The following is a 72,089-nucleotide window of genomic DNA, read 5'->3' on the forward strand; positions in this document are numbered from 1 at the left end:
AACTATAAAGGAATACATCTAACTAGTCTAAGAAGTCATATGGGATGTTAGTTTTCTATGTAAATTGTAAACTGTTCCTCTTTTTCTACTGAGGAAATCGCTTCAATGCTTACAGTTATGCTGCAGTATTTGTAAAAGTAATGAGCTATTCAGCATCTATTCTGACTGAACTATTTGCAACTTTTTAGTGCTTTTGAATGTAATTGACAAATTAATATCTCTAACTTTTTCCAATCAATGGTATTAAATAAGGAAATGGCTGTTCCAGAATGTTAAACTTTTTATTAATAGCAAGCTTCTCTTCTAACCTATTTTTGGTTTAAATTGTCTCCCAATATATCAAAATAATAATAATTAAAAAAAATAAATCAAGCTTTTTTCCATTCTATTTATAATCTTTCATTCCTGTACATTTCATATGGTAGACAAGAAAGAATAATTTCACTGACTCCATTGTTTCTATTCAGGTTCTCCGTTCTGCCGTGCTCAGTTTATAACTGGTAAAGGTTAATTTTAAAAAGTTGGAATCAGCTAAAAATTAATAACACGATGTGAAACACTTCTCTTCATCTTCATTGTGGTCAAGTGTGTAACCCCATCAAAAATCTTGAAAGATTTTAAAATATGCTGTCACATATAATGTCTGAGGTCAGCTTTCTATCACTTTTCTAATGCTTCAGTACATAATAACAACAAACCAGTGAGCACAGGTAAGGTCCTCCCTCTGACTCACATACCTACACCTCCCTGGACATGAACATGACTTTCTCCTATTTCTTTTGGACAGATTTTCACGTGCTGTTTCTGCTAGCTGTTTATTTCTTCAATATCAAGGCCTATTGGTATTTTGCTACTGCAGAGGAATACGTACAAGATTGGCTCATATTTGGTAGCACAAAAATAAAACAAATCCCAGCCTGTGCTTCTAGTAGAGAAATTAACTTGAATTTCCCTTGACTCCACATTAAAATAAATCTCAAAACACTTTCAGCCCTTAATGAGGACTGCAGAGCCAAGAACCTCAACATGAGAAAACAACATTGATACTTTTAGATGTGTCCTGCCAATTACCAACACTAGCTAGACTGTCAGCCAGTCAGACAACAACTGGAAGTAAACACTACTATTATTTCAGAAACCATCTGCCTTAAAATATCTAAACTGCAGCTTAAAGCATTTATATGAAATATTTACAATGGGAACAGTTTCATAAAGAAATAAAAAACAACCTGCAGTTCACCAAAATAGACCTGGAAATTTGTTTTAAACTTAAAATTGTGATTACACACCATCCAGCTAAATAAAATAGTCAGGTCATCATTTACAGGTACCTAAAGCTCAAAGACACGTCCTCTACTGAGGAACCAAGGAAGGAATACAAATGGAGTCCTTGCACAAGGTGAAGAGTTTTCCTTGTTTTCCATTACTCATAAGCCATCACCTGTCCTTCGTTGCAAGGTTGGAGGTCATTTGCTAGTTGAGGAATATCTGCAAAGACTTTTTCCCTTTCTTCACATTTTACCAGGAGTATCCCAACAGTACAAGGAGCACTACAACTGACTGGTTTACTGCTCTGGCAGCAGAATCCCCCCAGATTCCTGAGGTCACCAAAGCAATACATGAGCTATGAGCATAAGTTGCTCCCCAACTGCTCAAGAAATAAGAGAGCTTTCCCGGCAGTGCAAGAGCAAAAGAAACTAAAAACAGGGAAAAAGGATTTCACTGTGGAGGTTTTGATTTGACCCCAAGTTAAAGCTGAGCACGTATTTATTCCTTGTCAGTTTTCACTGTAACAAGGCTAAGCTTCCCCAGCTGGATGCACGGCAAGGAAATAGCTGCACTCATTAATCTATCACATAATATGGGACATGTGCCAATGCAGCAGGACCTCACAGAAGGAAAGTACAAGGTTTCTAAAACTGCCATCTTTTCACAAGAACAGCTCCGCTACATCAGCCTTTTTGAAATGTGTTTGAGAGAAGCACGCCATTTTAGATAAAGTTTAGTCAGGCTGTTTCAAAGCACAGGGCCTCCTTCAAACTTCTTTAAATGTTTAAACAGAGCTCAGCAATATTACAGCAAGTTTTGAAATCCAAATTTACGTATGCACCTCATGGTTTGGGCCAGTATCACATACCAGATTACTGAAAACACCTGGAATGGATAACTGACTCTTCAGTAATTACTTTTATTAACAAAACGGCACTAATTCCAAGTCCAAATATAGGCCCCTGAATTGGAATATGAGCACTACAACTTACAGACACCCACAGAAAGTCAAATGTGCCACCTGTACACCTGATTGTCGTCAATAAGAAAGTTTTACCTGCCTGTGTAACAGCCCAGGACAACTGGAAGGATCTTGTACCCAAGGTAAGAGAATTCTCCCATTAATAAAACATAGTTCCTTAAAATGGAAATGCTCAACTTCCATTCCTATACATCAGCAAATGCAATATGATGGAGTTGCTAGAGTAATTCCTCTAATAACAAGTCAAGCATACCAACAGAGGAACACAGACACATCCTTGCCTCTGTGCAGGAAACATCCAGAAAATTCTCTGGCAGTGTGTCTCCTAAATCCTCTGTGCTATGCAGGGGCTATGCTGAATGTCTCAGCTCTATATGCAGTTCTGCAGCATACATCTTAATTTTCCAAGTTTCTGGTGCATCCTCTCACAGCACCAGGACAAGCTGGAACAGCTGACATGACTATGACCAAGTAAGCACAATACACAGCATGATCTCAAATATCTCCCGTGCTACAGATGTTGGGGAGTTATGTGATAGTTGAGTACCTCTGCTTTAAAATGCGTGAACCAGCATAAGTGCCACTTCGTTCCTATGTGATGTTTTCATTCAGCAGGACAGGTGCTCCTGCTGCAGAACATCCCAAAAAAGAACATATAAAATATGTATTCACAAACATCTGGTTCACTTCAACTTAAATGCCTATTGAGTAGCTTCTTGAAGCATGAACAAAAAGTTCTTCACTTACTTTGACCTTCTAAGGAAGCTTCTTGTGCTGTATGTCAGAAAACTGGAAAGGAACCTTAGCTACTGAAAACATGGGCATCAGAACTTGAGTTAGAAAAAGAAAACAAAAAGCTTTTAAACTGTCTTTAAAATCATAGCACACCTTAAGGCAATAGACCTTTCCACAGACAAAATGTTCAAAAGCCTTTTTAGAAAGGAAATATCACCAACGTATATAATACATCTCTTTTTCTGTTGTATATATTTACATATAAAGTTTGTTTTAATTTAAATAACAGAATAGATGTTTACAGAGAAAAGCATATTCACCTCAGCCCTACTTTGCACCTTCAGTCTGGAAGAAGCATAGCAAATGATCTACAGCCACCAGTAGTATGTAGGTTCCTCCAAAAGTAATGCCTCCTATTGCTTTCCATTGAAACAACAACACATACAAAGAGCACAACAACACTATCTGGTAAAGCAAATTCTCAGCTACAAAATATTTTTGCAACATAGTCACCACCATTTACTATGCATTTTTGCAATGATGAACAAGAGTCTGCATGCCGTACCCATAACTATCTGCATCAGCAGAAGTGATCCACTGTTGCTGACAGCACTGCTGAAACACCAGCCACTGCCTCATTGTGCTCACATCCGCTGTTTGGTCTCTCCTCCTCTGCATGGAGGAATTGAATGACAACTTTGCTTCATACATACTTCCACATCAGACGTCATTCTGTCAGACTGCCCCACTGCTGCCATTTGTCATAAAGCAACAGAATGTAATGAAATACTAGTACTGCCATGCCAACATCCACCTCTGACACTAAGGGCAAATGTGACAAAACATTACTAGCAGCGTGGAGTTCATATTTCTTTCCTCTAAGCTAAATTGCTCTCACTGATGCTAATTAGGGTGGAATTAAGAGTATTTCTGAACTTCCATGGTTGCTTCAGTTGTTATACCAAAGCAAGTGCTGGAAATTATTATTGAAGAGCTATTGATTTCTAATACTGGATAAATTTTTATTTTGTTGTTTAATTATTAGATCTCAACAAGGCCTGGAGAAAGACATGTTGCATCTCAGTTTCATGGTATTGATGTAAAAGCAGTTCTAAGTATTGAAAAATTAAAGCAGAATAAATTGCCATGAATTTTTCCAATGGGAAGGTCTTTAATCCCATAACTCACATGAAGTTTTACAAAACTATTTCTCTTTAATTTCAAGGAATCACATGCAATCATTTTTTCTTTAGCCATCATACAAAAAACATGGGAAATAAAAGTACAATCATGCCACACATCTAAGATTAAATTTAGAATATTTTTTCATGCCTACAATAGTCTTTTTATCCATTACTGTGGTATTCAGGAAGGTTTTCAGTGGCATAATATGATAATGCAGAATGAAAATGCTAAACTACTGATAGTGCCAAGGTTTGCACAAAGAAATGCAAGTTTATGGATCCTACTTTCTTAGAATACTTGCTGGAGGATACGGTGTTTTTTCCTGTGACTTGGCTATTTATCCCACCGCAACAGAGCGAATGAGAGCTAATTTCTCAGTGAGCTTGCTGCATATCTGTAGTAGCAAAATAAATAAACCAAATCAAGACCTCTCTAAGTGAGCCTGGAAAGAGACATAAAATCACCCAGAGCTAAAAAATGTTTCCCCAAAATACTATTAGATATCAGCATTCCTTCAGACTAGACATGGTGCAGCTCAGAATTACACAGGGAAGGAATCACATAATAAATGTAATAAACATTAATGTTACTGGCCTTGTTCTCACATCTGAATCATGCAGCTGTATGAGACATTAAATTTGAGAACATTCTATTTAAAAAGTGAATACAGAAATAAGAATATGTAGTGATAACTGACTTCTGTACACGATGACAGAAAGAAAAATAAAACTTATTCAGAAATCAGAAACGTGACATTGAGTGGTACTCAGTGAGGAAGAGAAATCAATCATTTAATAGAAGGACAGGTATATAGCACAAAGGAAATTATTAAGAAAACAATACTGGTTTATTCTAATATTTAGAAATATTAATTGATAGAAAACAGATAACAAATTATCTCATTAAGACATACGTGATTCTATGTGATTTTTTAATACATTGAAGTACGCACATCTAAAACTAGACTGCTGAATTTTCATATTCATATATGATTGCATTTTCTTAGGGATCGTTCTGCAGAATTTATTTCCATTAATTCCTCAGGAAACAAAAAAAAAAAAAGTTGAGCGGGTATTAGGAATGATGAACCGTTAGCTAGGTCAATTAATCAATAGGAATGTCCTAAACCAAACTTTAAATGTGGATGATTTTGAATTAGACTAGGCAGGACACTAAAATCTGTACCTGTGACAGTAAAATCCTATTTTGGAAGAAGCAGAATTAGAAAACCTAAGTAGTCACTTATCCCCTTATCCCCCACTGGATTTTAAATTATTAAAACAATTCTATCAATACTACAAGAAAAAAAAAAAAAAAAAAAAGAAAAAAAAGAAAAAAAGCAGCTATCTAAACAGGTGCTTCCCTTTACATAATCAATTTTTTTTAATTTACCTTCTATAAGGAAAAAGAAATACGAAGTATTGGTGCACAGTATATGGATTAATTAATCTTTAATACTGCTGTAGATGTCTGAATATTTAAGGCCATTTTCATTAATGACTACAACAATAAAATTACTTCTTACTGATCAATCCTTAAACATCTTTTCCCATTACTTGATCCTTCAATCTCCAGTTTGAATGGAAAATAAATATTACATAAAGGGCTTTCTGACTAAAATTCTTTTCTCATTGTGCTCATCATTATCAATTCCCTGAGTCAGCTGGTTATCACAGGAAAGAGAGATAATGCCTTTTGCAGTCCAAACAGGTTAATATTTATTGTCATTTGTACTTTGATGCTTTGTTTTATCTGTTTCCACTGTCATGGCTGAGCAACACTGCTTTGTGACTCAGCATGTGGTGTTGCATCTTGCTCACACCCAGTACTAGGCTTGCCACTGGCAGGACACAAATGGCCATGCTGACTTCTTCAGTGCCTGCCCAAAGACTCCCTTCTGTGACTGGCATCAGCCAAGATGGGACTGGGCTGGCACAGGGACACCCAACTCCAATGGTCCTGCACAGCTTAGCCCACAGTGTGAGGCTGCACACTTCTCAGCAACTAGCTCACAAACTTCACCCCTGCCATTCCATTTTCGGTTTGCATACTACTGATTCACATAGTGAAGTCAAAAAATTAGCGCTACCCAGATGCAAGACAGATGCAGTTAAATGCCAAGATCTAACATCCACCCATTTGTTTCTTCAAACAATAATAGGAAAAAAAGTCAGTTTTAAGCTGACTGTTTATAAATGGGAGTTACAGGACTGCTCAGTTCTTTCTAATACCAAGAAAAAAGCCTTAGTTCAGAAACTCTGATTTTTACAGACTGCTTCATAACCAGAAGTGGATAATTTACGTATAGCATTACTTTGTCAACACTTAAAGATACTCTCCTCTAAGATACAGCAGTAAACTTTTCTAAAACTCTCCAGAAGTATTTAAAAAATTGATTCTACCTTAAATTCCACTAATTTATTATTTTCCTTTTTCTGAGTTATGAGTTGTTGAAGCAGCAACTATTTTGTGTCCACACCGTACTTCTTAAATAGGACTTACGCAGAACTTTGAATTTACAGACATTTGTGACACATATACAACATACACACACACCTTAATACAAAATGTTCAAAGCCAAATTATCAGTTATTATGTAAAATAAATGAAGCAACAGCTTTTCCCGCAAAGGCATTAAAATTTTCAAGAATAGATACATATATTCAATAGGAAATAACTTTAAAAACAAAAAAACAAAACAACACCAAACACCAAAAAGAATAACTTGAATCACTGAAAATAATTTCAAATGACTGCAGCTAATATTTCACTTTTTCAGTTTTTACATTAGATTTTGGTTGGGTTTTTTGCTGCTGTTGGTTTTTGGTTTTTTACTTTTAATAGGAAGCCACCTGCAGTTTTCTATTGACTGCAGTGCACTTCCAATCAGGCCAACAAGAAGCCTTTGATATTTTCAGTCTTACACATAACACATTATCTCCCAAAAATTCAAATCCAAATGCAACACTCCTAAGATTTTACCATGGCGAGGTATTTCCTGCAAATCAAATGAAAGTTCTTCTACAAAATAAATCATCCCTGTACTATGAATTGAATGGTTCCATCCCAAATTTGCTCTAGAAGTCTCAAAAACAACGGGCTTACAGGATGTTATCTAAAAGAGGAGTTCCTTTGCTATGCTTCCTTCCCTCCCGCCTCCAGGATGGAAATATTTTGGAAATGTTCAGATAGCAGAATCTGAGCCTCGTTATTGCCTCTTGATAAGCCAGTGTCAATGGTGGGGGCTGGGAATCCTCATGTTTACAGGAGATACAGGAATTGACTACATGAACAGCTGAATCACCTTCTGAATGTGAGCCATCTGATAATTTGGTGTTGAGCAGCTTACCACTTGTTTGTTCTCCTAATGGCAATTGAGCTGGTATTAGGAATGCATCTGCTAGCAAAAAAAAAGAGGAGGTTCTGGGGAATATGAGCCTTACAGGAGAGAGGACTTTTAAAGGTCTCTCATAAAGGCATAATAAATTAGACTTATTAGATATTATCTATAAAGTGCTACCATATACAGTGTGCCAATACCCTCTAGTGGATGCACTTGTCTGCGTTTATGTCACCCTGTATTAGATGGTGTACTAAGTCCTAAAAATCTATAAGCCTTCTTAAAAAAGATTTTCCTGCCTCACGTGACAAATAACTGCAGTTTTGGAGCAAAGGTCTTTATTCACATTCTGCACCCTACTACGTGAGAGGTTTAGTTAACGTAGATTCAATGACGGCTTCTCCCCCTCCTAACATGTGTAACAATTCAAATCTTTGTAGAGTTTTCTGACATTGTGCATACATTCATATGGGATAATAAATAGCCACAGTGGAAGGCAGCTTGACATTTCTGTACTTACATGTTTTTGTTCACTAGCCTAACAATATCTTCTGTTATCATAAAGTGACTTATAGAACGATGTCAAGCTCAGAACGTGTGAAAGAGGCAGCTTGCACAAGCCAGACAGGGTGAGAAAGAAGTTTCCATTATCAGCAGAGAGGAAGAGTTAAAATTGATTGCCATACATCTATGGCTTTTTGAATTGGTAACATTTCCCTTGGCTGCAAGACAAAAAGTCCTTACAATTAAATGGATATTCTACATCTTATCTGTAATCATTTGCTATCAACCAGCAGAGACCAAAATACCACCAATCTTCTTGGCTTGCAAGCAGATACTTGCTTGTTGGCTGATCTTGTAAAGTAGGGATTTTTAAGTAGCATTCCCTGGAACAATCTCACAATTCTAAATTAAGCAAATGAGCCTATATAATAGCAAGAGACTGTACTGAGTTTAAGGAATTTGTGGTATTCAACCTGAAATGCAAATTCAAGGCTTTAGAAGGGCTTCCACACGCAAGCAGGAATGCTTGTTGACTCCATCTGATACAGAAACAGATAATTTTCCATTTCAGGGTCAAGTCAGAGAGAACCTGAGCAGTTCTTGGAGGAAGAGACAAGGAATAAGAGTAAGGAAAGGTCTCAGCTTCTGCTGTGCTTCAGAATGAGTGAGGAAACACATCACTTGCAATTTAATGGTGGCTTTTTACTCTTTAACCACTATTTTATTACTAAAAGCATGGGGTTTTCCTCATAAACTTCTAATCAATCACTACTAATGTATCAAAATTAAAAACCTGTATAATTTTAATAATCTTATTACCTTGGGTTGGCATTTTGTTTCCTTGATTATAATTGCTTTTCCAATCAGATATGTGGCCAAAACATAAGGAGGAAAGAATATAAGTTAAAAAAAAGAAGCAAAACAAATTTTCCTGGCATAAATAACCACCTGCATCACAAGACAACACAACATTTGGAGCATTAACAGAACTGATTGCAATCAATGCTGAGAATTAATCTGGTGTTTCAGTGATCAAAACCAATTTGTAAAAAAATTACCCATTATTAAAGGGCCAAATTCCCAAAGGAATGTTTTCATTTTATCCCCTTGGAAACAAGCAGTGTGCAGATCTATCCGCCGTAGTAATAATCTCTTGTCAAATGAATAGCAGAATGACATTTCCGTAGGCTTCACAGCATGAAAACAGGTAAGGACACACGAACAGAGAATAGCATAGGATATTTAGTTAACCTATTACAACTGTAATAGATTATAGTGCCATTATTTTAGCACATAGTCTCTACAAATTCAGCACTCTCAACTTTCTGTGCGTGGGTATTTATATTTTAAGGAAGAAGCACCATCAGCTAAGTTTTTATTATACATGCAATGGAATGAAGAAAAACGTATTTCTGTCAGATTTATTTTCTCTACTGCAGGAGTATATTAATAACAATACAGTGGAAGCTAGCTTAAGTCCAAGGGAAGGATCCTACTTGATTTAATACCAGGCCGGTCTCTCTATATCTATTACAAGCAGACCATAGATCACTGTTTTTCACACAAGTAGTTCTCATGCCAGAAATTTCTCTCTGCCAAGCCTTCTCTAAGGATGTAGTGAAATAAACCTATTATAAACATGTTAAGTTGTGCTATCATAAATACGTAAAAGAAACTAGTACAGGCAGACATTTGCTACAGGAGGAGGAAAAGGACAAGCAGTCACTAAGTACTAAGTTATTCTCCTGCCAGGTTGCCAACTTCAGTGCGACCCAAGAACTAGAGCTGCTACCAAGCATGATAGCTGCTTCACATCCCATTTGTAGCCCCTAATCAGTTTTCACTAGGCAAGCAGCCACAGAACAGGAGCACTAATAACAGCTTTACTTGGCAGGATCCAGCTCTGAGTTTGGCCTGAGACAAAAGACAGCTTAGATCCTTAGTGCTTCTCCCCATATTGCTGCGAGCTTCATCCTTATACTGCCAGCAGCTCCTCAGCACTGGGAGTGACCCCAGGAGAGGTGTAGTTCAGACTTTGTACTCCTAGACCAGTCGGGGTTACAACAGCACCCAGCCACTCTCAACCCAGTGTTCCAGCTAGAAGCATATCACTGCACAGCCATGAATAGGGATACAGAAAAAAAAATAAAAATCTTTTCCTTCCTACATCCTGTCGGCAAACCAAAAAAATCAATACCAGTTGCCTAAGTAAAATCTCAGCCTGACAGGGCCTCCCTGCTGGCTACACAGCAATACTAATGGTCTTGTAGTGGTCTTTAGACAGCACAGGGATGTCAATATAATTTTGTTCCACTTCTCTTGCTTGCCAGGTCCCATCTGCAACCAATTCATAACCTTGGTTACTCATACCTTTGCACAAATGGACCGACTCTCCACCTACACACTTAGCTGTCCCTTTACTCACTCCAGTGCTTCTCTGATCAATGTGACAGACTTTGCAACGCGTCCCTCTAAATCTGCTTTGCCTTTAATATTTCACTAAAATGTCAATTAAAACTGCTTTCACCTCCCAGGAGCCCAAAATGTTCTATTCTTTAGAAGCAGCAGGACAAAGCCAATTCCCTTCTGACTAAACAAATAAGAAATAGTGTCAGAAAACCAGGGAGATATTGAAGACTTCTCAATTTTAACCTCAGAGTTTCTCAGAGATATTAGTTAACCCCTCAGGGAAAGTATTTGACCCCTCAGGGAAAGACTTTGACTTTTTTCATAGGAAAACATTCTCTATGCATTTAGACCAAATGCTAGAAAAATACAGTGTATACCTTTGGTAAACAATGGCATAAATACTCCAGAAGCCTTATTTCTGAAGTATTTACATTTTCTAAGCAGGCAACTGGCCCTAGAGAAACACAAAGAGACAAACAAAACATCACCAAGTAAAATCAGATTATACATATAAAAGGATGCTAAACACACCTTCAGGGAAGGGTGAGCACCTTTTCGTTCAGCGTAGCCATCAGTGCTCCAAGTGTGCTGGATGTTTGGGAGCCAGTGGCCCAGGCCCAAAACATAACAGTGAGATCCCTGTAAGACACAGGCCTGCCAAGAAATACACAACTCTTGTATAACCATATTTCTTCACGTGGCCAAATGTGCAAAACAAATCAAGAATCAGCACCTCCATGCTAAAGCCTCAGACTGATTCAGCAGCAGGCCATCAGTGCCTGGTCTCGACAGAAGCAAAAGGAAGACCCTCCCCTCCCCACAGCCACTGGTGACCAGTTGAGCACAGCCAGGAGCAGTAACTAGACTTGTGGTAGCAAAAGCATCACATTCTGATCTTGCACAAATGTGTTAAATTAAATCCCTACAACATGGGTGATGAGACCTGAATAGTGTCCAGCAGGTCTCTCCTTGTCATTGCTGCCAACAAACGACCACATTTTATTCTCCCTCCGTTTGAGACATAGCCACTAGTGTGGTGCAATACCAGTACACATGACAGTACAGTGAATTCATACATCTAACATCAGAAACATGCAAGAACACGCATGACTGTGTTACATCCCAGGTCCAGAAAAAAAGAAGGCTTTTAATCTTGCTAATAAAAACAACACTGAACAACTTGATTCAATGTCACACACTTCCACGAAACATAATGCACTCTGACTTGCTGCTGCTTTTGGTATCTTTAAAAGGTGGTGCAACATGGAAACCCACCAGGAGCAGCTCCCAGCCCACTTTCTAGAACAGGACAAACAGAACCCTAGGTCAGGCAGGTGGTGTGCAGTTACCTGGGACAGCAGGAGTTTATATAAGGGAAGCAGTTAGGCCCTTGAACTTCTAGAAGTAACAGTTACTGTAGAGAGGGCAGTGGTAACTAAACCATACAAGTTTCAGCAAGTTCCAAATTCATTTTTTAAAAGAATAGCACAACAAACAGAGCAAAGAACACGCTATCAAATAATGCTTTCTTCGCCAAGATTGTGCTCTAAACAACATCATCTCTTTCACTCAGAATCAAAACAGTCATATTCCAGCAGTGAAACACAAATACACACCACATGAACCAGCCCTCAAATGAGCAGTTTCCTGCATCTGGGCTGACAATCAGAACTGCTCCTCAGTCATTCTCTTTGTAGCGCTTCCATCTGAAAATCAAACTGTCACATAGCTGTTCCTCATCCACCAAGCTGGTTAAAAGCAAAGACTTAGTTCTGTTTCTCACACATGCATAAATACTGCCATGTGAAATGTTCAAAGGTAGCTAAGACAGGCAAAGGACTGAAAGATGAAGGACACAGAAAACCATGACCCTCTGAAGCAGGAGCCAAGAGGAATTTTTACTATAGCAGAATTGACATGAGTAAGCTGAACTCAGACTCACATGATCAGTATGTAATTCCACAACTAAATGGCATGGAAATGACAGGCAATATATATTTTACTTTCTACATAGTGTCAAAGAAAAAAGCTGAAATCATATGAGCACACTCTTCAACAACCAAGCAATAAAGCTACTTGGTAGGAAGATCTTCCCCTCCTTTTCAGCTTTTGTAAAACAATGGAAAAAAATAAATCAGTTTGTTAAAATGCTGTCAAATTTATTAACAAATCTGATCCAACATTATTTCAGATTAACTAAACTATAGATGGAGCAGTTCTATGAGAAGCATGCAGGTCTAATATAAGAAAGCTCAAGTTAGCATGTCCACCATCATAGTTAAAACAAATTTTCACATACAATAGTAAAAAGCAAAAAATGTAACAGTTCTGAGAGTGAAAGGATTGCATATAAAGGATGTCCTAAAATGCATGTCCTGAAAAATTTTTAATGTAAAACTGCTTAAACATAACAGTCAAGTCTTCAGAGCTTTAACAGCATGGCTAGACATAACTTCAGTCACAAGACTAACCAAAACTTACTGGGAGCTTGTGAAGTCTGTAGCAATCAAGGCCAGATCATCTCATAAAAAAATGGTTTGAGTTGGAATCCATACCTCCCTACTACAGATGCAGTGACAACTCCCTGTAGACCAGGTTGCACAGAGCCCCATCCAGTCTGGACTCATTCACAAGATGAACCAGTTGACTCTCTGGAACACTTACTTAACCTCCTTTGTAACCAGGATTCCCCAGGAACTCACCTTTATGATACTTAAGTAAGGTTTTGCCACAAACTCTATATGACAAATTTAAAATACCCCAGCTAACTTCTCACTCTAAGTACTGCCTGTGCCCTCCCTGTTTCCATCATACTGATTACAGTGATGATATGAACATGGTACCCAGAAATCTACAGTGGTTACTCACACATTCACTCACAGTATAAAAGAATGGTTCACATTATTTCCATAAACACAGTCACTTAAAGACTCTTAATCATAATTTTTGCCTCCCATAAGGCACTTCTGACAAAATACGTTAACAATTTCAGAATACCATTGCTATATCAAGATACAGGGCTTTAAAAAGCATTTTAATAAATCAAGGAAAATGAAAATTAGCACCTTATACAAAACAGAAGCAAAGGGAAAGATTAGCACCTTGTAGGAGAGAAGTGGGAGGCAAGTGCACTCTGAAATATAGAACATTCAAGATGGTCACAAAAGGAGCTAGAAATACCAGGAATCATGAGTTGAAGCAAACAAAACAAAAATAAAACAAAAAATAGGAGGGGAAAAAAAGAACATATTATAGCATTTGAGGATTCTTATTGCATGGAGGGAAATGATAGATATACACTACTTAATTGAAATTCATGAGTTGAATTTATGTTTGTTTTGTTAGGATGCATCGTTTTATTATTTTATACGGTTAATGGGAGCATATCTTCCAAGTCTCTGCTAATAATATCCACTGCAGGCCTCCTAGCCAAACTGATAATTATATATATAAATATACACATGCACACACACACTGCTGCTTTTAAGCATGTCAGTGTATGACTAGGCCATTTTTATTTCTGTTTCCAGTACAAAGGATATTTATCTTCAAAAATAAGACATTTCAGAGAGATTAGGAGATACTCCAATGTATTAGTGTAGGAGAATAAGATTCAAAAATTTGTTTATTTCACGTAAGCTAGATATTTTAAAATACAATGAACTGTGAATTGTCACCAAGATAATTGAAAAATATTTCATATTTTGAAAGTTTTGAATCAACATTAGTTTTCTTTAGCATAGAGGCAACAACGGGGCCAAATCTCTTCAGGTACAATGCAGTCAAGTCTATTTAAGCCATCCACAGCAGTTAGCAGTTTTAATACTGGGACCTGACACAGAATCTAAACTCACACAAAGCAAAACCTCTGAGTGTAATATCAAGATTGTTGTTTCTTACTAGATTAACTCATGGGACAAAAAAATAAAATGATAAAATAATCAACCATATAATCGATATACAAGAGGTAAAATAAGCACAGACAAACATCATTTTGTCTAGAAACTTCCACAAGAAAAGAAAGAAGAAAAATGAAAGGAAAAATTCTATTTTCACTACTTTGTTTAAAAAAAAATTTTTTTAAAAAGTAAAATATTTGCTAAGATTGAGATCTGATATTTAAAAAGATAATAAAGCAAGTGTGACTTGTGCTCAAAATAAGGACATTTCTTAGTAAAAAGCGCACTATCACTGGTACATATTTGACCAAAATTATTATCTTGCCAAGGGCAGAAGTGTCACATTGAATTCACATGGTATGAGCTTGAACTGCAGACTCTGAAAGTTGCATGAAAAAGAAAATAACACAGTTCACATGAATTTGAGTTTGAATGTTATATTTAATCTTTTGTAGAGCCTATTTGCCACTAGTACAAACTCCTTAGCCAGGTACAATGTTTAAGAAAAACCAAAATGCCCTCAGGACCTAAGCATCATGCAGAACAGAAGAGCCATGCATGCAGCTAGAAGCTCCATGTTCCCAAGCATTTGACTAAAGTGTCCTTGTTTAACATCTGAATACCTGATACCTACCCTAGGATATCTGCTTACGCAGGAGGGTTGGACTAGGCGATCTCCAGCAACCCTATCCAACCTCTACAACTGTGCTATTCGGTTACACAGCTTTGAACTGTTCCTGCTATAACATGCGAAACAGGAATGTAGGAAGAAAGATTTCTCCCAGTCCTGTCACATTTAATTCAAATGGGGCATTTTTGTTTCACTTCCTGCAGTGCTTAAAGTTAGGTTATGAAAGGTACCTGGGCACCACCCAGATAGTAAAATCAGCATTCAAAATTAATAGCCATAATATACAATAATTTTTAATATTATGACACTCTAATGCAATGGAAAACACAGCAATAACAGCAGAGTAGCATAGTCCTAGGCTGCAGCAAGCAAGGACTTGCTGAAATGTAACACACGTGGACACAGAAATGAAGGAAATAATCTGCTTACCTTATGAAGGCTTCAGATACACCCTGGATCTCAAGTAAGATACCATCACCTCCACTGTGAAGCCTTAAATGAGATCTGGGAAAGGATGGATCCTGGTTCCTTGCATGCACCTGAGCTCCCCTGGATTGGCCTTGCCTTCCCACCAGGTGCTCAGTCACTGGCTCAAGCCATGACTTAGCACTTTTGCTAGAGACACCATTTCTAAATATAAAATATTCTTAAATTATCTAAATTTTAGACCAACAGCTTAGGAAGCTTTCACTTTTTATGCCATAATTTTATAATTCTTTACAAAATAATTTTCATTTTCTAGAATAATCATGTAAAAGGGCTTACCCATGTAGTGTGTTAATTCATTTTTATGGAAGGGCTGATCCAGTTACAAAATCTTGGAGTACGATTTTTTCAGCCTTCTAAGTCAGCAACTTCAGCTCACCAGCTTCAATCAAAACAATAAAGGCAGAACAAGAACTTTTTATTACAACTTGATCCCCATCACATTTCTTTTATTATTTCAAAAATATTCCATTGAAAAGACAGCACGCTCAGACAACTATGACTTTTCAAGTTTTAAAAACAATCCAGACTGAAAAGTAAATGCAGCTACTTCCCTTAACATTGCTCCACGTGCAAACACAGAGTCACACAATAAAAGCAGGATAAGATGTACTGAAGAAGAAAGTAAAACAGAAAGCTTGAGAAAAAAGTGAAAAAATGAAACAAAATTTAGATTTAAAAATGTCACAGATACTTTCCTTTTGAGTGCATTGTAACAAATGAAAAAGAAATAAAGTAGAACGTTAGAAATCTTATGCTTTTGTCAGTAGGATCAAACATACCATTTATCCCAGAAGCAGGGAAGCCAGGATCCCCTTCTGGTGGGATTAGAAGATCATGATTAAAGTTTACTCACAAGAAGTTCTTGTTCATGGGAGAAGAAAAAAAACTGCGTTTGCCCCACCTAAAGCAGCCCTCAGCTATTGCCCCAGCTGACATAGCAAAGTACAGCTGTCTCATAAGAGCTTAAAAAAAAAAAAAAAGAAAAAAGGTGAACTTGCTCTATGAACTAAACAAAATATCAGGTCACAATAAAGCTGGGTGAGTGATCACTCAGAAAGCTATGCTCTCCTTCCTGCCCAAACCTTTTCTAAAGTGCCTCTAAGGGAAATTATCCAATATTCCTTGTTTTCACATTGTAAAAGAAGACTCATTTTCCATTAGCATGCACTGCATTCCTCTTTTCCTGGCTGTTGGCCACCAATGAGGCTCAAGTCAGCCATTGCAGAAGTAGAAATAGCATCCTGTAAAGAATCACTAAAGGTTACTTCCTTGGTTTTCCTACTAAAAAATACTCAACTATCTTAGGATTGATTATGTGTTACCTGACCCCCAGGAAAGATGGCATTACTTACAACAGGTAACAGAGAGAGGAAAATGCATGAGTCAGAACTTTGAAGTAGAAAGTACGAAATAGACATAGGGGATTTTGTTGATTTAAGAATAAAACACAAAAATTTCCCCCTAGCCAGTTTTTGCAAGATCACTTACACATAGGTAACTTTATTCAGTTAAAAAATCACAGCTGGTTTGCCTGATTTTCACAACTTCGCTGCTGTTCACAGGTGTGGGTCTAACTCAAACCAGAACCAATTTCAGGTTCCTTTGTAGTATGACTCTACCAAGCATCACAGCTGTAGCCATGGCATCATTATGTGTATTACCTACTGGTTTCACACTTGAATCTATTTTAAAGTCCTCCACGTGCCTCCCTATTAGCTAAATAATGACGAGCAAATCAAAGATTGAATTTTTCAGTCAACTTAGCAACACAAAGCTCCCCTAGTGAGACAGAGATGGTGAAGCCATCAAATAACTGAGGTCACTGAATTCAGTTCTCATTGTGGTATTGTTAGTTATGGCTCATGGCCACAGGCATCTGAAGCAGAAGAGGCTGAGGTTTTGAGTCTTTGGTGACGGCAAATTTGCCACTGAATGTAAGAATCAAAAAGTTAATCCAGGCAATTAGCTGGCTGAACATCGTATGTCTCAGCTGTTCTGTACCTCATCATAAAATCTGAGAAGCTCTTATTATACATTAATTTAAGCAACTTCCTATGAGTAAAAAAGAGCTGTATCTAGTTATTACTGAGTCCCTAGATTATTACTGCTTTTCTACAAAGCAAAATTACTTTACAGCATGCAAAAAAATTTCTTTACAGCTTGACACATAAAGTCGATTCCATGAGAGTTTGTAACAAAAGCTACTAAAAAAAGCAGACTACATTTCCATCAAAATTTGGAAAAAAAAAATGGAGTCCATATCTCCAACACGGTTAAAACTCCTCTACTGAAGTGCAAACATGGCCTATAAATGCTGTAATTCCTTACTGGAGTCTTGGTTGCTGCATGTCTTCAGTACTGCCCTTATCCTCATTAGCTAGATAATGCCTGTATCAAGACTCAGGTGTTCCTCACACAGATCTGCTCTCATATTCTAGTTTCATTCATCTTGCATCAGAGATACTGGCTCATAAGAAACAAAAGCAACTCAATGCACTATAAAACATGAGAAAACAGTGAAATAGCAGTGAGCAAAGGAAACTGGGAAACTGCAATTATTTCTAGAAGCCCTATTTAATATAATGGTCAAAAACAAACAAAAACAAATAAACAACAACAACAACAAAAAAAACAACCAACAACAACAAAAAAAACCCACCACAGCGAAAGTTTAGAGAAGGTGTACAAGCAGAATAGGAGGTACACAGTAGAAAATTTTGTGGAAGGTCTCAGACCGAAAGTACGACTGTTCAAAGATGATACTTTGGAGTGCACGTGCTTAAAGATCTGCACTAAAGGCATGGGAGTTAGATGCACTGTCACTGAATGAATTGGAAGCTGGTGGTTCACCTGAGATACAGATAGACAACTGACACAAAGGTGGACCCAAGTGAGACTGTGTAAAATAAACAAGAGAAAAAGTTTGCTGTTCTAAGCACCTCAAGTTTTGTCATGTTGGTGATGTTCATAGACCTTGGTGTTTAAGATTCAGGAATAAACATTTTTTTTCCAGCAGATGAATAACTAACCAGACAGCCTTGAAGATTCCATTCTCCCAGTGAATAGATTTGGCTCAGCACTGGTCCCTGCATATAATAAGAAATGTACATGAAGCTCCTGTCATCACAGCAAGAGAAGATTATGGTTTCAGATTAACAATGATTTTGGTTTTAAAAAGAAACAGCTGAGAGTCTTAACATAGTCCAGTTCCATGAATTTTGGACCTGGAAACTATAGAAGGATTCTATTTCTTCATCATATAATAGCAAATGGATAAATATAAACATGAAAGCTTTTGTGGATAAGAGTAAAATAAAGACTAATAATATATATAACACAGTATTTTAAAAATATGAAAATTTTCTTAAGTACATGCATATACAAATTCCATGAATAGTAAGTAGATTTTTTCTTATATAGCAAAAATATAAACTGCATCATCTTCTTAAAGACAGCAATATTTAATGTTCAATTCCCATAGTCATGAGGATGCTAGTAAATATTTTTATATGCTTTAATAGCATCTGATTATAATTTTGTGCTAATTACTTTAATCAGCGCAACTTGAAGTGTTATAGTATTTTTCCATAATTAAGGAATACCACATGACAAGCAGTACTTTTTAGAGCAATTACAGTATTTTCTAATGCTATAATAAACAAAGATCATGCATCTTAATTATAACCAATAAAAATTCCACACACATTTAATTATACGCTACACTGAAATTCCCATAACTTAAAAAATAAAAATAAAAAAAGCTGCTATGATTATTAAGATGTTGCTAATATGAGCTCACACTAATGGGCTGTGCCAAACTATTAATGTCATCGCAAATAGTTTACATCAGGAATCCCTATCTCCAATTTAAATGTTAATGGACTGAGTCTTTTTCATTTACAGTGTAAGAAAAGAATAAAGCCACTAAAGTCAATGAGGTTATGTAAAACTGCTAGCTAGACTACTGCTGGCTCAAACTCCAAACTCGTAATATGGAGCATATCAAACACTCACATATTTTACCCTTGTGTCCTGTCAATAAAAAGGAAAAAAAAAAATCCCTAATGCCATAGGTACCTTCTGCCCTGGATAGCATGGAACAAATTTATAGGTCTTTCATGAATGAGGCTGACAAATATCATAGATGACTTCTGCAAATAATGGATTATCTATAGACAAAAAAATAAGTCTGTTCCAGTTTAGCACGTGAAATATGACCTGATCCTAACACAAAAGTGCTATATTACTGCTCATCTCTACTGCAGTTTCTTAAGAAAGAACAGTGACGCAAAACCGACGTTCAGACTGGAGATCATTAGTGGCTGTCTCCACCTCTCAAAGAAATACTTGAAGTCTGAACAAATATCATCTAAAACAAACAAACAAACAAAAAAACTTATTGCATAAACAACTCCCTTACTAAAACTTGTCTCACATAATCATTCAGGTTGGAAAAGAGCATTAAAATAATCTAGTCCAACCACTTACCCTTACACTGTTTACACGGCATTGTACCTCCTAAGAGCTCTAAAGTCCAGTTTTCAAAGGTTTTAAGCCAACTCTATCATTATTCAGACAGTTCAGAGGCTGTTACTTCCTATTTAGTAGTATACCTAGATGAGCTCAGAAAATAGATAAATAACCATGTTTTAAGACAAATTTGTCCTTGAAAAAATGCATGTAAAATAATTTAGGAATTTACTGTTTGCAATACTTAAACACCCTTCTGGTGCCCAGCACTTGAAAGTTTCCTAAGGCCATAACTCAGCACAGCTTGTAATAAACCCATGATGGGAGTAACATGCAACAAATCTCACAAGAAAATGCAGAGATTCCACCCTTCCCTGCTCCAGCTCTGTTGTACCCCAGTTTATAACCGTTGCTGTAACAAAGCCACAATCCTCAGATACAAAGCCACAGCTTTCAAGTAATTTTAACAATCTTAATCAGGATTTAGACCGTCTCTTCGAAAATATTTGTGCTGCAGTTTCCGTACTTCAGTATTCCTGCTCTTATTGTCTCTACTTCTTACTGCTACTTCTGGTAAAAAAATTCAGTATTATGGCATGCAAATAACAGGCATTCATTAGGCTCACTGATGTGCCGTTTAGCACTAAGATATATCAGGAATCCTTCCTTGCCACAAAGAGATTACAGAATACTGTCTATGATGTTTTTTTTCCCCTCATTGCCTTTTTTGCTTATTGCCTCTTGCTCCATTTCTTTCCTATCATTTAGTTTCCAGCACATTTTTTTCTCAGTACCATTTTATTAGACTGCAAAAGCTTAGGAAAAAAAAATCTTTATGAAATTCTCTTTTATTTAAGACTTTTCAAGACTAAAGAAAGCATTACTGAGGTCCTGGGCAAAGCATCTAATTCCCTAACAGCAACGTTAAGAAAAAAAGTTCTGGATTTGAATTTCAATTTTGAGATAGGAAAAGCAGTCAAGATCTCTCCTGATTGGGGTACATGATTAAACAACACAATTGGAAGTTGCAATAGTTTATTGATTCCATTGCCAATAACTGTTAACACCCCAAGGAGTTGGTAGTATTTAAAAGAATACCTTAGAGTACTTCATATTGGGGCCACTTCTTAGAAAAGTCCATATTTTCATGGCTAGTACTTTTTAACCTCTCAGCCAAAACCCAGCATGTTTCCGCATGTGACCATACTAATGTGTTATGCATCAAAGTAGGACATTTCTCACCAGAAAAGATGTAATGAATTCTACTACACTTGGTTATGTCTATGAAATTATAATATTTGCTACTTCATCTAGACTACAGAAGATTCCACTTAAGAGCCCTGAGCCCTCTATCTCCCTCTTACAAACTCCTTCAACTTTCCCACGTCATTTTGAAATTCAAGGCTAGCCTCTACAATCTTTATTCCCCTCTTTCAATCTCAGGACACTAGAGATCAAGTTTCCTGTAAAAGGGTACCAGAAAAAGAACATTAAAGTAAAGGAAGTCAGGTGCTTGATATCTTTATTTTAATTGGCAAGATGAAAAGGATCATATCCAAAAGTTCTGCAAGTCTCTGAAACAACTAGCAAAGCATAGTTGCCTGAAGATTAATGGATTTCTCTGTTTTGTAACAGATGGACCACCATAGGCTATCAGTGAACCATGAACCAGAGCTGGCCCATCTCACTGTAGACAAACAGGAATTAATACTGCCAAATTGCCAGTCTCCTAAGAGCCTGGGACTTAGTGCAAAACAATGAGCTTTCACTGTGATATTATCTTTGTTACCAATTTTGATCTCACGGTTTTCTGGAAAAAGAGCTTTTCCAATTTCCACATTCAGCCACTGTTGTATCACCATCTCAACCACCAATTCCCAATTCTGTGCCTACAAACACTGATGCAGTTTTGACTATCTTTAGTTGGAGTTAACTCCATGTATAGAAGTACCAAAGCATAACTGGTGATAACAGTTTTACTACCCCGAGAAAAACAGCAGATCATCAATAGGTGTTAAACACATTGACTGTCCACTGCACTGGTCTAAAAACCACATAAAATAATCCAAAGCAACTTAACAGAGAATAAAAAGTACTAGAAGACAATTTTTCTGAAGTTAAATTTCAAACACTGTTCCTGCTTATCCTACAGCAGTGAAGCATATCGCTCAACCCAGAAACCCTCTAATCTAACATGAGCTCATAACAGACACTGCTAGGCTGATATAGTCTTTTTGGAGGTCCTCACAAGCAAGTCATAACCTTCTGTTTTTAGCCAGGAGCCCATTGGATAGCAGTTGAGAACACGAAAGAGACAGTAAAATACACTGCCCGCTTTCTCACTGCCTTCTTAACATTGGTATTGCCCGCAGGGTGGGCAATTATCCTAATGCTTCTGCTCCAGTTTCTCTCTGCCAGCACCCAGCCCGACTCCAGAGGATATCCAAAATCTGCTTGTGGTAAATCAAGATCTGAAAAATAATCTGCAAGCATAAGAGTACTTAAAGAAAAAACAGAATCATGTCATATAGTTGAAGATATGCCATTCCCGGAAAAATATGAACATAACAAATAAAAAAATGATAGTCCAGAAGAGGCCTGACTTTCTTTTCTTGTTATTTTGAAGTCTTACTATGCACTGCACTTGTTAATTAAGTTTTTCTTCTAGTAGTCAGTGAATGAGTTTGGTAGAATTTGCACCTTATCAAGTAGAAGTTGTTCAGTGAGGAGCACAGTGATCTTCTCTTCAGTTCCAATGAATACTGCTGGACTCCAGTGTTTCCTTGAATATCTGTAATCAGAGTTGATGAACTTTTTACAGAGCTTGTAGCTATCATATGAATTGTGTTGGACTGAAATGTGACCTGTTTTCACCAGAGATTAAGGCTTTCTGGTCTGGGGGAAACAGAATAGAAACCGGAGGGCTGCTTTGAAAGTAAAGCCACTTAATGTCAGAGGTGGGTACTGGTGGTATGGCAGTAGGGGTTGAACTTTTCCATCTATATTCCAACAGCCAGATGGTGCAGATAGTTATGAACACAACATGCAGGCTTACTGTCCATCACTGGTAAAAACACATAGCTAGCGATGGCAACTTCTGAAAAACAATGTTGTGTAGCTGATAATTTTGTCTATCAATTATTGTGTTTTTTGTATGTGTTGTAGTTACCATTTAGTTTTAGTGGAAATTAATAGGAGGCATTACTTTTGGAGCAATCTACTTGGAAGTTTCTTCACTGTAGATGATTTTTCTCACAGCAATCCTTATTTAAACCAGAAATACCGCAAATAAATCTAAAAGGTGCATACTTCAGGCCAAGATTAGTAGTTTCACACTTTTCAATCAGATGCTGAGGTAATGTTCTCAATGACAGAAATGAAATACCTACACACATTTCTGGGAAATAAAATTATCCGAAGGCACTCCAGAATGACATCTACAGACCTAGTTTAGTAAGTAAGCTCATTAGGAACCTGTCTGCAGCAGGGCTTGTCACAGTCGTCCTGTGGAATATTCTCAGCACAGGTTGCCCCAACTACTTTGTTCACTCTGTTCACCTGAGTAAGCTTCAGAAGACAGGCTCACTTCGGTGCCCTTAATTAACAATCCGAAGATTGTACCTTCTGACCCAGAGAATACCCTTTCTTACTAAAGTAAGAAAATGCATAGCTGTCTCTCCTAAAAGCCTAGATTTTATTATCCTGGTAAGCTAATGATGGTAGTTTTCAATATACATCAGTAAACAATACTTCTTATTTGCTCTTGTTCTACAGAATTTGCTTCATCTTTTTGTAATACCATAAATTACTTTCATAGCACCATAAATAAAGATAGGAATCATATTCACTACGTAATTAATCACATTTCCAGGTTTTTATTAGACTAGGAGCTTGGCCAAGTTTTCCAGCTTCATTGTAACAGCAGTTTCATAGCAATCTACTCTACATTTTTTGACTCTTTAGAAATCCATACACAATGTACAAAATCCAGTTCTTTCGGAAATATATTGTTTGGCTATAGGCATCTAGTTAGAAAAGAACCAGAAACACTTCATAAGAAGCCGAGAGAAATCTATTCAAATAACTTAATGTATTCCTATTTAGACCGAGAGAATTCCTCCTGCCTCCGGTTAACACAGTGAACATAAAAATGCATAAATCAGTATCCATAACTGTAGCAAGCAGTACATTTCTAGATTTCTAGATCATTAGACAGACATCAAAGAAAACTTAATTGCAGCATTCTTCTTTTCCTCAATACTTCTTGGTAAAAAGAGAGCATATTGGACCAATGTTCCTTTATGCTCCTTTTACATCATTTAGCAAATTATGGCTTACATGCTTCCAGAAGGTCTGTATTTGGGCCACTTACTTGTACAAGCAGTACCACTTTTCAATGTGAACCCATAAAAGGAGACAGTTAAAGTAGGAAAGATGAATAGAGGCTAGTATTATAGTATTTTAATGTGACCTAGAAACTGGGAATCGAAACAGTTGCTGACAGCAGGAACTCAAGATCTTGCAAAGAGAGGGTTCATAATAGGCTCCAAGCACCAGGCAAAGAGTGACTGCTTATTTTGTAGGATAAAAGTGCTTACAAGAAATTGTTGCAGAGGAGAACATATGGAAACACAACAGAAAAACCATTTTAGCAATCTCTGAGCCAATATATTTTTAGATATTTTTCATACTAAGAAAATAATTCAGCAATCCACTCAGGTCTAGCAATGAAAGCTTATTCTATACTAAGGAACATACATTATTTGAGCATATTTTAACTGTAAAACATAGCTGGTCTCAATCATTACATGTGGTGATATGCACCTCACTTTTAAGAAGTTTGCCAGTGTTGGAACGGTATTTCTCAATCTTCTGATGTCTTTTCACTAGTTAGGATACAAAGAATCAAACAGAAACAACAAGATTTAAGACCACTACTACTCAAATTTCAGAAGAGACGCAATAAAAATACAACTGGGAATTCTTTTTTCCCACAATTTATTTTTTTTTTTGAAAATATTAGAGTTTGTATTTTTAAGGTTATATATTTAAACTTAAAAAAAAAAAAAAAAAAAAAAAAAGAATAAGTAGAATAGAGGTTTTATTTACCCATGATCCAAAAAGAAAGTAGAACACAGAACACCAGACTGTCCAAAGCTTGATAAATTTAATGACTGCAGAGAAAATAAATCTATTCAGTTCATTTGCCATGTCTGAAAACACTGATATACTGAATTCCTTGAGAAGAAAACAAAGCAAAACAAAAAACCACAGTCCCAAAAATTTACCTCAAACAGCTCTCACAATAACACAGTGAGGAAGAAAGAGGGATCTTATAATAGAATCCCAGAATCAGAGAGGCTGGAAGGGACCCCAAGTGGCCATCAAGTCCTATCATCCTGCTAAAGCAAGTACCCTACAATAGGTCGCACAGATAGGAGCCTAGCCAGGTCTTAAATATCTCCATAAAAGGAGACTCCCCAACCTTTGTGGGCAGCCTGCCGCAGCACTTCATCACCCTTACATAAAGAAGTTCTTCCACACGTTAGTACTGGACTTTCTATGTTCAAGTTTTAGGCCATTACTCCTTGTCCAATCATTACACACCACCCAGAGCCTGGCCTCATACAGTTGTGTCCCACCTCACTTCAGATATTTATAAACATTCATCAGACCCCCTCTCAGTCTTTGTCTCCCCAGGCTGAACAGATCCAGCTTCCCCAGCCTCTCCACATATGAGAGATGCTCCCGGCCCTTAATCATCTTTGTGTCCTTCTGCTGGACTCCTTCTAGGAGATCCCTGTCTTTTCTGAGCTGGATTGCCCAGAACTGGACACAGGAATCTAAATGTGGCCAAACTAGCACAGAGTAGAGGGGTAGGATCACCTCTCTTGACCTGCTGAACATACTCTTTTTTAATGCAGACCAGGATAGCACTCACCTTCTTGGCTACAAGGGCATGCTGATGGCTCATGGCCAACCTACTGTCCAACAGGACCCCCCCCAAGTCCTATTCAGCAGAGCTCCTCTCCAGCAGCTTATCCCTTAAGCTGTACCACTGCATACAGTTATTCCTCCCCATGTGCAAGACTCTACACTTGCACTTGTTAAACCTCATCTGGTTCTTCCCTGCCCAACTCTCCAGTCTACCCAGGTCATAAAGAATGGTAGCACAGCCTTCTGGTGCATCAGCCACTCCTCCCAGCTTTGTATCATCAGCAAACTTGCTGAGGGTGCACTCTATCCTTTCATCCAGGTCACTGATGAAGATGTTAAACAAGACCTAGCACTGATCCCTTGAGAACACCACTAGCTACATGCCTCCAAACAGACTCTGTGCTGCTGATGACCATCCGCTGAGGCCTGCCAGTCAGCCAGTCCTCAGTCCACTTCACCATCCACTCATCTATCCCATATCTTCTAAGTTCTATAAAAACACATAAGTTTGGATTGGATGGATCTTCTGTATGAAGCAAAGTCCTACAGTCCTACAGTAGCAGTTTCAGCTCTTTATCAGATATAGGTACTAAATCATTGATCAATCTACAGAGACAGAGATCTTTAGGAAATCTGAATAATAAAATACAGTGATCAAGTCTTAGGTTGACAATGCAAAAATATGCAACAAAGAGATTTTGATCCAGAGAACTCACTAAGTTGTTTACGACCTTAGCAGTTATTTATAAATGGTTGGTAAAAAGACTTTGTGATGGCAAAAAACAGATTTACAGTCTGCTCTTGTTCTAGGAAGAAATGTCATTGCAAGCCTCTGAGACAGTCTCTAAAACATGTACATTTTTTGTCACGTACAGCTAATCTGCATAGTATTAGGGACAATATAGGAGACTGCTCTCTTGGTTATTAAAAGTCCTCATTATAGAAACTCGTAATGTTGGACATTTTGTGGATAACTCATCTCTTATATTCCAGAGACTATTTTCAGTCTAACAGCACCTTTCACTTTATCACTTCATTTTGGAATTATTAAAAAACAAACTAAAAAGCCATCAGCACTAGAAGCTTACTTCTTACTTGGTTTTGACTCCTAATCAGTCACCCACTAGTTGAAGAACTAAGGTCATTTGCTTTCTATCACTAAGGAAGAGTTCAATTTCACAGTGCTAAATCTCACCACTTCACAGCAACAGTTTTGATGACACACTAGTGTAAATCCTGTAATAATATAAAGCAGAGATACCAGGAATGAACACTCTTCTGAGGTCAAGGGAATTGAATTTTGTAGAAAAAAAGACCTCAAAAGCAGCATAATAAAGGTATTCAAAATGATGGAAGTGCTCAATAAAATAGAGCTTTAGATATTTTTATACTGATGAAATAAAAAATTTAAAGGATCGCTTATGACTTGAAAAAGCAAGAATAGCAAAATATGAGCAGAACTATTAAGCTAGATTGTTAAAATGTGGCCTTTGTTTCAGTTATTTTCACAAGAAATATAAGCATAAACACTGCAAATATCTGAAGAAAGAAAAACACTCCAGAAGATGACTTCCTGAATGGCTAAGGCAGCCAATATTACAATTCCTCAAGGTAGAATTTTACGTGTTTAAAAAAGGTACTAAAGTTTCACTGAAGTCACTGCAGCTACAGAGATTTATCAGAGATGTTCCTACCCTCCTTTAGCAACAGAATTGTGTCAGCTCCATCAGACAGCAAATCACTCTGGCATCCTTAAGTCTATCATTATATTTTTTGATATCAGAATTGATGCTTGCTTATCACTTGCTTATTGCTTTAATAAATGGAGTTTTGTGTTGCAGGAAGATCTAACATTAAGGTACAATGAAACAGAGAGAACCAAATGTAGAGACTTCTGGTTTTGAGAGAGTACCCTTTCAAGGCATTTTCCCCAGGGCCGCTGTAACAGAACGCTGTATTTAAATCAGCAGGTCATGCACCAGAAGATGGTTTAACTGTTAATTAGCATTAGATGATATACTGAAAATTCCATGCTAATTAATTCTCTGTAGATCTAAGTGCCCTTCCTTCTATGTCATTTTTGATGAACATATTAACATGAGGAATAAAATGACATTAATTACTAATTCATATGACAAACATGTGAAGCTCTATTAAATTGATGATGAAGGTTAACTAAAAAGGAAGATGTGGGTCAAAGTGCAGGCCATCATATCATAAAGATACTGCACATTCAAGAGAAGAGAGCATATATTAACCATTCAATCATACTGTCAGTTTGATGTTGTTCTCTTATATTAGATTTTCTTGCAAGATTATCATTATTCAGAAAATAGGATTCAGCTGTTCAGAATCAATAGTGAAAACCCCACAAAATGAAAGCAAGTAAATTGAAATGAAATAATCTCATTCTTTTAGAATGTGACACTGATTACAGTTTTGATAAATTAACTGTTAGCTATCCACACATCAAAATGGTAAAATAGCAAAGAAGCTGGGTTGACAGAAGTTATAAAGATAGCTTAAGAATCAATACCTTAAACAGCAGTAGAGTGCTTTTTCTACAATTATAGAAGCATTTTATTCCACAAACGTAAATAATAACCTAGAACTACTGGTTTAGTATCTGATAATTTTGAGGTTTGAAACTACCTCAGATACAGTGAAATCCAGTCACTAAAAAAAAAAAAAAAAAAAAAAAAAANAAAAGAAAAAGATAGAGCAATTAAATGCCAGACAATGCTCACACCTTTAAAGGAACTCAAAAGTAGAGATTGTAGGTCAGCCCAATTTTGCATTTCAAAAAGAAAATGTAAGCAATTGTAATATTATAATTGCATTTTATATTTCTCATATTACATAAAAAGCCAAAAACACCTGCATGCATGACCATGCTATTTCAAAAATCCCAACAAAGCTCGTGGTAATTTAACCTGAGAGAAACAGTAGTTATGAGAGCCTATCCAACAATTGTTTTATTGCAGTCTGCTCACTGTTTATAAAACCCAATGTACTCACACATACACATTTAGATACTTTTATATGAAGGATCACTGAAGTCTCCTGAAAATCACAGAATGGCTTGGAAGACACACCTTAAGGATCATCTAGTAACAACCCCCCTGCTATGATCAGGGTTGCCAACTACTAGACCAGGTTGCCCATGATGCCATCCAACACAGCCTTGAACACTTCCAGGGATGGTGCCTCCAATACTGGAACGTGTTCCAGTACCTCACCACCCTCTGAGTAAAAAGTATCTTCCTAACATCTAACCTAAGTCTCCTGTATTTTAGTTTCAAGTTACCCTCCTTGTCTTATTACTATCAGACAATGCAAGAAATCCACTTCCCTCCTGTTTATAAGCTCCACTCAGGTACTGAAAGACCACAGTGAGGTTTTCCTGGAGCATTCTCTTCTCCAAGCTTTTCCACCTTAGGTGCTAAGCAGGAGACACAGTCACCTTAGGCATTTCTAGTAATCAAGCTGTGCTATTTTTTCAGGCATGAGTTACTCTAATAAGATCTATGGCTTCCTAAACATATTTTAGTCTCTAGAAGTATCTACTGAGACACTTTAGTGGGATTTCTGTATGTTATTTTTGTAGCAACAGAAAGAATTTAATTCTGTAAGGCACTTGTAATTACAAGTGAGTCTACTTATGATCTAGAATTCAAGGAAGTCAAGAGGGGTTAATTTCACTATAGGGTTTTCATTAACCTTATATTAATGCATGTTTGCAATTTCAAAACAACAAAAAAAGATGACGTAGTTTAAATTCTGCTAAGAAATGTTTCATTAGGGGATAGACGGAAAAAGTCAGCACCTGTACTTAATATAAGAATGCAAGTTATGGATACATTAACAGCAATATAATACTATACAACTGATTGTGCAGGGGAACCACGTGAGCCCATTCTGGCTCCAATTGCTATGTCTGAGTGAAGGACTTATTAAATAGATAGATAGCTTCCAAAATTCTTTAAAGAAAAAAAAGCACAACTTTTTACTATCACCTCATCATTTCACACGTAATTACATAGGCATGAGCTACATGTGCTTTGGAAGACTCCCAGCTTCTACAGCTAACAAACTGAGAATGTTTAGACTGGTGTAAAGCATGAGACACAGCCTCACATATCTTACACTTGAACTCCTCACAGGATCAGAGATAACACACACAAATCTACATCTACAAATATCTTTTGTACCAGGTACAGACTGGGGGTTAGCCCTGAATAGGTAACGCTATTCCACTAGGGTTTTGCATGCAGTTTCATTTGTATGAGATCTAATCTTGATCTCATCACCCTAACTTTTTTTTTTTTTTTCCTCCAAGTAATGCAGTCTTTGAGAACACATCTATATGGAAATTAGTTCTGAAGACTGTTGTAATAAATACCTGCCAAGTCCATAATACTGGTAGAATTTTCATTCCTCAAATATGAAGAATAGGATTAAGAGGTAAATTAAAAACTATTTTTAAACTTTTACACTGCTAAACAAAGTACCAATACACTTTATTCAATGAACATTATCATCCAAATATCAATTGAATAAGACAGTTTAGCCATTACCTTTCTACCAGCAATTGCTGGCAAGAAAAGGCAGCAATACTAGGACTCCTTTGAAACATTTATGCACGTATTTTTTATTTAAACACACACTTCATAGAACATCCCGAGTTAGAAGGGACCCAGGAGCATCACTGAATTCACCTTCTGCCTCCGTGCAGGACCACACAAGACTCAAACCCTGTGTCTGAGAGCGCTGTCCAAACACTGCTTGAACTCTGGCACTTAGGGCTATGCCCACCGCCCTCTGGAGCAGGACCTTTCCCTAACCCCCACCTGACCCTCCTCACACAGCCCCATGCCGTTCCCTCTGGCCCTGTAGCTGTGACACAGAGCAGAGCTCAGCGCTGCCTCTCTGCTCTCTGTGAGGAGCTGCATCTGCCATGAGGCCCCCCCGCAGCTCCTCTGCTCCGGGCTGAGCAAACCCAAAGGACTCAGTGCTCCTCATATACCTTGCCCTTCAGACCCTCCCCACCTTTATCACCCTCCTTTAGAGGCTTTCTAATAGCATTACATCCTACCTACATTATAGTGCCCAAAACTGCACCCAATGCTCAAGCTGAGCCTGCATAGCACAATAGGACAGCCCCTCCCCTAGCCAGGCAGCAGCGCTGGACTTGATGCTCACTAGGGTACACTCCACCCTTTGGTCGCTGGGGCACACTGCTGGCTCATGTCTAACATGCCATCAGCCAGAACCCCCACATCTCTTTCCACGGGGCTGCTCTGCATACTCTTAGTCTCCAGTCTGTCTGTACTTATATCCAGAGCTACCCCATCCCGTATACAGAATCCAAACCTCAGTTTTGTTAAACATTATGAGATTGGTGATTGCCCAGCACCCTGTCTAAGTTGTAAGGTCTCTCCACCCCTGAAGGGTCATGAGCTCCTCCCTGTTTAATGTTGTCCACCAGCTTACCAGGCTTTTCTCTCTGGAAAGGAAAGGGTTTTCTAAAGCTCAGTGCTCCTCTGAATTACTTCCCACAATTATTAATACCACCGCAATGCTTTTCTCTCTCCTCACCTTCCTGCTCTTGCTCTGGTCCCTGCTGCGGGGGTGTGAGCAGCTGATCTCAGCCCGTAGATGGGGCCCATGCTCCTCCAGGCACTATGCTGGGGCAAGACTCTCCTGTGACCTCTTGGCAGCCCGAGGAGACAGACTGTGACTATTAAGTATCTGAAAAGTAGCAGAATTATCAAAGCTATCAGTGTAACACAGGATGAAGTTTTGCACTCTAACTGTGCCTAACTTGCTCTGTGTGAGCAGCAGCAGTTTTGCTCACCTGAAAACAAAAGAATTTGGCTTGGAATGTATAAAAAGCACCTTACCAAAAAAAAAAAAAAAAAAAAAAAAAAAAAAAAAAAAAAAAAAAAGGCATTCATGAATTTACACATTTATAGTGTCAAATTAGAAAGTTCTTAATACTACCAATTATTTCAGGCTATTTAGCTTCTTTCTCTTCCAGGGCAGGTCAGCACAGAAAAAAAAAAAAAAAAAGCACCATAATCTCACTGGCCTCTATTTTGGCATGACAACCAGGAGCAGAGCTGTCACTGAGCTGTTTATTCAGGCCAAATTCCCAGGGGGCCCACCTCACAGCCCCCCTCCCTCTCCACCCTGTTGTGGTTTTTCTCCATCTCTACTATAGCTTCTTATACTTTGGTTGCTGCAGGAATCAAATTTAATCTGTTTCAGTATATTTTATGCTCCACTGATTTATTCAAAGCTGAATAAAAGCATTGCAGTACTTACGTTTCCTATTTTATTTTGGGAACTGTATTATTAGTAGCCCCATTCAGTTACTAGAATAACTCGAGTCAAGCAGATTAAAAACCCAAGCTACACCTGTGCTATTCAGCTTGCACTTCAATCTTATCCACTACATTAAATAAGGTCTGGATAAAAATGAGACAGATTAACCTATCATTCAACTTACAGAAGTGTCTTTATGGTAAAAGAGGATCCAGTTCTGCAGTGAGTCTGGTAAATTTTGCCCTTCTTTTGCTGGAAAATATCACCTCTGTACCAAACTATTTCACTGCATTGAAGAAAACAAAATAGTCTTCTTGAGCTCTACAGCTGAAAAGTAGCTTGAATACATACTTAAAGGAAAGAAAAATCACTGTATTACTTGTTTGATTGATAATACATTAAGAAAAAAATGCTTTTTCTCAGTGTTTAATTTCTGTTTTATAACCTATAGAATTATTATTCAAGACTCATGAGATTCCTCCATTTCCATTTCCAGACACACTCTGATGTACTGTAAGATTTTGTTTGTTTTAATACAAAATTAAAATGAGTAAAGGATGAAAATAATAAAATATATATAAGAACAATCTTAATAAAGCATGCATATTTGTATTGATACATACATGAGATGATCAGCTAGTAAATATTTTATTTTGCTTTGTATAGGGTAGAATATAACTAGATGAGCTCAGACAGATTGAACAATAAAACAAACATGACAAAATGGGTTTTAAGTCAGGAAACAGAACAGTAAAGCAATTTCCTGAGTTATTTAAATGCTTTCATTGGAGAAATGTCATTACATACTTGAATTACACTGGAATATAATTATATAAACACCACAAATAACAATGTTTTACCAAGAAAAACAGAAGTTAAGAGAGGGGAATTATTTCCTGCCATTTTTCTTCATTTTAAGAAACGTTCTAGATGTTATAAGAACTAAATCAAAAGAAAGGTTCTATATTTACTTTGAAGTCAGTTTCCTTAACACTTATAAGCACATGCTTATCTTTAAGTATCTGATAGGTGAATAGGTCTGTATATACAGTCCCTTGCAGGGTTAAGATGGGCTTATATGGGCGCTGGGGACCTTAATCAGAAGCTTAGCTCCAAAATTTAGTGTCACTGAGAATGCATTTGAACAGAAAGCTTATGAGCAATTAATTGTAATCTTTTCACAGGTAAAGTCAGAGGACTCGTGTTCTTCTTAGCTTTCATATTAAATATGCATATCTTCACAAACATCTCCTCAGTCTTTCTGATATGAATGGTTTCAGAAACTTATTAAATTTAATACAGTTGAACCCAGACTCACATTTTGCTATCTATTTAACCCCAGTAATTGACAGAGTAGGATTGGACCCTTTCTCAGCAGCAAAATGTGCATCAAAATTGGGAAGCCATCTGTGACTTTTTGGATGTGGTGCTTAGGGACATGATTTAGTGGTGTATTGTTAGTTAGGACAGTATGGTTAAGTTGTGGTTCGATTCAATGATCTTTAAGGTCTTTTCCAACCCAAGCAATTCTGTGATTCTATGATCAGCCCAAACAGGCCCAATTCAAATCAGATGCACACGTTATATGTAAATGTCCCATAGAAGTATTATTTGGGTAGGACTTTAAGCTATACTCCAACACACTCTAAATTTAGAAGGAGGTCTTCATGGACATAATTTCAATTTAAATATATATAATTCTTCATTAACTATTCCATAAAGCAGTATGTCACGACCAAGCAACTCACTTCATCAAACTAATTTCTATCTTAAACTTAGCATTTAGGGAAGATTAGTTACAAGTAAACGATGAGGAATCATCTCCAAAGCACAGAGCTCCACACTGAAATAGATCCATACCTACTGCATCTCTATAGTCCTTACCAGTAACATTTATATCCAGAAAATGAGCTGGAGACAAGACAGATTAAATCTGTCTATCCCAGTTTTTCTCCAGCCCTGCTATGAATTCCCACATCAGTCATTGATGTTAGGTTAGCTTTTTTCCCACAGGGGCAGCAAACACTGTATTTCGCAGCATTCTGGCAGATCCATAACTGGTCAGGAGCTCTAAGCATTGACATTCTTGATGCCCTCTGTGTCTCACTTTCTTCATTTTTAGGAAAAAAAAAAAAAAAGAGAGAGAGAGAGAGAGAGACAATATTGCCCATCTATTTCCTCTATTTTTAGGGCATATTATCTTTGAACTACCAGGACTTTTCAAAATGAGCCGTAAGTTCAAATTTTTACTTTTTAGGAATTATTTTTTTTATCTAGATAGGTTTATCTTACACATGTAAGAAATGTTCCAACTTGTACCTGAAACAGATGTTTCTCTTGCTTCCGAGACTCCTGTTCATAAACTTACCAGAAGCTGTCCCTGATATTGTATGAGTGAAATATCATACCACCTGCATGGAAAATTCAGTTTGTTTGGACAGAAAATAGAAAAAAAAGCATCCATTTTTGCTTCATTTTTTTTTTTTTTGTGCAAATATAACAGTGACTTTAAAAAAGAAAAGTTATGTGGTGTATTAAAATCGCTGTTAATCTTGCAAAAGTCTTTGAGAGCTTTATTCCTCCTTATAGAGAGATGAAACAGTGACATTAAAGGAAAGGAAAAGAAAGTCAAGTTAGAGTATCATAATCCCTCAGGACAGAGAATTTCTGTTGAAGATAAATAAACCAAGTACAAGGAGAAGTAAGGTAAAGTATTATACTGTGTGAGGAAAAAAAAATAAGGCAATAATATTCGTTTCCAAGTAATGGCATATATTCTTGGCCATCAATAGAAAAAGCTTTTCCTTCATAGTACATTTATTTATATCCCAGAATGAAAGCTATGCATGCGCAGCAGGGAATAGAGAAATCTGATGTGTAATATAAAGGGAATCTATATTTACAGTTGTCAAAGATTCAGATTGAGCAAAATTTAAAATACAGACTGTCCTCAAATAAACCAGTCCATTCAATCAATAAACGTTAAATCAGGTAGAGACAGAAGTTCTGGAAATTGAAATTGTGGAGTATGACGGTTATTTGTTTAGCACCAACAAAACTTGCTGCTAGAGGATGTCCCTCTGTAGTCTGGCTTGTGTGAGTACATACCTACATGGGTTAACTTAGCACTCTGTAACAAAACTGTTCACTTGGCCAGCATGGAGAAAAACAAACTATACAGAAAGACACAGAAGAAGGAGATTACACATCTGATGTATGTTGCATTATTTCCATGTCATGTCTGGGTCTCAAGAAGAATCCTGTCAGAAAGTGTGAAGATCTGACATTCAAAAACAGTAGAATACTCCAGACATAAAAGACAAAAATTAGAGAAGACAGGGGAGTACCAAGAAACTGAAATAAATTTTTGCATTTGGGAATACTGGAGAAAGGAGATTTGGATTCAAAAGCAAAATTTCTTCTTCCTGAACAGCCTACTAAAACAGTATGACATTTCCATAGTAATAGGATTGGAAGGTAACCAACTCCAGTGTGTGGACAGAGACCTCAGCAAATAGTGGAACACAATGGGAGATTATAACTTACATCATTAATAACAATGTTTTTCATTACTAAATCTGAAATGGACTTGTTTTAATACACACTGTCCATAAGGACTCCAGTTGTTTTATGTTTGCACATAGATGCAAGTACAAGTGCAACTACATGACAGTAGAGGACAGGGTGAGAAAAAGCCAAACAAAGAGGAAAAAATCTTGGAGAAAAATCACATCAGACTCAGAGGACAAGAATCCTCATGGAATTTGTACAAGTTGCTAAGGTCACAAAGACTTCAGTCTTGAACACTGGAAAGGTGGTTATAGATGAGCCATTCCAATTTTTGGTCAAATAACGTTTAAGGCTGTAAACATCCAGGTTTCCTGAGGATTTTCTGCAGGAGGAAAGGATAAGAGAGTTAAAGCCATCCCAGCAGTGTCTCTGCATGCATCTCCATAAATATGCTTCAGTCACTTACAGAAAACTCTTTCTAATCTTCTACTATACTTAAGACTACACGCCCACCTAACTTCCAGGAATGAAGTGGTTTATTTTTATGTTCAGACTAACAACATTTAAGTATATAACAATATCTCTTCTATCCTCCAGCTTGCTCTGTCTACGTAGAAGTGCCTTGTACTTCCTCATAATCAAAACCAAGGATTTTTATTTTTTTTTTAATTCCACTGCTTTTTCATCTTCCTGCTTTCTGCAGTGCAATGAATGATAAATTAAAAAAAAAAAAAAAAAAGTCAGTTTAATGAGACAAAATGCTAAAGAACAATGGAAAGCAAGATATTTTAAAAAAAAAAAAAAGTACTTTTTGCACATCCTGGTTCTTTATAATATGGAGTCAGCTCCAAATGTAATGCCTCCTATTTATTCCCATGGAAACTACAACAGATAAAAGGCAAAATACCACTACTTGATAGAGCAAATCCTGTGTAACCTACTGTAGAGATCCTCTTTTGGCAGGGGGCTGGAATAGACGATCTCCAGAGGGACCTCCATTCAAACCTCGACTATTCTGTGATTTTGCAAATGCCTAAGCTACATCTTCCTTGTAAATTCTTTGCTAATTACAAGAATTGCAGAAAGATAGCATAGTGTCATGCAAAAATGCCTGTGTCCTTCAGAGATAAGACATGTACATCCCTGTTTGACAACATACATAGCTCATACTGTTAATAGAAACTAAGGTATCCTCACAAGAGCTAATNTTCTTTGCTAATTACAAGAATTGCAGAAAGATAGCATAGTGTCATGCAAAAATGCCTGTGTCCTTCAGAGATAAAACATGTAATACGTGTATAAAAGAGAGGACCATCCCTGTTTGACAACATACATAGCTCATACTGTTAATAGAAACTAAGGTATCCTCACAAGAGCTAATAACAGAAGAATAAGCTCACTTTTCTCTCTACCACAGTAGCAGTATTATTGTTATCCATGCCTTTTTTAAATGCTCTTTGCAGTTGTGAGCATGCAAGCAGAGAGCTTGCAGTCTTGTGTTGGTTTGTAATGTGAAGATTAGAGAAGGTGGTAAAATAACTTTCTCTAAGATCCTGTCAGGCACTTCTTGTGCTATGTATCAGGGAGATTATCTTCAGTCAACAGATACAGTTCACATTGCTATAATGCACTACAATTTACAATACGTACAGTTCAGGATTATAGGGTTGTCATCAGTTGTGGTTATGATGTGTGGACAATGCAAGTATTGCAGACACCTTGTAAAGATTCATTAACAGGAAACAGGTTACATCCATCTTGCTGAGGACAACATCGTAAGGGACTCTAGAAGGAAAGTTACTACTGTGACAAGCAAACAATGGGTTGGTTAGAAAAGCACATGGGAGTTTTTAATATCAAGTAAGCAAATTCTTCAAATTTTTAATTAATTCTAAACATGCTGGTAATGTCTTTAATGTGTTTGAATCAAGTCAAAAAAACAGTCTCATCCAGCAAAGTGTTAACTGTTCATGGTAAACTCAAGCAAACCTGAATACTATTAAGAATTTAACTACAGCATCACAGCCTTGCTTGAGACCATACCATTTGAACAGACATAGTGACCTACTGAAGTATTTTCCTGTTATCTTGATTTTTCTTTAACCCAGCTCTTGTTTCCTTCACAGAATTCTCCAGCTTGAGCTGGCAGAGGAAATACAAGGCAATATTGGAGGCTGGATGTTTCTGCTCATGCACTAACAAGGGGACAACAGCTTTAAATTCTCCCTAATGCTAATTAAATCCCTAGGCTACAATTACCAGTTAATACCAAAATTTTATATTTTAAGAGCACATTCTGTCATACTAGCAACCTTGAACAAAGTAATTTCAAGTATCTGCTTTGCTAGAGATCATCTTACCTTATGACTTTTCTCAGTTACAAAGTTCTTCTGACTTTCTTTGTCTCTACTTGTCTCTGTCTTCAGAATTGCTCCTTTACTGTTCAGCTGCCTGTTGTATTTATCCATCCCTTAGGAAAGCGTTAAAGGAGTAAAGAGGAAAACATCTACAATTAAATTGCTCTTTAACTTGCCGCTGCCTCTTGGCAACTGCAGGTTGTAATTCACTTTAGAAACAATAAATAATGTAGGGTTTTACATTCATATTTTCAGTAGAAAAGGAATGCCGAGAGTTACAAATTGCTGCTGAAAAGATAACCATATTCAAGGACTAAAGATTAGACAAATCTCTCATAAGGGTCTCTAAGACAAGAAACACTTCAAAAAATAAAAATAATAAACATACTGTTAAGCCTGTAATGGCTCACAGAAACTCCTAATTTCAGTATGGTGGGTTTAGACAAGACATGTGTGTCTGTCAATAGGCGCAGGTAGAAAGCAAACTTATATTGCACAACTGAAAGAAGAGAATTGGAGCATACCCATAAGGAATTCCTCCCCAGAAAATATCTTGTGTAATTTAACCACCAGCTTGTGCCCTGCAAAAGTACTTTATTTATTTTATTTCCTCAAGGTTGTGAAGGTCTGTAACAAACATTTGTCCATTAGTATATTCTGCATGTCTTATTCTCTTGATGAAAGCAAAGCAATTCTGCAAATAAACTTGGGAACACAATTGTCTTTCTACCTCTGCAGATGATCTAGTCCAGCCCTGTGCTCAGAATAGAGTGGCTACTGCAGGTTACTCAGGGCTATGTCCAGTCAGGTTTTGGATACCTCGAAGGGTGGAGTCTTCACAGCCTAAGACACCTCTTCACATATTTCATAGTCCTGGCAGCAAAGAAGGGGTCATTTTAATCCCTATCTTTAAAATGAATTCTCTGCATTTCAGTTTACACCCTTTCCCTCTTGTCCCACTGTAACAGGTCATCACTGAAAAGAACCTGGCTCCATACTCTTTACATCCTCTCTTCAGTTTTTATAAACTCTGAGAGCTGATTTCCAGTTGGTTGGACCTCAAAAAGTTATACCTCATAGGATTACTCTTCCCCAGGTGCAGAACTCAGAATTTTCCATTTTTGAGCATATCTTGAGATTTCTGTCAACACTCTGAATAACAGCAGAACAGCAGAATATTCAACACTCCTCCCAGTCCTGTCCTCAGTAAAGCTGCACTTTGCACCATTGTTCAGGTCAGTAAGGAAGATGTTAAGTAGTATTGGACCAAGGATTCCTAAAGTTCAGTCTTACTGGTAAAGGTCAAGTCCAAGAACACTGAGTAGGCTTTGTCCCTGTGGGGTAAAAAGCATGAAAGATGGTCCTTGGCAGGAAAAGAATTTGACTAGAAAAGGCAAATGCTTTTTCTTGCATGTTCAAATAGCACTCAAGTCTGGGAATTTCTCTCTAGCACAGCTTTTAAACAGCACTGATATAAAATCCCTTCATATGCCCAGAGAGAGCAAAATGCCTACTAAACAAAAGATGGTTCAGAATGATTTCTCCAGCTCTATTATTACAAAGACCCAGAATCAGCATCAACCCACAGCACATTGATTGTAGATTTTTTCAATCAATTTTCATATATGATAGTCTTTGTGTTGCAAAAACATGAAAAGGTGGAAAAGTATTTTCAGAACATGCCACATCAGAACTGAAATAATTAAAGAGCAAATACCATTTGCACCTCTCATAAATTGATGCTTGATTAGATGTGGACAAAGAAATGAAGTTAAAAAAATTCTGTCATCAGTGAGCTTGAACAGCAAAAACTAAATAGAGTAAATAAAGACAAATACATGCGATTAAATTTTTTTGATCTCTAAATCCCATAAGATGTTATTATAAACTAAAGTGAAACAATGAAGCCTGAAATAAATGCAGCTTGATTTCCTGTGGATTTGTACCTCATTATTTAAGCCCTGATCTGAGCTTTTCCTCTGGTATGGGAGTTTATAACCTTTCACAAAACATGAGCTCTCTCTGCTGTTTTCCTCCCTTTCAAAATGCTTATGGGGTCTTATTTTTACAATACTACCAAGAACTCAATTATCTTTGATACTTCTGCCTTTCTGTCCAACTTGGTTGACGTCAGATAGTGGGTTCAAAAGTTATTAGACAAGACATTTGGACTGATACACATAGATCAAACAAATGCAAAAATATTATTTCTGTAAAGAAATGAGGCTAAAAATATTTAGAAAGATAAAAGATTATTGCATATGCTCAATTTCACAGACAGGGAAATCTGTGACTTCTTACAATACAGAAATCCTAAGGAATAAGCCCAACTCCTGTTTAAGATTTTTCAGAAGAAAAAAAATTATAGTAATACAAAACTCTCTAGCAGCTAAAATTGTCTCAGCAATAGTACTCTGACCCTTGAAAGTCTCTACAAAATAACACCAAATGCTACCCCTGCTAAAGAAAATCATCTTCTTATTAAAATGATGGGAAAGTAGCAGGCTGAGCTCACAACATCATATAAGGACTACAGGGCTCACTCCAGTAGTTTCTGAAGTGATCTCCACTTTCAAGACTCTGGTAATCTGTATCTATCTGTTTTTTTATTTTATTTTTTTTTAACCTATTTAGGTCAGATATAATGTGTAATTTTGGATTAACTTTCAAAGTGCAGATAAGCTGCCCCATTTTTATTTATCCTTCTACACTTTTTACATCTAAACAACCTGGAAGCAGTGTACCCGGAGTTTTCATTTTGATAAATAAAGCACACAAAGTAAGATTATTGTAATGAATTTTATGGCTTTTAATACAAAGGGTTATAGCCTCTTATTAGAAAAATAGACTGCCTTGATTTTTTAAAGATTCAAAGATTACTTCTGTAACACAGGGAATGTCTTTACATGCATTCATTTACGAAAGGAATCATAAATGAAAAGATTAACCTGACCACTGAGGACACATTTAATATAAGCCTACCTGAGGCTCATCATTACCCGTATGGCATTGCTGACCTTGAAAAGCTTTCATGTTAACCAGGAAAGGTGGCACAGATTTAGGACACAGAACTCAAAAAATGCTTTCTCTTTGTGACATAATTATCACCTTTCTGCCTTAAAATGACACCTAACTTTGTTCTTAATTCTTAATTTATTCAATAACCTTAATTAGAGCAAACAAACAGTACATTTATATGAATTCTAAGTTTGTCTGTAACAAGAACAGCTGAGATAAAAATATCGCAGTGCCTAACCTCTCTTGACAGAGAAAGTCAAAGACAGAAGGGCACCTTTCAGCATCCATTCCAGAAGAGAAGTTAGATGGGCAGAAATAGACTGAAAAAGAAGGCTCAGGATCATAAACAGACAGGATGAGTCCCATTTCAGCATCTGTGGTACCACAGCACCAAAGCTACACGGTACAAGAGTAGATGGCATCTGAGAAATCAACATCCTTAGGAGGGAAGCAGCCTTCTGACTGCTTCTCACAGCTTCCCTGCCTCTGAGAACTCTTATAACTGACACTCTTTTGCAAACTTCTGCGTACAGGTCAATGTCCGACTTTTCATTAAGCTACTTAAGTAAGAACTACAGCATTTTTAGCAGCAAGATAAATAAGTTTAAGTCTCCTTATTACAGAAGCAGAAGTCTAATATTTACATTATTTTCTGGGTTAAAAGTGGTTTCAGTTCCATGAGAGTGAATACCAACAAATATCAATCAATCAGGAAATAAAATTCTTACTTCTAATTTCTTTCGGTATTTAGGATCAGTCTTTGAACCACTGGAACACACAGTGCCTCTGCACTTTGCACCTCTGAAAGCCTGCCTTCAAGAGAACAAAAATATCTGCAAGATAAAGAAAAAAGAAAAAAAAAAAATAAACAGACTGCATAGTATGACATATTTTTAGTCAGATGAATAAGCAGATTCAGCAAAATCAAACATTACTTGTCAGTAGCTAACATCTACTTCATGGTTCATATTTCTTGTACAACCACTATCATACAACATCTAATTTTTTTTTTATTTAAGGGTAGTTATTCGTGGGCATTCTTTTATAATACATGGCTTGAATTTATTACAATTCCATTAAACCGTAAGGATATGCTTTCAAACAGAAGCAAGATTTGCCCTTTTGCTTCTGAACATCTCCTTTTAGCTGCACCTACAATCGTTTGGGATGGCTGAGATGTGATGCGGCAGCTAATTCTGCAACTCAAACCATGAAAAGTAAAAATATTGATAATTTTTTTTTTTTTTTGCCTACATCACTGTGACAAGACAAACAAAATGTACTCTCTGTGAAAGTGGAGAAAAGCAGAAATGATATCATGAAAGATATATATATATATGCTTTTTTTTTTTTTTTTTTTTTTTTTTTTAATCAGTCAAAGCTGTGAAATTCACACAAAAGACAGAAAAGGCAAAAATGGCAGCACATGTAGCATTCGCCCAGGGTGCCTTTATCAGGGAGCTGCCTGAGCTAGGTTCTTTCTCAGCAGCCCATTGTAACCCTCAGTTCATGCTGGTCAGGTCTTTTACCAGGAGACCTTTCCTTTCAGTATTTATGTAGTGCAGCAGGCAACTGTTTACCTCAGAGGCATAAAAGTAAATCCGGATGTGTTTGATCCATAGTGCCACAGTGGCTCTGTTGCCTATGGAAACAAAGGCTCCTTTTCAGGGAGTTCACACAAGAGACCCCGAGATGCTAGAGAGAGCCATCTATTTCAGCCACTCTAATATCGGTAGGTATTTTGCTGATATGTTTGCATATATATATATATATAAACACACACATACGTACACACACACATATCACGTACATACTTATACATGCATCCAAAATTCTTACCTCTGTAGTATTCCAGTAGGATCAGATGAGACAGTTCCTGAGTCTCACATTAATTTTAAATTACTTTATTTAAACAACATAATCCCCTTTTAAACAAATTAATATCTGAAATGTAATAGATGTTCAAGCTATAACCATCTGTTTTTTTCCTCCACCTTTCACAGAATAGGTTGTTATGTGCTTTGTGGACACCAGCTTGGCAAAGTTATTTCATGCTTACTCACAAATTTTGATTTGGTAGATGATTTTGAGGAGGGACTTTTGGGTAGTAGCAGAGAATGGTAGCCTTTGCTAAAGCTTTCCTTTGAAAATCTCTTATTCCTGAGTAGACTCTAACTTCCTAAGCACCATTCAGATGTTGAATTCTGTACATTTTACATATAATTGATCAAGTATGATCATTTCCACATTTCCACAAATCTTCATGCACAGCATTTGTTACAGCTCTTTCCCCAGCGAGAGCTAGGGTAGATACAAAAGGAATACGGTCAGATCCAAGACTTGAATGCAAAATGCAAGACATCTTGCTCTCAGAACAATATAATAATGGCTTAAATCTTCAGCTGCTGACATCTGCAGCTCAAGTGTTGGAAAGAATATGGTTCGATATTCCTTCCCTTCTAATGGATATAACTAAAGAATATATTCAAAAAATTCATAGTCCATGTGACCTTGCTGAGGGCCTCTTGTATGAATCTTTGGATTCCAATTTGAGAAGGCAAGTAGTAGCTAAGAGCTCAGTCTTAGATCTGCTTTTACTGACAGTTGTATAACCTGCTTATAATTTCTGCATTGGAGCACACATATGCTTACATTACTACATATATAAATGAATGAACAGCTTCTAACACCTTCATCTAAACTGGTTGTTCTCAATTCTACATTTCTGTGGAAGCAGTGATAAGGTTTTACAATAAATTTAAAGAAAATGGTTTCAGTTGATTTAAATCTGAATATTATTCTTTGTAAAGAACCTAAGATACAAGAAATCTTAAAAATATCATCTATATAAATACAATGAAAATAAAATAAAATAATATAAATTCATATACATACGAGCAAAAAACTTCAGAAGCAGTTCTGACAGTAGAGACACAGAATAGTTTCTCCATTTGCAGTAGATGACTAAGATCATTTGAATGATGAACCTGTGTACAGAAGAAGTACAAAGAGGACATCTGGACTTGTTACCAAAAAGAATTTATTTTAAAAAAGGCCTCCCTTAACAAGTAAAAAAACAAACAAACAAACAAAAACTAATCAATATTTTTGTAATGTTTGTTTTGCTAAAATTCCCACATAGTATGAAAAAGACACATTGAGTGACCTGAAATTTGCTTTACTTTTTCTCCACTGTTTATGTTTGGAGATTTTTGTTTGCCACTATTGTATTTTCCTTAGAAAAAGAAGGATATTGGAATTCAAACAAGATTTTCACAAGGAAATTTTTAAAAAAAATAAATCCTTCTGTTGAACCTGAATTATGCCATTATTTGAAAGAAAACAGCTGCTGGTAAATCCAAGGCAATACCAAACGTTCTAACCAGCCTGAATGCATATTAGATGCTGATTCAGCTACCTCTCCAACATAAAGTACACATACTTACAGGAGAAATCCTACTGAAGATAGTGGGATGACTTGTGTGCTAAAAACTACCTTAACGGAAAAGTGGCAGGCTGGGGACCAGGGAAGTAAGACTTATTCAACCCATTGCTTCTTAGAGAAGGACAAGAAAACTGCAGGGTAGCAGCTAACATCATTTCCCAAATGGAATAAGGGATAAGCACTCCTGAAGTGCTTATCATTCAGTCATCTGAATGGTCAAGACCTATAGGAAATTCACGACAGCTACTCAGGATGTAATGCGATCACCTTCAAGAAATAGTTACCAAAATATATAACTAGTTTTTCTGAGATATTTTTAAGTGTTTTTATTCCAGAGCTACATCTGTTGCTACATCTATCTTTGGACTTGCCCTGCAGCTCAGATGCTGGTCCATGTACAATGCAAGAACACACTACAGGAAAGAAGAGTGAACAGTGCATGATGTCTGGCTTTTCTTAGCTTGCTGTAATTTGCTAGATCTTTTTTTTGTTTCATGACACAAGACCTTATGCTAGCACCAGAATCTTCTTGATGTCCAGAGTTGCATCTACAGGACAAAAACACTTCTTGAATTCTTTCATGTCCAACATAAATAACAAACCAAACAAAGTATTCATGTTGATTAACAGCTGGCAAGATTTAGGTCTTCTAGTAGATACACTTGACACAGTAAGGTAGTAAATCTCATCCTACTTTCCTAGAAAATGTAGCTTCTAGATTGATAGTCCACTTAAATTAATTCAGAATTTCTCTCACTAGGTAGACAATGGACCCAAAGACAGAATGCTGTTTTCTAAAGGGGCAAATTACACGTTATACATTATTGCAACAATAACAGCGATTTGTAATGTTTTTATTCCAATTACATTCAGGGTATCTGTCAAAGCAATAATTATACAACAAACGCATCATCCTAATAAAAAATAAAAATGGGAGACAGCAATTATAAATAAATGGCAGAGGTCACATGAGCATGTTGAAACAGACAGAATAACCAACATTCTGAGTTATAATCTTAAAAGATTTAGAATCAAGGAAGATTTTTAAATGAAAGTCCAGCTTTAACTTCAAAAGCAATTTTTAAATGTCTTTTTAAATTATTTATTTTTAAATTTCAGCCTCTAACAAGAGGAGGTGGAACAGAGAAAAAAAATTACATGCAAAAGCAGGCATATTTGACAAGTTGGGTAATACATGAAAAGAACTTAAAGTATTATGTTCGGCTTAAAAGATTAAAAGATAGAAAAATAAAAGTGTTCCTCTTAATTAGAGAAGCCATATGCTCTATGAAATTAATCCTGGTAGTAGGATAGCTTGTAATTACAACCTTATTTTTAAACAGATCCTGTTAATTCTGTTACACGCTTTATTTCTTAATTATTTACTATAATATCAAGATCACAGCATTGTTATGAAAAAGTGCACTTCACAGTTGAAAGAATATCACAGAAGTAATTTTTCTATCCCTCTTTCTACAAACAAGAGATAATAAACTGGGCTCTACACATTAAAGATTATTTTCTTGTCTACAGTGAAAACTTAGAAAATAATAACATGAAAAAAAAGAAGAAAAGAACTCCCATAATGAGTTTGCCTTGCTCAGCACATCCTGCCTATATAGATACAACAATTAAAGGAATTCATATGGAAATAAACCTTGAGTATTGTCTACACATTCTACAGCCAGAATGATCAAATGGGGTAACTCATCCAAGCACCTGAGTCCTGAGCTATAGGAAATGACTGTTGTTTTTGCTGTTAACAGTTTATAACTGAGTGGTACAAAGTTTTGACTTGTGTTGTTTGTTAGGAAAAAAACAAAACAGAACAAACTTTCTGGTAAAATTTACCCATTACTTCTCCCTTCTAAATTAGAGTATATTTAATAAAATGCTGACCCCCAGTACTCCAAAATGTCACTGCGATCCTTATTACAACCATTAGAAAAGTTTGTAACAAGGTAGTTTCACACAAGGAGCCATCATTTTCATAGAGATGCAGGTCTGTTTCTATTACTACATAATTTGTAAGCGTGAACCACAGTTTCTCCAGATTTCCAGCAGAACCAAGGTCCATCAGCCTTACAGAAAAAAACATGAATCAGCCAATACGTATGTTAGAAGCACAGTCCACTTGAAAACAAACAAACAAAAAAATCTTGCTGAGAAATTTAATGCAAACAAACTCAAGACATTTGATTGTACTTTAAGTCCTGCGATGCTCATTTTCCCTTTTTTACTACATCCTGAGCACCTCACAGGTTAGTACTCAGCATCCACATTTCACTGGTACTCGCACTTACATGTATTCAGAGCCACATGCTCCATGCACACACACTGAGCATCTCACTTCCCTTCAAGCATTAATATCAAGCAGCTGAAACAGGTTTATGCCAGTTCTGCTGTTCTGATTGCTGAGCAAAAAGGACAGGAAATCGTTATAGTCAAAACATTTCTAAAAAAAGGTCACTTTAATACAAAATTACATCAATCACCTCAAAGAAAAAAAAAAGAACATTTCAATTGATGTCATTCATTCATGGGCTAATATCAGCTTCACTTTGGAAAAGTTAACTCAGTTCTGGAGAAAAATCATTAAAAGTTAAACAAGTCTTTCAAGACAGATTTAAATCCCATGAAAGAAAGTAACATTCATATCTTGTTCCATATGATAATCAAAATGGTTTCTTGAAAACTTTTTACTGAAGACATGGTGAAAGTAGCATTAATACAAGAGAACCAGTTAGAGAAAATGATTACGGATGAAGTATTTCTCAGTCTTTACCCTGGTCTGCTTATATTCACCATAGAATCCAGGTTGTTAATTCATACGTGTCAGATAACACAAGTGAAACAGCTCAGAATTATTATACTTATAATGCATAATACATGCACATATTGAAGACCTAGATGCACTAGTGAAAGTACCCAATTTCATACAAAACTTCAGGAGCTGATTTTGACATAGTCACATTTCAAGAATATCTTATAGAATTGTATAGAGGACTAAAACGTCTAAGACTTTTTAGTGGCAATGGGTATTGTATTTGTATTATAAATGCGGTCCCAGGTTCCAGACCTTAATACTCATATATAGCAGCCAAAGTCAATAATTAACCTTCAAGTGACTTCAGTGGTGCAGGACAATGCCTGTATGTCTTAACTCAGCCTGTAACCTGCTTTTATGCATGTCAGAGACCATAAGCATATGTTTAGCTTAGTATACAATTAAATGACACTGAAGAACTCAATCATATGTTAAGTGATTTGGTGATAAAGGGTGGTTGAATAGTTTGCTGACTGAAATAAAGAGAGTGGACTCAACACATGAAAAAAATCTAGTTAAATGCCATATATTTAAAAATTTTCATCTATGTGACTTACAGACATACAAAGACATGGACCAACAACATACCTTTATATAACTTTCAAAAACAGGGTAGATCACAAATATCAGCAGCTTTTCCCCGTGCACCATAACAAGATCCATGTTCTGCAACATCAAAACTACATTGTACCTGCAGAGTTTTAACTGGCAGGATTAGTCAACCACATTAATTTAATTCTAATGAAGGCTTCTTCGGGGTTAAAGTCTTGCCTTGTAAATTTGCATGTATGTTATCATTTTAAATATATAACAAATAACCCTCAGTTGTTTTAATTTTGACCAATCTGTAAAACATCCACATATCGATTTGTAAATTCAAGACAGGTATTCAAGCTGCTTAATCTTAAATCAGCAGGAACACCATTTTGAAAAGGCTGGTTCAAAATGGAACGTCACTGAAGAGACTACAAATAAAGGATCAGGGAAGGAAAAGAGATGCTCCAGTGAGAAGTGTGAGAAGTACTGTGAAAAGAGAAAAAAAAAAAAAAAAANTTAAATCAGCAGGAACACCATTTTGAAAAGGCTGGTTCAAAATGGAACGTCACTGAAGAGACTACAAATAAAGGATCAGGGAAGGAAAAGAGATGATCCAGTGAGAAGTGTGAGAAGTACTGTGAAAAAAAAAAAAAAAAAAAAAAAACAAAAAAAAGAGGAGCACAGTGGGAAAATAAAAATGAAAGTCTCTCATAGTGATAATTAAGGGGCAAGAAACTTATGCTAGCCACCAAGCTGTGCCATCATCACTTTCTGATGTCTGGGGTACACGCAGTGTTAATCTGGCAAAACAGAATCCTTGAGAGGAGGCTCACTCAAGAAAAGTTTACTACATCAGAACTACAGCTCATCAGCTACAAAATACCAGGTTACAAGCTTTGCAACTCACACTCCATTTATATCTTCTTGTCAACTTTGTACAACCTAATATGCACGAATATGCCAAGGATTTCAGCTACTTGAAAAGAACTAATCTTTTCAAATTTGGTAGAGCAAACTTTCTAATTCAGAAGCGCGCCTGAGCCACTAAACTTGCCACTAAGTTCACAGACATGCACTGCGGTCTCTCTACTGGAGCCATTCTTGAAGACATGGAGCTGCCTTGAAGTGCTGCAGATTTCCTGCTGCTCTGTGGCCCTGAAATAGTCATTGTCATTTAAGCAGATTTGGTGGAATCTGTACTGCTTTCCTTTCTGTTTTTCCCAGACAAGATTTCTAAAGGAGATGATGGTAATTAGCCCTAAATGCTTTGTGTGCTGTAAAGAAATGTAGATATCTCCAGAAGGTAAAGGCTTTTTAGAATTCTCTGCCAAAGCTTTGAACAAAGAATGAATTGTCTGGAATACTGTGAACCCATTACTTATTAAAAATGAAACTGGGGCATCGTATCAATGGAATTTACTTGATTGTGTTCTGTCAATGAGACATATGTTATTATATTATGAAGGTACAGATTCAGACCATAAAATCAACTTTCCATTTCTCATAATAAGAGACTGTTCCTAAAGTAAATTAAGTTTTCACCACTGTATTCTTAATAAGAATAAAACATTTTTATTCTCTTTGCTAAAGGGGAAGTTAATACAGTGTAGAATTTTGTATAATTTTGATGTTGGGAAAAGTAACAGAAAGGGAAGGGTAAAGATACAGAGAAAGACAACTAGCATTTCCATAGACAAAAAAAAAAAAAAAAACAAAAAAGAAAGAAAAGAGAAGAGAAGCCTTTGATATTTTAGTTGTGTTTTCTAGAGATGAAAGAAGCAAACTTGTAACTCTTCAAGAAGGCAGTAAATACAGACAATGAAAAATCACAACAGCATTTGAAAAGATATCAGGATCTTATTTTATAACCCTAAAATTACGGCCTGCCTCTTTTATTATTTAAGGGATCTTGCTTTTCTATTCTGTCAAGAAGACTTCAAGGTCAAAATGTCTGCGTGTTTAATGCCACTTTAGATGCCAATGAAGGGAGAATACAAGAAAAATGTGAACCCTGGGGCTTAGCAGGCCTCTCTTAGACAAATGCGGCTGGTAAGGGCCAGGTTGTGTAAATGAAGAGAATCCATCATCCAATATTGTTGCATAGGATATATTTACATTTAAGGGGAAAAAAAAAAAAGAAAAAAAAAAAGAATAAAATAAACTAGTGAAATGTTTGAAGATCATCTGCATGCAGAAAATAATTTAACAGTGAAGAAATGTGCAATAATAAGCCATATTCTTCCTTCATTTCAAGAAAGGGGCAAATAGTTCTTAAGGGAACAGATGAAGACACAGTTTTATATAGAACTGCAAATGAGACTAAACTGTTTTCAAAGTGGTATATAGTGCATTCCCTGGAAATATAAAGAGATTCTGAAGGTAACCCAAGACTGAAGCGAACTTGGTTGGAATCCAAGTACTTAGGAAAAACTTGTCAACATTTGAAAAACACTGTTAAATCTACTAGCACCAGAAAACATGTACAAAGTGTACAATCCCAGGAAGTGTTTTGAACATATTTCCAATGTTCACCATCAAGTCAGACACAGATGTGGAGAGAAGTTTCCCTGCCATTGAGCCACAGCATTATATAATAGTTATGGTCAGAAATCTTTTCCAGAAACATGCAGTAAAAGTTATTTCTCTTGCCTTGGCCAAATGGATCTTTTAGGACTCCACAAGGTCTATTTTCCTCCAGGATAGAGGTGTTTTTTCCCCCCTATTAAATTGTTGGTGATGTAGCCTCATGTCTAATTGGTCATCATCTTATCTTTTTATAACTAGAAGCTCAACATGCTGCATGGACAATTTGTTCTGTTAGACATAAATGCTGCATTAAACTCAACAACTACAGTTCAGTAAAGAGAGTACAGATGATAATGTCCTTTTCTCAGCACACTGATGGAGGTAAAAGATGGTTTCCTAGGAAGTTCAAGGTCTAGAGGGCATACTTTCCATTCATTTAGTATCCTCCTTGTTCAGAATCAGTGACATTCCTCTCTGGTATGCAAAGCTAACTAATGCTGACATCAACTATATCAGAAAGGGAATTATTACATCAAATTTCACTGTCAGTCAAGATCGTGCTTTTGCTTTGAAACAATGAACTGCTGTAATGGGATTAAACACTTAGGAAGGAAAAAAAAAAAAAGAGCTGGTGCAGGTGGTCAGGAAACTGCACAGTTTCAAGAAGTAAAAGGTGTCAGATATGGAGTAGACAGAGGGGCTGGACAGAAGATTTAAGGTATTAGAGTTTGACCACTAGTTCAGTGTTAACAAATAGCTTCATATACATAAGCTTATCTGCTCCATACACTAATGGAAAATTAGACTTCTACAGGACATAGGTAAAGTAATGAAACAAATATTTCTTGTTACAATGTAAATATATTTCTTATGTTATACTGCAGCATTCATCTTTCACAGGAACATAGGAGTTGTTTTGCCCATGAGATCTCTCTTGCATCTCTCATGTAGGACAAAATATGGACAGAGTACTTTCTGGAAGAATGTTGCCCTCTGGTTTATGTTGTCTCAGCCAGGAGATATGAAACCAGAATGAGCAGGAGCAGATGTTGATATATATATATATCTTAATAACAGAATACTACATACAGGAGAGTGATACCTATCAGCACTTCTAAAAGGCACCTCAGCATCAGGTAAGGATTTGAGTACAGTACTGCAAACACTCACTTTGGCCCCCATTCTCATTCCTCTCCATTATACAGCTTGTAGATTGCTGTTATTTATTATTTTTTGGACTAAGCACTTCAACTACAGAAGACAAGAGAAAGGCTACATAGTGCTCAGAGGAGCTAATACACACCCTTGTTTGCAGAAGAAGCATAAGACCTATAAACAACTTAAGTTTCAAGGTTCCCCACTAACTTACTTGTCAAAGTTTAATATGTGCTTTCATATATGAGGGCCAGAGGATCAAGCCAGTATTTTGTTTTTTAAGTGCTCCAGAAATGCAGACCTCCCAAGGTACAAAAGTAGATGGAGAAGTAAGTACCAAGTGGCATGCTGAGTCTGAGCCCACCAAAGTCGATGAAAAGACTGTTTTAAAAACCACAGGGTTTTGGATTGAACTTTAAATCAAGTTCACTGATTTAGCCCTGGGGATGTCTGATGTGATTCATTATATAAAGGCAGACATGGAACACAATTCTTCTGCATATTTCTGGGAGAAAGAGGATGGTACTCTTCATGAAAGCTGCAGTCTTACTATCAGGTTTGCAGATACTAAAATAGCAGAGCCAATGGTTCCCCATCATGTCTGTGGTTTTCTCCTGATTATATCTGCATTTCTATCAACACTCTGAGCATCATTAACATCATAAAAGACAGGCCTCTCAACTGGAATAAGAATAACCCATCTACTTTCAGGTTTATCAGATATGGCATTTGCTTCTGTTACTGCCCAGCTCTAGAAATGAAACATGAGAGAAACACATTCTCATTAATTACAGAAGCAAAATAAAAATAATCAAACAGGAGAAGGCAAGGTATTCCTATTGCACTCATTTTTTAGCTTCAAAGAGAAATGAAGGCAGGTTGCAGTGCTTCTGTTTTACACTAAGAAGGCAAAATAATTAGCCAAATATGATTGCAGGCTAACATCATCCCTCATGCAAAAATCAGTACACGCATATACGTGTCTTCTGAGAACTTCAAAGAAAACACAGCCATACCCAGAAGAGAAACTAAACGCATACAGTAATGTTTGCAAAGGTCTTGTTCTATTAACATATTCCATCAAGATGAACGTGTTCTTGTATGCTATCCAGTGCAAGGCCTACAAATCACCTGAGTTCTCAAACCCCAGCTACACAGGAAACATTTTTGGACATAGCCACACAAACTGCCTATTTCGATATATCTTGTTTCGCAAAGAGCAGAAGGGCCCAGGATTTTTTTTCTTTAAACAATGAAAAGTTCAAACTCATACACATCTCCAAGTAATTGACAAGTACTTCATTGGAGAAACTTACTTACACTGATGCATAGCAATAAAGTATCTGACTCCAGAAACAAAGCCACCTTGTGCTTCAATACACCTATTTGCTGGGTGAGATTGTACTTGTTCTTTGTAGTTGCCTCCCTTTGAAAACCTTAAAGAAAGATAAATCAATTGATTTTCACTGCAATTTGATATCAATTTATCGGTATCCAAGAATAGTTATACATCTGACATTTTGAAAAAGTGCTTCCATGTGACTAGATTCAAGCAGGAAGACTGACCAAGGAATAATTCAGGTCTTATGACATGGAAACCTATCCTCTAAATTTCAGATGGATTAGACAGGAACAAGATCAAAGTTCTGGATTTTATTGTTCTATATTTTTTTTCTTTACAGAGACCTTAGACGCAGTTCTCTACAAGACAAGGAAAAAAAAAAATAGCAAGTAAATGAGTCACAAGGGCATGATTTAGTTTGGAAGGGGTCATGTAAGATTAGTACCCTGGGTTGCCCAAAGATAAATTTAACTATCATAACTGTGAGCAGCAGATTTGAAAAGGCTGAATAGGTGAGAGAGCTAAGGGCGTGGGGGGGGGGGGTGTTCTTTCATTTCCTCTACATACTGGAAGAGGACTATGTGAGAAGAATACAAAACCTACTGACTCACACCTATCTATTAGTCATACCTCTGTTGTTCTAGTTGCTTATTCTGTAGACATTCTCCATTGTATAAATAAGGAGTACTGCCTCAGGGCTTATATAGTATGTCTCTGTACCTTTCTTTCCTAGTTCTCTAACTCCTGATCATTTAGCACTTTCATTCATACATTTTATAATTCAGCTTATACGAACTCTTTAGTAAGAATTTTAACACAAGAAGTTTGTGCCACTCACTAGTACCTTCTAATTAAGTATAACTGGAACTTTTTAAACAGTGAGTGACTAGAGATTTTTAGAACTAAAAATATATTCAAATATAATCATTGGAAAAAGGAAAAAAAAACAAACAAAAAAAAAACAACAGGGAAATCACTGTTATTATTATTTACAATGCATTAATAGGATAACTGTTAATTTCTGAAACTACTTCAATAAAAGGTCATTTGAAATGTCTCAATGTAGACACTACTGCTGTTTTTAAGGTGTTTTGTTTTTTTTTTAGCAACTTTTTTCTCTTTGAACAACAAATTGAAGGAAAATGTCTTGACTTGGTTACAGATTTTGAAGAGAAAATCTATTTTGCATTAGGCTAAAAGATTTGCTTATGCCACAAATCTAATCATTCAACAAAGAAAACATTGGGGACGGGTATACAGGAAAAAATTCCAAAATTTCTTGCCATAGATTTCTGAGCTCTCCTCATATATTATTGAATGTCATACAAAAGACTTGCCTGGAGTACTACTTCATACTGTTTGCTTTTTTGTTTGTTTACTAAAAGTTACAGTTAAGTAAAAATTATATATATCTAAATAAATGTATATATGTTATATATATATATAAATTACATGCATTTATTTAACCTGAGGCACAAAACTCTTCATAACTTGTTATTTTTACACCAAAACTCATTCATACTGGCTGAAAACAGAAGAATCTGACAACTTGCGTAGCCAAATTTGCAGTCAAAAAACTCAAGAGCGATATGTGATTTGACAAGGAGAACTTTAACAGTGTTAAGTGATTGTGTCTACATTAACCTTCACGTTTCAAGTCAAGGGTACAAAAACTTTGATGCCTTTTCAAATTTAAGATTTAAAATTTAAAAATTTAAAATTAAAATTAAGACAAAACAGACAAAGCTCAGAAATGGTTATTCAAGGAAAACATGCCCAAGCTTCATTTGGACATTTGTCCCGGTACAATTCTGCCAGCTTTCTTTGTCATTTAGCTCAGTGAACATTCACCCACACAAGAACCTCCCAATGATCACACAGACTAGTTTCATGTGCCATGTTTATGGAGGGCAATATAACCGTATTGATAACTCATTCTATCGCTATATCCTTGGTTCTACCTAGTTAAAAGGAAAAATGAACACTTTACTAATCCGAAAATGAGCCCTCTGGCTAGCAGAACTACATATAGACCTTCCTCTCTTCTATGAGTACTGCACAATTGAAGTCTCCTCCATACTCTAAGCAAGAGTAACCATCTAAACATATGTGGCATTCAACACAGACTCCTACTGTGAATAATTCTCTTTCCATTGAAGTCTGGAGTCAGCAGAACTTCTAACATTCTCCCTTAGGGAGGGAATGACAAATTTGGCCAAATCATTACTGCAGTCAGTAATTGGCACTGAAGCCAATGAGACTTATTCCACCAACTTGAATAGACATCTTGTTAATCAAATAGATACAGTGAAAATATAACTTCAAGAATGCATCCTCTCTCTTCATGTGGTATCTTCTTTCTTTTACTCCTTGCCAGAAAACAAGCTGCTGTTTTCAGATTCTCTTAATGTAAGAGACATCTCCATTGAGGTCAATTGGTTTCTTTGATGTGTTTGATTAATTGTCATTACAGAAACTGCCTACATGTTCATTCTTTGTATCTCAGTCACATTATGCCCATTATACATAAGCCTAGTCATCTCTCACTGCAGTTCCCATTTTCGAGGAGGAGTACTGCCACTTTCATTTTACTTTTCCTGGCCTTATTAATATGTATTTTTCCAGATCAGTTCCTCTCGCTTATGGGAACACTACCTGATCTTTGGGTCTAGCCTAAGGAACATTCTTTGATATATTAATTGTCTTGGCTAGAGGTACCCAAATCCCTGCCTGTTTTGCATCCCAAGTTTAAAGAGAAAAGGTTTGCCTATTCTTTTAATTCTCTTAACGTTAATTCAAGCCTGTGTCAAACATGAGTCATTGACAGATTAAAGTAAATCTGTCACAGCGAGATTACCGTGAACACAAAACGTTGCTCAGCATGCACCGTTTTCCTTCAGTGTGGGCTAAGATGAAAGTATTAAAAAAGTATAAAAAAAATCATGATAGGTTTGACTTGATAAATGTCACAGAGCCTCTTTTATTTATCTAATGCAAATTAATGAAGAAAAAAAAACAGAAGTCATCAGATTTAATATTTTCTGTAATTCATTGTATAAATTACTGATTACTCTATTCAAAAATACTATGTCTTTGCCAAGGTTGAAAGTTTTTAGTTTGATAAGGTTGTAGGAACAGGGGAAGAAAGTATAAGGCTTCTGTAACAGATGAAACTGAGGTGAAATACATATCTCCCTGTACATATTTTAACCTAATGAAAATGAAAGGAATCTTTTATCATTGTCAGGCAGAACATAAAAACAAAACTTGAATAAAAGAAAAATTGAACTGGTAGTAAGCAAGATTTAACCTGGTGTTGGATACGAAATTTTAAGTTTTAATCTATCAGCAGATATATTACAAAACAAATATTGCAGAAAGAAAGAACAACGATGAAACGCCTTTGCATAATCTTTAAATATCTGAGTTTCCTTTCAAGTCTTTGTAGATCATATATTCTTCTGTCAGTGTCTTTACTGTTATTAATATTTATTGGTTATTAAAATCAGCAAAAATAACCCCCAAATTGACAAAGATTTTGGAATTTGTTTTATCAGATGGGATTTCAGAGTAACCAAACTAAATAATTAAGTCCTGAAAATGACACTACTGCACTGGAACACCTTCTAAGATACATTACACATTTATATGCATTAAGCTGTTTGTCTCCTGACAAAACTCACTTTCACGGAGAGAAATTACACAGACAGTTGGAACAAGAAACCTCTTAGACAAGCAGTAATCTTCATTATCAACTGATCTTATTTCATACTACCAGCAACATGTCAGGTCATTTTGACACTTACTGTAAACTAGTAGTTCAGGGATAAAAGCTATTAATGCTGGGGCCATGAGCCAGAAGGAAAAGACTTTTGGTAGCATTCATTTGCATTTCACTCTGTGGTACCTTCTTTCCACATAGGAAGTATAATTAGATATATTTGACCATTTTCCACTGCTGATGTACATAAAAGAAATCAAAGACGCCATAATCCAATCTATTTGTAATCCATAAACAATGAGGAGAAAAAGAAATCATTATAATTACAATCAATAAGAGTTACTTCTCACTGCTCCGAATTAGGAATATGATTAAGAAAAAAAAAAAAAATCCTATCATCAGAATCTACACAGTTGAGAAATGCGCTGCTGGACAAAATCATGTGCAACTCTGAACTTCATCATTTACACGATTAAATCTTCTTTCAGCTTGATACATTAGCAAAATGTTTGAACCTTTGAAAGGAAGCATATATGAAAACACAAAAGAACAGTGAAGCTGAAGATGAAAGTTTGAAATCTGGCAAAACATTTCATGGAAAGTAGATGCTCAGTAACCCCATACTGTGACTTGATACACTGCAAAAAGGAATTTGAAAATATCCCCAGGCCATATACAGAAAACACCAGAGAAGCATGTTTATAAGAATTCATTACAGACTTTTTGGATTAAAAGATCCCTTAGTGTAACAACTTGTTTGATTCTATAATACCTACATTATCTACATGAGCAGCTTGAGTCTGTTTTTGGTCATCACATGATGTTGTTCTATTCTGCAGAGGTAAGTAATGAAAAATGACTGGTCACGTTCCAATACTTGCACTTCACTTTTATCCATTAAAGATATTTTTTTAAATTGGTTTCAGTATAAGACAAGAAGGGTCTTAGGAAGGAGTGACCTCACATCAAAAGAAACTGTGACTGCTCATTATGAAAGATTCCCCACACTGCCAAAAGGTAAATCTATGAAGACTAATCTGCTTTTTGTCAAACTCTAGGAAAGAGAATTTAATTTAACAACTAATTTTTGACAATTGTTTTATTTTAAAAAAGTATTGCTCCCAGTTTTTGTATTAAAAATGAACAGTTTTAATTTAACTTGATTAGAAGCAGTATAGAAAAGGCAGGATTTTTTTGTTTTTATTACACTTCCCTAATATTTGGAGAATGGCAATATATTGAGCTAACAATATCACTTAAAACCAAGGGGATTAAAGATCTACCAAGAGCACAGAAAGATTAACCATAATCATTGGCAGTAAGTACTGGCATTTTCCCTATTCCCTGTAGAGACTACCCTCACTGTTGAATTTTTTTTGTTTGGTTTCTTTTTTATTTGTATTTATTTTTATTCTTTCAAGATTCATATGTTTCTTACTTAACTACAGAAGTCAAGACTAAGCAGGACATCATACAAAATCCTGAAATATTATGTAAAGTGTTGACCAGGGAGCAAAGATCATGCTTTAGCTTATCTAACTCAGCAGTAGATCTGACTGATTTCAAATGATCAAACTTAATTTCCTTACCTGATGGTCAATCTGAGTGCTAGACTGATTTAGTACAATATTGTTCCCTGAATAATTAATCACTCTCACGTTTGGCATTTCCAGCAACATGTTCAGACTCAAGCTCTTAAGTAAGATCCAAATGTTTAAATATCCACAGGCTGTGTTCACCCCACCATTCTATCCTTATACTACCATTCATTCTTTGCTGCATAAGTTTTTGCAGGGCGTATTTCTCCATAAAAAGGATTGAACTAATTGCAATCCAAGTTTTTAGGAACTGGAATTCTGAATTTGCAAGAACAACATTTGATAAAAAAACATAAGCTCATAAAAATGGAAAATAAATATATTGAGTGATGTTCATGCTTAATAAAAAAAGGTATACGCTTTGGTTTCTAAATGCCAAACACTAGTAACGTTCATTACTGCACTGTTTTTTACTACCAATTCCAACTCATATCAATATAATTCAGCACTTAAAAAGATCATACAATCTCGGTTCAGATTGTACATAGGAAAAGCATTACTGCATTCATCAGTATTCCTTGCACAAAATTTGATCACATGTAGCATTTTGTGATAATTTAGAATTGTTGTTTTGTTGTTGTTAGTTCTGTTTTTCTAAATACTCTGAATTAGTCCCTTGGTTCAACACTGAAATATTTAAAAATTATCAGAGAGGAAAAACAATACATTACATACCACATCAAACTGCTATGTCTATACATCTACATAATAATACATTGTATTATACATCTAATACAAACTTAGTATTACTGAGTAATTTTTCTCTACCCCAAACTTAGACCTTAGAGGTAATCCCCTAAAAAAAAAATTTCAGTAAGGCAGAATGGCTAAGAGGGGTATCCACTGGATATCATGATTTTCTTACACTACTAAGAAAAAAATTACTGTGAGGATATGTGAAATTATGCAAATACAAAGAAATATACTTCCAGGCCAATTCAAATCACTGCTACCTGAAAACAGAAGGCATATCAACTTATCATTTAATCAAATAACTTTTATAATCATTTTAACTATTCAAGTATCCCAGTTAAAAATCTACACTGAGTAAAAATACAATCTTTACCTTGCATGATTTCAAGAGCCCTGATACTTTATTAATTCCCAAGAATGAGCCCTTATTCTTGGATGATTGCTCCATCTACCTGGGGTCAGTTACAGTTATACAGCGTAAGAAGGGGGCAGGTCAGCGAAGAGTAACCAGACCACAGTGAGTGTGCTTAGGAACTCTGCTTCCTTAGCTGAAGAGCACTGCAAGCCCATACCAAGTAAAACAATTTCTTTCACAATATTTAAGAAGCAAAAACTTTTGAGGGAAAGTAGAGGACAACAAATCCATAAAATTAATAATTTAAAACCTAGGATACTGTGAATACTTTTCAACTGCTGAATTTTATATTTCTCTGTATACTCTGAGTAATACTTTTAAAATTCAGATTACATATTTCCACTAGGGTCCAGATTCTGAAGTGCTTATTCAGAAATAGCTTTAGGTAACGTCCTACTGAAGCTGCCGGAAATTATATTTCAATTGAGACTGTATTAATACTGAGGGTGGGCTTCTGAATTGCACCCCCTAGAGTAATCAACAGCATAAACTAGAAAGAACTCTAGTAAGAAAGCAAGCTATTTTAAGTAATAAATATTATTATGAAAATAGTTACCCTATGAAAATTATAGCTAAGAAATATATATATATGTATATCTTTGAATTTAGTATTCCTATTGTATGCTGCACTGGTGCAGCCTCACCTCAAGTACTGTGTACATATTTGGGCACCATAGTACAAAAAGTTTCTGTTTAAGGTTGAGCAGAGTGGTAGCGCTGATCTCTTCTCTGGTGACAGTGACAGGATCTGAGGGAACTGTAAAAAGCTGCATCAGAAGAGGGTCAGTTTGGATATCAGGAAAAGGTTCTTCACTGAGAGGGTGGTCAGGCACTGGAAGAGGCTCCCCAGGGCAGTGGCCACAACACTGACCTGCTGAAATTCAAGAAGCATCTGGACAAAACTCTTGGTCATATGATCTGATTTTGGGTGTTCCTGTATGGACCCAGGAGGTGAACACTATGACCCTTATGGGTTCCTTCCCACTAGGGAAATTTTATGATTCTATGATTCCCATACCACCAACAGTCACGCACCTTCATATGATTACATTACTTGAACTTATTATTAAAATGCAATCAATTTCACAAATGCTGAAATTAATGTACAAAATCCAACATTTCCTTGTAAATAACCTAAAAACAAACACATGCACAAATGTCTGAGACATGATCCAAATAAAAGAGTTGCTGAACCCTGCCATGCTTTGATCACCACAACACAGAGCCATATGTACATTTGAAAATGACATAAAACTTGCCTGCAGACTGACATACAGAACTACTAGATGTGCGTGAATTGTCATCATGAAAAAGCCACAACATATGAATCTTTATCCCTGTTGAGACAAAATTAAGTGTCAAAAAACTAAAATGCCCTGAACAATCTCCCATCAGTCTCTACCCAGTAAAAGAACAACCTTCACATATCCACAAGCAGGTGAGAACCTTGGAGCATGTGTGACCTTCCCTCCCCAAGTCATCAGAAAGCACCAAGAAATTACAGTTGCCTTCCCAGTACTGTCAGAGACTCCTGTGAGACTTTAGTCATGTCTCACTGGGCTCACTCATTTTTCCTAAGAGAATATAACTTTTCAACTGATCTCCGGCTGTTCCCCTATCTATAAAAGGCAAACAGGAATAAATACTACTACTGACTAGGATTATGAGGCTACACCTTCTTAATCTTTCTAAAAACTTTTGAAGTTCTCATTCATCTTTTCAAACAGCATTTAAGAAATAAATAGTTATGACTCCATTTTGAGTTAATTTTTTACAATAATATCTTTCAAGAATGACTTCCTGCTACATATTACAAGTTTCCAAAATGTTAGAAAAAGGCCAGATTTACCACATTTTATTCACACGGTTAGCAATTGCATGCACAATGTCTGGTACAATTATTAGGATGAGTTAATTATCAAGGATATAAAGTAATATTTCGACCCTCTGCATATCCTACTATGCATTATGTTATAATAAATTCACATCAAGCATGGTAGATCCAGCAAGTTTCAGCAGCGAGTGGGAAAATGATTTCTTTAAATATACAAGGGTACGAAACCCAGGAAAATACATTGCTGCATTCTTCTATAAAACATGGCAAAGTCAGCACTTCACACAGTGAGCCCTCTAATGTAAAGACTTCTCTGAACATTCAAATGACTCATAATAAAAAAAAATCTGCATTCATTTTATTTTTTGAGATTTTTTTTTTAAATGCTCTGATGTAGACCCTTCAGATTAACATGAAAACAGAAGATCGTTTCCATCTATTTCCACAGCAGAAAGCAAACTTTCTTTTCAAATTATTTGAATATCTTACTTTCTTATTAACTATAGCAACACCACTGAAATTTATGAACTTACTACTTTAAATCAGCAGCTTAAATTTACTCATGGAGTTATACACTGTGTAATAATAAATATAATTTCCTCTTTTCCACATTGAATTTTGTCTCTAAGTTTCTCAGTAGCATTTCTTCACAACAAATATCTGTAACTTCAAGGAAGATCAAACATTGTGAATCATAAAATGTCACAGATAATAAATTTCCTTACCTTTTATAGTATTGTCTTGAATCCCTTGTTCTTCTAGAAAGATTTTACTTAAGAGAATTACAAGGAAAAAGTATGAAGAAAAACCACAAAGTTCTGCTTGGAACATTTAAACTCACCACCAGTCATCTTCCTACCTCTGCCATTATACTGCATGAAGCCTATATGCTAACTATTCCATTTGGTATCTATCCAATTCACGAGACAGATTCCATTCATGCAGAAACACTTGACTGCTTTTGGTCTAGCTACCTCTGAGAAAAACCGTGCTTGAGCAATTTCTTACCATGAGCAAAAATAAAATGCTTGTGTACATACTCATTTATTAAATGTTAAATCCCTGAAGATTTTCAAAGATATTGAAGAGTTTTGTTGCTTCTCCTCTTTCTTCACACAGCTTATCTTGAAATCTAGTCAAAATGCAAGTACACATCAGCATAAGATTTGAGATGTAAATGCTCTGAAGGCAGTTATCACTCTGTCTTCTCTCAGCTGCTGCTCAGCTGTCACCAGCCAGCCTGGGTGAAAAGATGCCCTAAAGAGCTTGCTGTGATTGTTTGAATAGTTGCTGAATTTGTCATACAGAATTAAATTATTAGAAAAAAAAAATATGGAAGCAGTCAAATACAATTTATAATGCAATCTTAAATCTTACTGGGCAAAATACAATTTCTACATCTCATCATAAGAGACATATCTTTCACTTTTCTTTATCTTAACAATTTTGGATGTAGACAAGTAAAAACTTCAAACATTTTGACAATAACATGGTTAAATCTGGGATCAAATTTCAGTAAGATCCAATGTTGTGCAACCAGATGCACAGATCCTTAGACTTTTTTTTCCTCACTTCCAAAACATTATAAAGTGTTAGCAAACACCTGTAGCAATACATAACTTAGTGGCATGTTACCACATATAATATTTAAAAGATTATTTCATAATCATAAGAAATATAAGAAGGTTTGTTTTCATTCTTTATGGTAAGGTTATGTTCTAAAAACATCTCTGCTGTAAATAAGAGGGTTGTATATTTTTTTCTAGGTTTAATTGATCTGTTGATACGAATACTAGAAAAAGATCTAGATTTTTTTTCTTTAATTCAGCAATGAAACAGAAAAGCAATTTCAAAAACTTCCATTAAAAAGAAATACATACCTTTCAAGCAGGAGCAACTTCTATAATTCAAGTTGCTCAGCTCCAGCAAATAAATATTTCTCAGACCCGTTTGTTCATTTGCAGACACATTTAACAAATCGACATTGAGATCACCTGCATAAGCACATTTGAGACCAAAGCCACCATAAATACATTTCATTTAAGAAGTTTTTTGCAAGTTTTTTGAAGGCTTTAAGCGATACCCAGATTACTTCCACTCATCTGCCAAGAATTACTCTCAAAAGACTATGCAAAAATGCTCCCCAGCGTCAGGATCATCTCAACGTCGAAAGGGAAAAAAGACAGCACAACCATAGCTGTGGCCCCACTTGTGGCCTGTTCAAGGCTACAATTGGGATTTGCTGTTATATTATAACCTGAAAACAATAAATAACTGAAGGAATTTAGTAGGAAAAAAATACAGCACCAAGGTGACTGATTATAAATGTAACATCCCTAAAATCATATAACACTGCCATATTTTAACTAAAATATCTCTTGAAGAAATTGCAGTCTTTTGATTTAGTTTAACTATAATTCCATTAGACTTTGTTTGTTTCATTAAGCAGCAAAAGACTAATGACAGGCTGTCTAGATTTGAATCAAAGCCTCACAAAAGATGGGAGTTGTTTTGAAATAAGAACATAAACCCATGTAAATCAGGGATATCTTTCTGGTTACTTGACACTAACCTTTGTTTCAACTCCTTCAGTTACTCACACATTCATGTTCTCATTCAGTTTAACTGAAGAAAATCTTAAGGACCTGAATATCTGTGACAGAATCCCAGCCTGACCCAAGTTTTCAACTAGATTTACCTAGACGTTGTCTTTATGAGGGATGACCAAAAACCTGTGTCTGCTGAAACAAAGGCAACAACTTTTTTTTTTTTTTATGTTTAGTTTACAGTACATCCACATATGTTTTCCAGAGACTAATCATATTGTTCTTCAAATAAAAGCTAGTATTTCAATGACATGGTGAAGGCTAAGTTCTAAATTACTTCTTTATATTGTGTCTGTAATGTAAGACTACACTTTTGACAGACCAAACTAGACAGGTGGATTATTTTCTTGTGCTATATGTTTCCAAGCGCTTACATGTTAAAAAAATAAATTTTGATTTTACATGGCCCACTTATGATTAATTTAATGATTTGCCCAGAGTTTAGACTGTTTCCCAGGAGGAGTAAAGGTCAAAATTTACATCTTACTAAATATTTAAAATCTTTAACCTTTTCTGATGTGGAACCAAATGATTTGAAGTCCACAGTTACGTTACTTACATAGCAAAGTTACAGCTTGCTTAAAATTTACACATCTGATCTATAAATTCTGAGGTGTTTTACATGACTGATTTTTTTTTATAGTGATTTATGATGACATTTTAAACCTTCATTTGATGCACTGTCAACATTCTTACCGAACTTACCACATCCTTGTATTTAAAAAGAAAAGACTTGGTTCTCCAACACAGTCTTTCTCAATTTCAAGATACAGCCAAGTCATAAACTATGTAGCTGTCGAGGAGGGGAAAATGTAATTTCTTATTGGCAAACATGTCCTCAGAACTTCAGTACACAATGATTAGTCAAAATCTGGCATTCCCATCACACACATTCATACATGGAGCCAGTGCATACGCAAAAAGTATTCAGCAAAAGAACAAATTTTGTAAAGCAACTAGATTTTTTCTATCAAATGAATTATCCTTTCACTGGATACAATGAAACATAACCATAGATCTGTCAAAAATACAATTGAATGAAGCCATCATTGTAAATACTTCCAAAGGACATCTTTAGATAAATTTACTAGAAATTATCTTCTTGAATATATAAAATGAACTCATAAAATAAGCAAAGAGAATATTTGGTCATCTAGAAAAACATTGAAATGACAGTAGCTCAGAGAGACAATCTGCCTGCTGGATTGGATTTGCAGCATGGAAAGATTTTATTTTGTAATGTCAAGTATTGATGCTCCTGTACTCCAGGTACATAGATCCAGTACTTGCTCAGCAAGTCTTAGCTATTTAAAGTCATATTCTTCCTGACCCTCAATATCTCAGATGCAGTTCTTCCAGAGTTTGAGAACTTCAAAACTTGTTTTGTAAACATTTTTTTAAAAAATATTATACATATGTATATATATCAATATCAAACTGTAGCCCAAAATTTATTCTTCTATTCTTTGGATTTTGAAGTTAATTCTCTTACAACAGCCTGTAGCTCTAAGAATTGCTTGCTGAACTTGAGCGACACCTATTAAAATCAGTGACCACTTCAGGGCATCACACTGAAAAATGAGGAGCTACTTGCAGATGAAGGTACCCCTTTAGCACTAACACAATCATCTACCGCTAAGAACATGTCACCTTAGGTTACTTAAAGTACATAACAGTGCGTCTACATGATTTCTAAAATCAAGCAGATTTGGCATAATGCAAAGGTAAGACTCTGCTCTTTTTCACATGCTTTAGAAAATCCAGCGGGGTGCATACCTATCCCTTAAAGAAAAAGTTTCTCTGATCTTACTACCTCCAACGTGGCTAAGACATATACTGCTAAATGAAATGTAGGTAGGAAATATGAGAGATTATAGATAATAATATGTACAGTGTGTCATGTTACAACAATACAAATCTAGTATACCCATCAACAATACAGAGTTAAGGTTTGCAATACAGGCATTTTTATTGAACCCTGTGGAATAACGAGTCCCTGTAAATTCACAAATACTGAGCTCCATAAAGTACCTACTCACAGCAGAAGCCAAAGATAAAGGTGAGGAACCACCCCTCTCTGGCTGAAACATACAAGGAGCCAAGCCTTTGGCATAAGCTTAAAAGGAACTATCATGTTTGTGTATTACCTTTAAAATCTGTCAGAAGTGAAGATGATTGAGTTTTCACACTTTTATTTTTACTAAGACTTAAATTCCAGTTCTGGAAATGCATACTGGAAGTTACTTTTAAGAAAAAAAGGCATAGACGTAAGTTTTGTTTATTAAGGAAATCAGGACATAGACACAGTCATTAGTAAAAAGTTAAAAGAGTTTAGGATCCTTTGGTAAATTAGATACCATTATTGTAATGCACATTCTTTTCTTGAGCATTATTTTCATTTTATCTTGTTGGTAAGGTTCATACATACAACTTTTTAAATAACCAAGATAGCTCTTTAAAAGGAAAAAAAAATGCAAACAGCAATTCTGACTGCCAGAATTTGAGGCAGCGGCAATATGCCATCTGTTACACCTTGATAGAATCCATGAGCAAGAAACAGAAACAAACTGGGTCTGATGAGATAGAGCTGATGTGGCATAAGAATCTTCTAGTTTCCAAAAAAAAAAATAAAAAAAAAAATATTGCTGCATCTAATTTCCTGAGTTGAATCACCGTGATTGGTAGATGGATTTGAGAGGTTGGCTTGTAAAGCCAGGGTGATTTTTAGATGGATAGCAGGTCTGGCTTAATCTTAAATCATGAAGCAAATAAGGTTAGGAATAAATAAATAAATAAATATCAATGGCAACTTACAGTAACTAAAACCAAAGTAAAATATTTTAGGGAATAGAAGCATGATGGAAACTTCCAAAACTGCACTATTGAGAACTTGTGGACCTAGAGTTACCTTCATTTAAACAACTGAAGAAATATGCCTGCCCCTGTCTTTGGCAGACACAACATCAATGCCACTTGGTTATTTACATTAATTTCAATTGTGCAACTCCTTTTAAAAAATCACTATAAATAATAATTAAATATTTAAAAAACTAGACCTGGCTCTCTAGTTACAGCAATGGAAACTGGGAGCTGTCGAATTATTATCTAGGTGAATTATACAAGATAGACTATAACAGTGATTTTGACTGTCAGGTTGTCATCTATCTGATTAGAAGTGCTAGAAGAATTAAAAAAAAAAAAACAAAAAAACAAAAAAACCACTCTCCCTCCCTGAAAAAAATAAAATAAATAAGCACCTGACAATCTAATGTGCATAAAAGTGAGGTATTATGTGATTGTGTAGAGACTGCCAGAAGTACATCTGCAAATCTATAAGTATTTTTGCAATACTTTCTCCAGTCTAAATATGGTTATGTGTACTTTGATTTTTAAAGTACTGCTTGTGGTCAGCAATTGGTAGAATTTCACTCAGCAGACTCTAAGGACAAACAGAAGAAACAAGAGGGAGCACTCCATAAGTTTGCTCTGTGATCAGTTCCAGGAAGCAGTCCTGCAAAGCAGCCCTTCATTGCAGGCTGCCCTTACTCTCTTACAGAAGTAGAGTGATAACATCCTAATTACTGGAAACTATTAAACTATTACCTGAGAAACAGGGGGTGGCTAAACCTCCAGCAGCAAGCTGGATTGAAATTCAATTTTTTCTGCCTTAAACTTTGCTTCTCTGGGCGTACAGTTATTCCATTGTCCCAGTTTTAACTCAACCCATTCCAGATTTACTGAATAGAGACAATCAACTTCTGATCACCTCCAGTAATCTAAATAGAGAACATAAAAGGAATCAAGAATTCAACTCTCAGTTCTGTGTTACTCAACTCCTCCAATGCAGACACAGGTAGGAGAAATCATAATCCCAATGACAAAGATAGACGTAATTACATTAGAGAGATCAGCCACGTGCAACTGCTCATAATGATGATATTAGAAACTGGGAATGGGAAGTGTCAGCAATCACCTTTGTAATGTTGTGTCTATATGCAGGATTTCCATTTCATTTAATTTGTAAAACAATGCTTTGCAAATATGTTTTTAAATGACTGCATTTTGCAGATTTTAGTTAAAATATACTCAAAACCTTGTATCGTTTGCAGTGAACACAGTTCTGCCTCCATGAAAACACAAGCATGCACGGTGCAAATAAATACATACATTAAGTGATATTAAGCAAATTCAAATCGAGTGTTGACTTGAAAAGCTCATGGGAACAAAGTGCTGTAAAGATCAAGACCTACTGCTTTCATGAAATAATCTTCCAATAAAAACATGGAAGCTGTTGAATTGATTAGTAAAAAAAAGAAGAGAACTTTCCAGAGTTCATAGATTCTATTATTTCTTGCTTCTCTTCATGCAAACTGGCTTTGACTTCAACATTTTCAGCCAGACCTCATCTAGCAGTTACAATCAAGCCCAGACAAGCCTCTCCCCCTCAGTCTTTTTTCCTTTATATGGGTTTTACCTACGTTGAACAAGTTCCTTGCTATATCTGTCACAAATTACTCCTTAAAACCAAATCTTCTGTAGTTTCTGTAACATAAATCCAATTTGACTAAACTGCTATCGGTCTTTGTCTCTCCTTAGAGCTTGTCATAAGAAATAAACTTCTGATTTTAGTCCTTGTCCAGGGGTAATTCCTCTTCCTTGCAGAATCTTATAATCCTTGCCCCATAGATCCTCATTTAAAGCCATACTCCGAATAGAGGAAGCTAAAGAACATGGGTGTAATTTCCAAGCTGAACCAAAGGATGACTCTCCAGCAGAAGAGCAAACAGAAACAAGGATTTACAAAGTATTATCACTTTATCTGGTTATTCACCAGATGCAACTTCTTTCCAGCTTATCACACTTGACACACAAGTGAAAGAAAAATGCAGCAGCACAGGAAAGAGAAAATTAGAAGGAACTCAGTGATTGCAACTCCCCAGTCCCCCATACAGCAAAGAATTCTATTGAAGTTACGCACGCATATTATTTTATGTCACCTTTGCATTCAGTCAAGCTCCATAGGAACATGTGATTCATTATAATAATTTTTTTATTCATGAATTTCATTTCTTATTAAAAAAATGCAAAGCAAGAAATGTTATATACAGATATTAAGGACAAAACCTTTGTACACCACAAACAAGTCTCGCTTCCTACAGCTTTATACTTCTCCATCGCCTGTGCAGGCACACATGATGTGTACCCAAATCGTGACAGAAAAAAAACAACAGTTCAACACAAGGCTAAAATGACACATGTGCCTCATTTCAAGGCTCCGTGGACGGAGCTAAGACTGAAGTCAGAGTTTTAACAGAAGTTCAAGACATAAAGCCCTATTTTAAAACACTGCAACCTGAAATTTATCTTTCCTTCAGAAATGGTGAAGTTCAAGACAGAAGTATTGCCTCTGCACATAATTCTAGATCTCAAAAGCACCAAAATAAGCTCATACATTAGCCTGTAAACCTTGCAACAGAAAAAGCTCTAGAGTAAAATTCTTTCATTGACTTGAATCAAAGAAAATTTCCCAGAGCCACAGATTATTTAATTTAGCTTCTTCCACACACCATTCTCTACCATATACCTAAGTCCATTAATGCTGTGGGAGAGAATTCAAAGGATATGCACACACACAAAAATAAATAAATAAATAAAGCAGCACTTAAAATGAAGCCACAGATGCAAATAATAATAATAATTTGTAGTAAACTAACCCTGAAAGCCCAGGCATAGGCAGGAGAAATGGAAAAGCAGGAAGCTGCCTCCGTACTTCTCATTCAAGTCACTTCTTTTTCTTTTTATTTTCTTTTTTTTTTTTTTTTTAAGCATAGAATGAGCATTACCTTATATATTGCTTTTTTCCTCTCTCAGGAAACTAGCCCAGGGCTGACAAGCCGTTATCATGCATGGCGCAAGAGAGGTGGCAGCAGCCTGGCCTGTAGGGTCACCTCCCCAGAGCCCAGCTCACAGCCTTCGCACCCACTTCAGGGTCTCTGTGCTATGCAAAAGTAACTTAGGAAGTTATAAAATGCTACTTGCAGTGGAATTGTAATTGGTTTACAAGCAGGAGGAAACAATCACCATCCTTCAGGTGATTTTTTTTCAGTTAACCACATCAAAACTGAGTGAACAGGTAACTAAACAATCCAGCCCCTCTGTAGCCACACCTCACAGTTTCAGGTGCTACATGTTCTGCTATGATTACAACCTGCAACCTCTAAATCAGGTGAAGAAAATCAGAAAAGACCAGCACCACTTACTTAAGCAAATTAAACAAACTTAACTTTCACAAGCTGAGGATGCGGTCTTGATAATTTTATGACCCTTAAATATTAGAGAAGTAACTTATTTATACCCACATGCTTATCACCTTCTTTGTATGCCCTGGTCTCAGGCTGGTTTATTAAATCTAAGGTTTGATGCTATTCTTAGACCACTAATGATAAGAAGTCTGATCACTATTTCCCTTTCTGCTTAAAGTTATGCAGGTAGACCTCCTGAGTAGAAAAGTCATTTATCTGACACAATTATTGATCTCTTTTCAACTTGCCCTACATGTGAAAGCTATGGTGTGAATCCTACGTACAGAGATCATCTCCACCCCTCACAGCTGGTTCTGTACTGCCTATACACACACCCCTGGGAAGGGCTGGTTCCCAGCACACATTACAGAATGAAGCAACACAACATTACTGAAATAAGTTTCTGGGAAATTAAATGTTTTGTGTGGAAATGATCTGAAGAAACTGGCCATTCATGAACTCTACAGGCTGCTATGGTTTGCTTTTTATAACTTCTTCACAGTCATAATTACTGCGTATCAAAACAGATACTGGGGGGAGCCTCAGGTCTCTGTAACCTCTTCATATCAAGCAGGACCTTGCAGCATCTTCTATTTCACATTTTCTAAGTGTTTGCCTTGGTACTTTATGCTTCGGTTACTTATTATTTCCCTTAGTGGGGAATGGGGCAGCAGTCTGCTCCCAGGGCAGATTCTGAAGCTGAAAATAAGGCAGAATAATCTTTACAAGAAACCTCAGTATTTTGTAACATGTAAATGTGTCCAGTTGAGAGGCACACAGCAGATCCTAGGAGAACTGGGAAGTTGTTCTTTCACATTCCAGGGACAGCCTGGACTAACTAACCAGCAAACGTGTCCCCCAGTACAGCTGGTTATCTTTTGCTTTGGCACAAGCCCCAAGACTTGCAAGAAATGGATGCTGCTAAAAGTGATGAGCTCACAGGGCAGTGTGGGCTGAGGAGCCCACATGCAGAGGGTCACACTGCAGCTCTAATAACAAACACCTAAAATCTCTGCAGCTCAGCAAGTGGGGGAGTCTGACCAAGTAGAAGCAGGGCTTAAATAAAAAGGATACATTTAAGTAGAATTTGGTGTAGGTTGATATATCTAAGATACTTTTTCCTTATGGCTAAAAACACATCAGAGGTAAATTATTAGGTAAAGTAAATTACACCTTCAATCTGAGTCTAAGACTTTCTTTTCCCCTCCAGTCTCCTCTTTCTGTGTTGAGCTATTAATTTGTCTTTAATTCCTATGGTTCTCCACCTAACACGTCCTTGTCTCTCAGTCAGAGTATATTCTGTGTTTCACAACACTCAGCAAAACTTTAAATGCTCAAAACCAGTGACTTTGTTACCAGGTCAGCTTCTAGCTGGAAAAAGGGAAATACTCAAAATACAGAGAGAAACTGAAAATACATCTCCTACATAGCTCAAAAACTACATTAGAAGGAACAGAAAGTTTCTTAAATATCTTCTAAAGACATTGGCTCAACTTTGAGGCCCTTATTTTTGAAAATTAGCCAAATGCTATATTTTCCCTGTGTAGTTTTCCAGCTCATTTCTACCTCACAAAGTCCATTTCAGAAAAGAAAATTAAAAGCAGTAAAACTCTCAAGTTGTTTGCATTTTCTTTCCTGTCCTGCCCTCTTCACTATTACCAAGAGTTGGCTGCTTCAAAATTAACTCATGATACTTTTGCATACTCCTTGAAAGTCATATAGTGTAATGTAAGAAACAATTTAACATGAATTAGAAGCAGACAAGATCAGATCTTGCTTCTCTTCTCTTCAAAAAGTGAGAAAAATACATAAATAAAAGGACCCGAAAACCAGCATAAAAAAGATGTGCTGTTTCTGTAAAAGAAACATAATCTTGTTGGGAGGTTCATTCCACTGGTAAGCAGACAGTAACATCAGCCCAGGACTGCCACTACAGCTCCATTTCCTCTCTCACATTACACTTTATAACACTTGCAGAACTTAGGTTTGTAAGTATTAAAACCAATAAATTTAAGGTACTAAAACT

At 36.2% G+C, this 72,089-nt stretch overlaps 1 long non-coding RNA gene across 1 annotated transcript; it reads right to left on the minus strand.

The window, feature by feature from the left end:
- Positions 1–34,651: 34,651 nt before the first annotated feature.
- On the minus strand, positions 34,652–40,710 carry LOC116653790. Its single transcript, XR_004308246.1, has 2 exons — positions 38,048–40,710; positions 34,652–36,069 (listed from the first exon to the last, which is right to left on the minus strand). It is a non-coding gene; the product is annotated as an uncharacterized LOC116653790 (long non-coding RNA).
- Between the last annotated feature and the right edge of the window lie 31,379 nt (positions 40,711–72,089).

This window comes from Coturnix japonica, chromosome 8 (genome assembly GCF_001577835.2).
Source record: "Coturnix japonica isolate 7356 chromosome 8, Coturnix japonica 2.1, whole genome shotgun sequence".
NCBI lineage: Eukaryota > Metazoa > Chordata > Aves > Galliformes > Phasianidae > Coturnix > Coturnix japonica.